This window comes from Lepidochelys olivacea (assembly GCF_965140295.1).
Source record: "Lepidochelys olivacea isolate rLepOli2 genome assembly, chromosome: 2".
Taxonomy (NCBI): Eukaryota; Metazoa; Chordata; order Testudines; family Cheloniidae; genus Lepidochelys; species Lepidochelys olivacea.
The window spans coordinates 269,055,227-269,111,239 of NC_140412.1; the positions used below are offsets into that span (position 1 = coordinate 269,055,227).

General features: G+C 53.8%; 2 protein-coding genes across 6 annotated transcripts; both read left to right on the forward strand.

Moving 5' to 3' along the window:
• Positions 1 to 7,704: 7,704 nt before the first annotated feature.
• Positions 7,705 to 25,369, forward strand: LOC311516566 (uncharacterized protein). 4 transcript variants are annotated; one of them, XM_084620765.1, is made up of 7 exons: positions 7,705 to 7,856; positions 11,120 to 11,204; positions 11,364 to 11,490; positions 16,719 to 16,823; positions 17,415 to 17,501; positions 18,283 to 18,384; positions 19,481 to 25,369. In XM_084620765.1, the coding sequence occupies exons 3-7, from the start codon at positions 11,418 to 11,420 to the stop codon at positions 20,608 to 20,610; spliced, it is 1,497 nt and encodes a 498-aa protein (XP_084476891.1). In that variant the 5' UTR covers positions 7,705 to 7,856; positions 11,120 to 11,204; positions 11,364 to 11,417; the 3' UTR covers positions 20,611 to 25,369. The 4 variants fall into 4 exon arrangements, with proteins under 4 accessions (XP_084476891.1, XP_084476888.1, XP_084476889.1 ...); XM_084620762.1 differs by lacking the exon at positions 11,120 to 11,204; XM_084620763.1 differs by lacking the exon at positions 11,120 to 11,204 and having other exon boundaries at positions 19,484 to 25,369.
• An 8,477-nt stretch (positions 25,370 to 33,846) lies between these two features.
• LOC311516267 (uncharacterized protein) lies at positions 33,847 to 40,166 on the forward strand. Of its 2 annotated transcripts, none has more exons than XM_084620142.1 (3): positions 33,847 to 33,907; positions 38,201 to 38,309; positions 38,798 to 40,166. In XM_084620142.1, exon 3 carries the CDS (start codon positions 38,863 to 38,865, stop codon positions 39,961 to 39,963), a length of 1,101 nt encoding a protein of 366 aa, XP_084476268.1. In that variant the 5' UTR covers positions 33,847 to 33,907; positions 38,201 to 38,309; positions 38,798 to 38,862; the 3' UTR covers positions 39,964 to 40,166. The 2 variants fall into 2 exon arrangements, with proteins under 2 accessions (XP_084476268.1, XP_084476269.1); XM_084620143.1 differs by lacking the exon at positions 33,847 to 33,907 and adding an exon at positions 36,566 to 36,638.
• Positions 40,167 to 56,013: the final 15,847 nt, after the last annotated feature.

Consider the following 56,013-nt stretch of genomic DNA (forward strand, 5'->3'; position numbering starts at 1 on the left):
CAGGGAGAAGGGGTGGTATGCTGTACTGCTGCATGCCAACCCTGAGCCCAGGATTACCAGGAGACTAATGGTTTGTCTACACATGAAAGTATTCTGGAATAAGGAAGAGTTGCCTGGAATGGTGGTTGAAGCATGAAGGGACATATGACTCTTCAGAGCATCTGGCACGTAAATATCTTGCAACGCAGGCTAAAACAGTGCCATGCTGTTCTCACTTTCAAGTGACATTGTAAACAAGACTTTAAAGTGGAACAGCTATTCCAGAATAACTCCAGTTGTGGGCACTCTTATTCTGGAATAAGAGTGGTTTCTGATATAGCTAAACAAACAAACACCACTGTCGCCCACCTCCCCAAAAAAACCCCCAGAAACCGCCTCCTCCATGATGCTCTACTGAACTCATTTCTCCTCACTGGGGGAGATGGGGGCATGACAGAACAAACACATGACAGATGTTAGTCACGTCTCTTAATGCGCTACTGGAAGATGTTGAGATGTGAGGCTGATGCGTGCAGTATGAAAACCTGTATACGTTAGAATTCCTGAAAGGCTATTCCTCCATGTGTTGCCACCTCATCAGAAGCAGGAAGCCTGCCAGACAACCAGTGGGGTCACTGGACAGTCGAGGTACTAAAGGAGCACTCAAGGAAGATTGTTGCAGAGAAACTAAATGAATTCTTTGCATCAATCTTTCCTGCAGATAATGTGAGGGAGCGTCCCAAACCTTAGCCATTCTTGTTAGGTGACAGATCTGAGGAACCATCCCAGATTGAGATGTCATTACAAGAGGTTTAGAACAAATTGATAAATTAAACAAGAACTAGGACTGAATGGACTTGCAGGCTCTAAAATTTTACATTGTTTTCTTTTTGAATGCAGTTTTTTTGGTACATAATTCTACATTTGTAAGTTCAACTTTCATGATAAAGAGATTGCGCGACTGTACTTGTATGAGGTGAATTGAAAAATACTATTTCTTTTGTGTTTTTACAGTGAAAATACTTGTAATCAAAAATAAATATAAAGTGAGCACTGTCCACTTTGCACTCCGTGTTGTGATTGAAATCAATATATTTGAAAACGTAGAAAACATCCCAAAATATTTAAATAAATGGTATTCTAATTATTAACAGTGCAATTAATCATGATTAATTGTTTTAATCGCTTGCCAGCCCTACTACAAAGTAATGCACACTGGAAAACAGACTCCCAACTATACATATAAAATGATGGGGTCTAAATGAGTTGTTACCAGTCAAGAAAGAGATCTTGGGGCATTGTGGCTCGCTCTCTGACAATGCTGCTCAATGTGCAGCGGCAGTCAAAACAGGGAACAGAATGTTGGGAATAATTGGGAAAGGGAGAGATAATAAGACAGAAAATATCATATTGCCTCTAGATACATCCATGGGATACCCACACGGTGAGTACTGTGTGCAGTTCTGGTCACTTCATCTCAAAAAAGATCTATTAGAAAGGGAAAGGTCCAGAGAAGGGCAATGGAAATGATTAACGTATGGAACAGCTTCCGTATGAGGGGAGATTAAAAAGACTGGGACTTTTCAGTTTGGAAAAGAGACAACTAAAAAGGGACATGACAGATATAAAATCTTGACGGGTGTGGAGAAAGTGAATAAGGGAGTGTTATTTACCACTTCTCATAACACAAGAATTAGGGGTCACCAATACAATTAATAGGCAGCAGGTTTAACACGAACAAAAGGAAGTATTTCTTCACACAATGCACAGTCAACCTGTGGAACTCCTTGCCAGAGGATGTTTGTGAAGGCCAAGACTATAACAGGGTTCAAAAAAAGAACTAAATAAGTTCATGGAGGATCGGTCCATCAATGGCTATTAGCCAGGCTGGGCAGGGATGGTGTCCCTAGCCTCTGTTTGTCAGAAGCTGGGAGTGGACGACAGGGGATGGATCACTTGATGATTCCCTGTTCCGTTCATTCCCTCTGCGGCACCTGCATTGGCCACTGCCAGAAGACAGGACCCTGGGCTAGATGGACCTTTGGTCTGACTCGGTGTGGCTGTTCTTCTGAGTTTATGTGTGCGCACATGCATGCAGGATCAGTGCCCTGTGTGCGTCGATGCTGTGCGTATGAGTCTGGGTCAGTGGGTGCCGTGTGTGTGTGTGCCGAGCTAGCTCTGATTGTCAGTGCTGTCAGCTGAGCTCTGTCAGTATGCGTCGTGTCAGTTCAGTGCTGTGTTTGTGTTAGTGTGAGGGCCTCGTCAGCAGTGTGTGTGAGTCTGCGTCAGCTCAGAACAGTGTGTGAGAGAGCTCAGGCCACGGCAGTGCTGTGTGTGTGTGCGTCTGCTGAGTCAGTGCTGTGTGTGGATGGGAGAAGACTCAGAGTCAGTGCTCAGTGTGTCTCAGTGTGTGAGAGAGAGCTCTGTGTGTGGGTGTGAGCTGTGTGGGTGTGAGTGTGGGTGGGTGTGAGCTGTGTGGGTGTGAGTGTGGCTGTGTGAGTGTGGGTGTGAGCTGTGTGTGTGAGTGGGTGTGAGTGTGGCTCTGTCGGTGTGTGTGAGTGTGGGTGTGGCTGTGTCGGTGTGGGTGTGACCTGTGTGTGTGTGAGTGTGGGTGTGAGCTGTGGGTGTGAGTGGGTGTGAGTGTGGCTATGTGAGTGTGTGTGTGAGCTGTGTGTGTGGGTGTGGCTGTGTGAGTGTGGGTGTGAGCTGTGTGAGTGTGGGTGTGAGCGGTGTGGGTGTGAGCTGTGTCTGTGAGTGTGGCTGTGTCGGTGTGTGTGAGTGTGAGCTGTGTGTGTGAGCTGTGTGTGTGAGTGTGTGTGTGTGTGAGCTGTGTGGGTGTGAGCTGTGTCTGTGAGTGTGTCTGTGTGGGTGGGTGTGAGCTGTGTGGGTGAGTGGGTGTGAGTGTGGCTGTGTGGGTGGGTGTGAGTGTGGCTGTGTGGGTGGGTGGGTGTGAGTGTGGCTGTGTGGGTGGGTGTGAGCTGTGTGGGTGAGTGGGTGTGAGTGTGGCTGTGTGGGTGGGTGTGAGCTGTGTGGGTGAGTGGGTGTGAGCGTGGCTGTGTGGGTGGGTGTGAGCTGTGTGGGTGAGTGGGTGTGAGCGTGGCGGTGTGGGTGGGTGTGAGCTGTGGGTGTGAGCGTGGCGGTGTGGGTGGGTGTGAGCTGTGTGGGTGAGTGGGTGTGAGCGTGGCTGTGTGGGTGGGTGTGAGCTGTGTGGGTGAGTGGGTGTGAGTGTGGCTGTGTGGGTGGGTGTGAGCTGTGTGGGTGAGTGGGTGTGAGTGTGGCTGTGTGGGTGGGTGTGAGCTGTGTGGGTGAGTGGGTGTGAGTGTGGCTGTGTGGGTGGGTGTGAGCTGTGTGGGTGAGTGGGTGTGAGTGTGGCTGTGTGGGTGGGTGTGAGCTGTGTGGGTGAGTGGGTGTGAGTGTGGCTGTGTGGGTGGGTGTGAGCTGTGTGTGTGAGTGGGTGTGAGTGTGGCGGTGTGGGTGGGTGTGAGCTGTGTGTGTGAGTGGGTGTGAGCGTGGCTGTGTGGATGGGTGTGAGCTGTGTGGGTGAGTGGGTGTGAGTGTGGCTGTGTGGGTGTGTGTGAGCTGTGTGAGTGTGGGTGTGAGCTGTGTGGGTGTGAGTGGTGTGGATGAGAGTGTGGCTGTGTGGGTGGGTGTGAGCTGTGTGGGTTAGTGGGTGTGAGTGTGGCTGTGTGGGTGGGTGTGAGCTGCGTGGGTGAGTGGGTGTGAGTGTGGCGGGGTGGGTGGGTGTGAGCTGCGTGGGTGAGTGGGTGTGAGCGTGGCTGGGTGGGTGGGTGTGAGCTGTGTGGGTGAGTGGGTGTGAGCGTGGCTGTGTGGGTGGGTGTGAGCTGTGTGGGTGAGTGGGTGTGAGCGTGGCTGTGTGGGTGGGTGTGAGCTGTGTGGGTGAGTGGGTGTGAGTGTGGCTGTGTGGGTGAGTGTGAGCTGTGTGGGTGAGTGGGTGTGAGTGTGGCTGTGTGGGTGGGTGTGAGCTGTGTGGGTGAGTGGGTGTGAGTGTGGCTGTGTGGGTGGGTGTGAGCTGTGTGGGTGAGTGGGTGTGAGCGTGCTTGTGTGGGTGGGTGTGAGCTGTGTGCGTGAGTGGGTGTGAGTGTGGCTGTGTGGGTGGGTGTGAGCTGTGTGTGTGAGTGGGTGTGAGCGTGGCTGTGTGGGTGGGTGTGAGCTGTGTGGGTGAGTGGGTGTGAGTGTGGCTGTGTGGGTGGGTGTGAGCTGTGGGTGTGAGTGTGGCTGTGTCGGTGTGTGTGTGTGGGTGGGTGTGAGTGTGGCTGTGTGGGTGGGTGTGAGCTGTGGGTGTGAGTGGGTGTGAGTGTGGCTGTGTGGGTGGGTGTGAGCTGTGGGTGTGAGCGTGGCTGTGTCGGTGTGTGTGGGTGGGTGGGTGTGAGTGTGGCTGTGTGGGTGGGTGTGAGCTGTGTGGGTGAGTGGGTGTGAGTGTGGCTGTGTGGGTGGGTGTGAGCTGTGTGGGTGAGTGGGTGTGAGTGTGGCTGTGTGGGTGGGTGTGAGCTGGGTGGGTGGGTGGGTGTGAGCGTGGCTGTGTGGGTGGGTGTGAGCTGTGTGGGTGGGTGGGTGTGAGTGTGGCTGTGTGGGTGAGTGTGAGCTGTGTGGGTGAGTGGGTGTGAGCGTGGCTGTGTGGGTGGGTGTGAGCTGTGTGGGTGAGTGGGTGTGAGCGTGGCTGTGTGGGTGGGTGTGAGCTGTGTGGGTGAGTGGGTGTGAGCGTGGCTGTGTGGGTGGGTGTGAGCGTGGCTGTGTGGGTGGGTGTGAGCTGTGTGTGTGAGTGGGTGTGAGTGTGGCTGGGTGTGAGCTGTGTGGGTGAGTGGGTGTGAGTGTGGCTGTGTGAGCTGTAGGTGTGAGTGTGGCTGTGTGGGTGGGTGTGAGCTGTGGGTGTGAGTGTGGCTGTGTCGGTGTGTGTGGGTGGGTGGGTGTGAGCTGTGGGTGTGAGCGTGGCTGTGTCGGTGTGTGTGGGTGGGTGGGTGTGAGTGTGGCTGTGTGGGTGGGTGTGAGCTGTGTGGGTGAGTGGGTGTGAGTGTGGCTGTGTGGGTGGGTGTGAGCTGTGTGGGTGAGTGGGTGTGAGCGTGGCTGTGTGGGTGGGTGTGAGCTGTGTGGGTGAGTGGGTGTGAGTGTGGCTGTGTGGGTGGGTGTGAGCTGTGTGGGTGGGTGGGTGTGAGCGTGGCTGTGTGGGTGGGTGTGAGCTGTGTGGGTGGGTGGGTGTGAGTGTGGCTGTGTGGGTGAGTGTGAGCTGTGTGGGTGAGTGGGTGTGAGCGTGGCTGTGTGGGTGGGTGTGAGCTGTGTGGGTGAGTGGGTGTGAGCGTGGCTGTGTGGGTGGGTGTGAGCGTGGCTGTGTGGGTGGGTGTGAGCTGTGTGGGTGGGTGGGTGTGAGTGTGGCTGTGTGGGTGGGTGTGAGCTGTGTGGGTGAGTGGGTGTGAGCGTGGCTGTGTGGGTGGGTGTGAGCTGTGTGGGTGGGTGGGTGTGAGTGTGGCTGTGTGGGTGGGTGTGAGCTGTGTGGGTGAGTGGGTGTGAGCGTGGCTGTGTGGGTGAGTGGGTGTGAGCGTGGCTGTGTGGGTGGGTGTGAGCTGTGTGGCTGTGTGGCTGTGTGGGTGGGTGTGAGCTGTGTGGGTGAGTGGGTGTGAGTGTGGCTGTGTCGGTGTGTGTGGGTGGGTGTGAGTGTGGCTGTGTGGGTGGGTGTGAGCTGTGTGGGTGAGTGGGTGTGAGCGTGGCTGTGTGGGTGGGTGTGAGCTGTGTGGGTGAGTGGGTGTGAGCGTGGCTGTGTGGGTGGGTGTGAGCTGTGTGGGTGAGTGGGTGTGAGCGTGGCTGTGTGGGTGGGTGTGAGCTGTGTGGGTGAGTGGGTGTGAGCGTGGCTGTGTGGGTGGGTGTGAGCTGTGTGGGTGAGTGGGTGTGAGCGTGGCTGTGTGGGTGGGTGTGAGCTGTGTGGGTGAGGGGGTGTGAGCGTGGCTGTGTGGGTGGGTGTGAGCTGTGTGGGTGAGTGGGTGTGAGTGTGGGTGGGTGTGAGCTGTGTCGGTGAGTGGGTGTGAGCGTGGCTGTGTGGGTGGGTGTGAGCTGTGTGGGTGAGTGGGTGTGAGTGTGGCTGGGTGTGAGCTGTGTGGGTGAGTGGGTGTGAGTGTGGCTGTGTGAGCTGTGGGTGTGAGTGTGGCTGTGTGGGTGGGTGTGAGCTGTGTGGGTGAGTGGGTGTGAGCGTGGCTGTGTGGGTGGGTGTGAGCTGTGTGGGTGAGTGGGTGTGAGCGTGGCTGTGTGGGTGGGTGTGAGCTGTGTGGGTGGGTGGGTGTGAGTGTGGCTGTGTGGGTGGGTGTGAGCTGTGTGGGTGAGTGGGTGTGAGCGTGGCTGTGTGGGTGGGTGGGTGTGAGTGTGGCTGTGTGGGTGGGTGTGAGCTGTGTGGGTGAGTGGGTGTGAGCGTGGCGGTGTGGGTGGGTGTGAGCTGTGTGGCTGTGTGGCTGTGTGGGTGGGTGTGAGCTGTGTGGGTGAGTGGGTGTGAGCGTGGCTGTGTGGGTGGGTGTGAGCTGTGTGGGTGGGTGGGTGTGAGCGTGGCTGTGTGGGTGGGTGTGAGCTGTGTGGGTGAGTGGGTGTGAGCGTGGCTGTGTGGGTGGGTGTGAGCGTGGCTGTGTGGGTGGGTGTGAGCTGTGTGTGTGAGTGGGTGTGAGTGTGGCTGGGTGTGAGCTGTGTGGGTGAGTGGGTGTGAGTGTGGCTGTGTGAGCTTTGGGTGTGAGCGTGGCTGTGTGGGTGGGTGTGAGCTGTGTGGGTGAGTGGGTGTGAGCGTGGCTGTGTGGGTGGGTGTGAGCGTGGCTGTGTGGGTGGGTGTGAGCTGTGTGTGTGAGTGGGTGTGAGTGTGGCTGGGTGTGAGCTGTGTGGGTGAGTGGGTGTGAGTGTGGCTGTGTGAGCTTTGGGTGTGAGTGTGGCTGTGTGGGTGGGTGTGAGCTGTGGGTGTGAGTGTGGCTGTGTCGGTGTGTGTGGGTGGGTGGGTGGGTGTGAGCTGTGGGTGTGAGTGTGGCTGTGTCGGTGTGTGTGTGTGGGTGGGTGTTAGTGTGGCTGTGTGGGTGGGTGTGAGCTGTGTGGGTGAGGGGGTGTGAGCGTGGCTGTGTGGGTGGGTGTGAGCTGTGTGGGTGAGTGGGTGTGAGCGTGGCTGTGTGGGTGGGTGTGAGCTGTGTGGGTGAGTGGGTGTGAGCGTGGCTGTGTGGGTGGGTGTGAGCTGTGTGGGTGAGTGGGTGTGAGTGTGGCTGTGTGAGCTGTGGGTGTGAGTGTGGCTGTGTGGGTGGGTGTGAGTGTGGCTGTGTCGGTGTGTGTGTGTGTGTGGGTGGGTGTGAGCTGTGGGTGTGAGTGTGGCTGTGTCGGTGGGTGTGTGTGGGTGGGTGTGAGCGTGGCTGTGTGGGTGGGTGTGAGCTGTGTGTGTGTGGGTGGGTGTGAGAGTGGCTGTGTGGGTGGGTGTGAGCTGTGTGGGTGAGTGGGTGTGAGCGTGGCTGTGTGGGTGGGTGTGAGCTGTGTGGGTGAGTGGGTGTGAGCGTGGCTGTGTGGGTGGGTGTGAGCTGTGTGGGTGAGTGGGTGTGAGCGTGGCTGTGTGGGTGGGTGTGAGCTGTGTGGGTGAGTGGGTGTGAGTGTGGCTGTGTGAGCTGTGTGGGTGAGTGGGTGTGAGTGTGGCTGTGTCGGTGTGTGTGGGTGGGTGGGACCTGCTGCCAGCCCAGCCCCCAGCTCCCAGCATGCCCTGCCCGGGTGGCCGCCGAGCCGTGCGGGGCCGGGCCGGGCTTGCTGGTCCCCGGAGCCGCAGGGCAGCAGCCGGGCTGGGCCCGCCGGCCGGAGCCTCCTGCAGCGCGGGGAGCCGCCCGCCGGGCATGGCCGGGAGACCCGGACCCGCCCCGCCTGCCCAGGTAGGAGCCGCCGCTCCGGCCCCCCAGCGCGCCCCCCCCGCAGCCACTGCCCCCCACCCGGCTGGACCCCCCCACCCGGCTGGACCCCCCCCCCAGCGCGCCCCCCCCCAGCCACTGCCCCCACCCGGCTGGACCCCCCCCAGTGTGACCCCCCCCCAGCCACTGCCTCCCACTCGACGGGACCCCCCCACCCGGCTGGACCCCCCAGCCACTGCCTCCCACCCAACGGGACCCCCCCACCCGGCTGGACTCCCCCAGCCACTGCCCCCACCCGGCTGGACCCCCCCCAGTGTGACCCCCCCCCAGCCACTGCCTCCCACCCGACGGGACCCCCCCACCCGGCTGGACCCCCCCAGCGCGCCCCCCCCCAGCCACTGCCCCCACCCGGCTGGACCCCCCCCAGTGTGACCCCCCCCCAGCCACTGCCTCCCACCCGACGGGACCCCCCCACCCGGCTGGACCCCCCCCCAGCGCGCCCCCCCCCAGCCACTGCCCCCACCCGGCTGGACCCCCCCCAGTGTGACCCCCCCAGCCACTGCCTCCCACCCGACGGGACCCCCCCACCCGGCTGGACCCCCCAGCCACTGCCTCCCACCCAACGGGACCCCCCCACCCGGCTGGACTCCCCCAGCCACTGCCCCCACCCGGCTGGACCCCCCCCAGTCACTGCCTGCAACCCGACGGGATCCCCCCACCCGGCTGGACCCCCCCCAGTGCGACCCCCCCAGCCACTGCCCCCCACCCGGCTGGACCTCCCCCAGCCACTGCCCCCCGCCCGGCTGGACCCCCCAGTGCGACCCCCCCCCCGTGTGACCCCCCCAGCCACTGCCCCCCACCCGGCTGGACCCCCCCCAGTGCGACCCCCCCCAGCCACTGCCCCCCCCTGGCAGACCCCCCCCGGCGGGACCCTCCCCCGGCGCAACCCCCCCCCAGCCACTGCCCCCCACTGGGCGGGAGCCCCCCCAGTGAGACCCTCTCCAGCCACTGTCCGCCTATTCGGCGGAACCCCCCCCAGTGTGACCCCCCCAGTCACTGCCCCCCCACCCGGCGTGTCCCCCCGGCGGGACCCTCCAGTCACTGCCCCCCCCCGGCAGGGGCCCCCCCAGCCACTGCCCCCCCCCAGTGTGGCCCCCCATCCACTGTCCCCCACCCAGCGGGGCCCCCCAGCGTGACCCCCCCAGCCACTGCCTGCCTGCCCAGCAGGACCCCCCCAGCCACTGCCTGCCCACCTGGCTGGACCCCCCCCAGTGTGACCCCCCAGCCACTGCCTGCCCACCCAGCGGGGCCCACCCAGCCACTGCCCCCCATCCAGCAGGATACCCCAGTGTGACCCCCCCATCCAGCGGGGCCCCCCCAGTGTGACCCCCCAGCCACTGCCTGCCCACTCAGCTGGAGCCCCCCACCCAATGCCTGCCCACCTAGCGGGACTGCCTCAGTGTGATCCCCCCAGGCACTGCCTCCTACCCAGCGGGACCCCCCAGTGTGACCCCCCCACCCGGCTGGACCCCCCCAGTGATATCCCCCCACCCAGTGGGAGCCCCCAAGTGTCACCTCCCAGCCACTGCCCCCCCACCCAGTGGGACCCCTCCCGACACCCAGCCACTGCCCCCCCCCCCAGCTCAGAGGTGTGAAAAATCCACATCCCCGAGTGATGTGATTATACGGACCGTAGCCCTGGTGTAGACAGCGCTGTGTCGGCGGGCGAGCTTCTCTCTGCCCCACGGCTACCGCCTCTCTGGGGCTGGATTAAGCACACCGACGGGAGACGGCCTCCCCTTGGCACAGGGCGGCACAGCTGCAGCGTTGCGGCATTTCAAGCATAGACCTGCCCGGAGAGACCCTAGCGCTACCCGTCTACGTTTCTAGCGCAGAGCGGGCCGTAGGCCCCAGCGCAGGAGCTAAGCAGGGCCAGCCGCCGTCCCAGCCCGTTCTGCAGAGTTCAAGCTTCGTGTAAACAGTACAGGAAGCTTACAGCCCTTGTGGACCCCAGCCCGGGGCCCTGTGCAGGCAATGGCTCTGGGATGGGTGGGCTGCCCCATGCCCTCAGCAGCCAAGGCCATATGCCAGGTCTCCAGGGAGGAGGGAATGTTGCACGGTGGAGGAGGGGGGCTGTGAGAGGTTGTGGGGCTTAGCAGGGTCTTTGTTATTGGGACCTTGGGTCCTACTTGTACATTGTAATGCTCTTTTGATTGCTTTTGTTCATGTGTCCAGAGCATGAAATGGGCACGTTCTTTAGCAATTTTAAGAAAGAACCCCCTAGCTCTCCAGTCATCCACAGAGCATTTCAGGAGACCCAGGGCAGACACGACCCAAATACAACCTCAGTGCGAACAGGTCTAGGTTATGCTTCATTGTCAAAGCGAAGACAAGGCCAAGCCCCCGTTGCTCTGTCCAGGTTAGCAGTGTAAGCCAGGCAGCTCCCTAAGGAGGGCGGGCTGTTGATCAGGTTTCGGTGCTGTGAACAGTGTGGGTATTTAACTAGTCCCCAGACAGGCGTCTTGATGAACGCACTGCCATGAGTGGGGATAGTTCACGCCTATCTTAGAGCTGCCCTGTGAAAGCGCGGCCCCCCTGAAGTCGGTGCAAAACTTCCGTTGTCTTCAACAGGATCCGGATTTCACCCATTGTTTCAGGCTCATTGCAGGGACCGGGGCTGTAATGGTGCATAGCAGCCCTTCAGCATCCTCCCTCCCACCGCCCTGTGTATACTTCATTTATCACTCACGCTAGGGATGTTTTCCTTTTGCGCCCTTGCTCATGGTGAACTCTCTGGGGACTCCTGGCCAATTCCTGCAACCGCTGGGCGATTTTGTCAGTGAGTTCAGTGGGACCAGGATCTGCTCATCGGCCAGATTCTGCTACCGGTTACACCTGTGTAACTTGATGGGCGTCGGTGCCGTTTCTCAGTATTTACACCTGTACAAAAGAGCTGGTAAAGCACAGGATCGGGCTGCTCGAATTCACTGCAGCTGCTCTGCCACAGCCCAGAGTTTCCAGAGCGGTGAGTGCTGCCACGCACCCGGAGAGCTATGGACAAATGCTGAGCAAGGGTAATTCCTCTTCTGCCGGTTTGGCAGGTGCATTACTCGCCTCCTGCACACCTGCCTGGGAGCTAGCCCGGACTAGACCAGGACACACATTCCAGTAGCCTCTCATGCTACCGCTCACATCACCACTGAATCTGGCCCAAACACTCCGAGGGGGTTGAACCTACTCGCTCCAGGCTGCATTTGGTGCTAATCTTACATGTTTTTTCCCCGTAGACTCCAAGTCCAGAAGGGACCACTGTGATCATCCAGTCTGGCTGACGTACACAGGGATGAATAACCCCCCTGAGAGATACTTGCTGTGGGTTATCGCTGTGAATCATTCACAAAGCTAGGGCTGACATGGGACTTGGACCCTGTGCTAGCCTTCTGCACAGGGGTGAATTTCCCCCCTAGAAAGCCGTTTTGCTGGGACTTGGGGCTGCCGGCAGTGCTGAGTGTGGAATGCTTGTGATTGCAGGTGCCAGTGATATTTGATGACGTTGCTGTCTATTTCTCCCGGGAGGAGTGGGACATGTTTGCGGAGTGGCAAAAGGAGCTGTACCGGGAGGTGATGACGGAGAACTATGAAATGCTGCTTTCTTTGGGTAAAGAACTGTTTTCGTTCTTTTGCTGAGACGTGTGTGGGCTCTTTGTTTCGGGGCTCCCGTTAGCATGTTTGATCTGTGTTCAGAATCCCAGCCACCTCCGGCAGAGCAAGGGGCTGATTTAAAACCACTGAAAGTCTGTGTAATGAGCACTCTGGCTGATGGTGGGTTCTCCAGCTCTGCTTCACACCTGCAGGGATGAGCAGCTTCTCAAGCTGCGGCGGTGACTCACTCAAGGTGTTATGACAGCTGCTGCTGTTTTCTCTCTCCAGCTTTCACAGTGATCTCCCTAGGTGAGAAAAAACAGAGAATAGGCTGCTTGTCGGACAAGACGGACAGGGCACTCTCACTGGCCAGTCACTTCACAACTGTGCGAGGGTTTGTGGTTAAGCCTAGCTAGGTAGCCATTGCAGTTACCCAGCTTTCATCTGTGTGTGAAACACAAAAGCAGCATTTGCTGTTTGATGTGTTATAGGCCGAGGCCTGAGTTGTGTCAAGGCTTCTGGCCTATGCATGGATGTCTATTACGCTGTTAATAACCCCCATATTTTCTATCGTCTCTGCACATTTTGAAAATCGGCACTAAACGGACTTTTCTGCCATCTCGTTACCGGTCTATCTGCTCACGACTCTTCAAAAGCAATGGTCAGTAAATTGGCTAGCTAATTCCCTTAGTACCCTAGGGTGCCATCCCATACGTACAGGCTGATCTGGATAGGTGTATATTTTCCAAGTGTTTTCTCACCAGTTCTAGATCAATGGTTATTTTTACTGGGTCTCCCGTCCTTACAGGTTGTTCAGATTTCTTTATTTTTCTTCTTAAAGAACCATTTCCAAAAGGAGTGAGTACCGTGGCCATTTTGGTTTCCTTTACTGATGGTTCCCCCTTGTACTTTTTTCCCACGACACACTTGTAAAAGCCATTCTTTTCACTGTTGCCCTTTGTCTGGCATTAATTCATTTGGCCTCTTTACTACCCTTATCTTTTCTCTTCACTGTACATTTTCTTTTCAGCTGCCTCCTCACTCTTTTTCTAGCACAGACCCTCGCACCCAGGAACAGTCCCTCCTGAAGGAAGCTGTGCCCGCTATTTCTTTCGTACATTATTCTTTTCAGAGGAGCTGTGCCCTGTTGTGCCTTAATTATCTTGTCGTCTTCTTTCTGCACTGGCTCCCGTTCCTACTGCCTCCCGCTGCCCCTCGCTTGCTAGGAATCCAGTCCTGTAGTCCTTTCTCACGCGTTCTCTCTACCCCTGTGAATCAGCCTGCAAAAGAGTGCCGCCTTCTGGATTTGCTCCAGAGCTCTTTGAAGTCAACGGAAAGACGCCCATTGGCTGCAGTGGGCTTTGGAGAAGGCCCCGTGTGAATCTAGCTGACTAGGATAAACTCAGGCATTTTATGGTGGTATGTTTCGAGCCGTCCTGTTACAGGCAATCAGTTCCTCCTTAGAATTAGGAAGCAGACCCAGGATGGCCTCTCCTGTTTGGCTGGAATCTCTACAGCCAGGATCATAAACTGCCTTATCCAGAAGGCCTCTTTGAGGATGATTGCTTGGCTGTATTTATTATGCAGCAGCTATCTGGGTAATTCAGATCCCACACAACTACAGCGGTGTGTGGACTGGGGCTTGGTGCAGGAATTTTTTCCTCTTTCTCTTGTCCCTCTGTCGTGGTGACCTGTAGAAGATGCCCCTTACTTCATATCCCTTGTGCCCTAGAATTTCTCCACCACCCTTCTCGTAGTCACATGGCAGCTCCCAGTCCCTTTTGTCACATACTGTAATGCTTCTCCCACCTCTAACGCAACGAAGGCTCATCGGTGTGCATGCGGACCAAGGAGTGACTACACTTCTGTGAGACACGCCACATAACGCTCCTTATTATGGGCCAGCCCTGTCTGAGCCAGACTTACAACAGGCCCCCAGTGGCTCTTGCCAGCTCCCAGAGCCTGAGGGACAGAGTATTGGCATGGCTTAGCAACCGGCAAGGAGCTGCAAATCCAAGAGTGGGATTGAATGGTCTGTTTTCATCAAGACAGAAGGTAACCACTGGGGCCGGGAGATTCTCTACTAGGTCCTGTGGTGTTCACTGCTCCGGAAAGGGAGGTACGCAGATGGCACAGAGGGACATTACTGAAGACCAGAGAGGGCTGGGAGGACCTGCAGGCCATGTCTGCATAGGGACAATCAGAACAGCTAAGGTGGATCCTGTCAGGCTGTCTGGAGTGGCTCACGAATGTGGGTGCCAACCTCAGGGCAGACTGGCATAAACCCCCAATTGCTTGTGCATTCAATACTTAGATTTCACCCCTCAAGTAACAAGTGTGAATGCCTCAAGCACTATCACAGCCTTTGTATGGAGTCACAGACAGCGTGACCCAGGGGACCGTCAATCGGGCCACCCAGGCAAGCCTGCCTTTGTGACAGAGGGTCCCTTACACCAAAATTCAGGTTTCAGAGTAGCAGCCGTGTTCATCTGCATCCGCAAAAAGAAAAGGAGGACTTGTGGCACCTTAGAGACTAACCAATTTATTAGAGCATAAGCTTTCGTGAGCTACAGGTCACTGCATGGGATGCATTCAGTAGAAAATACAGTGGGGAGATTTTATATACACAGAGAACATGAAACAATGGGTGTTACCATACAGACTGTACCAAGAGTGATCAGGTAAGGTGAGCTCTTACCAGCAGGAGAGCGGAGGGGGGGAGGGCATCATCAAGGATCTACAACCTATCCTGAAGGACGACCCATCACTCTCACAGATCTTGGGAGACAGGCCAGTCCTTGCCTACAGACAGCCCCCCAACCTGAAGCAAATAATCACCAGCAACCACACACCACACAACAGAACCTCTAACCCAGGAACCTATCCTTGCAACAAAGCCTGTTGCCAACTGTGTCCACATATCTATTCAGGGGACACCATCACAGGGCCTAATCACATCAGCCACATTATCAGAGGCTCGTTCACCCGCACATCTACCAATGTGATCTATGCCATCATGTGCCAGCAATGCCCCTCTGCCATGTACATTGGTCAAACTGGACAGTCTCTACGTAAAAGAATAAATGGACACAAATCAGTTGTCAAGAATTATAACATTCATAAACCAGTCGGAGAACACTTCAGTCTCTTTGGTCACTCGATTACAGACCTAAAAGTGGCAATTCTTCAACAAAAAAACTTCAAAAACAGACTCCAAGGAGAGACTGCTGAATTGGAATTAATTTGCAAACTGGATACAATTAACTTAGGCTTGAATAAAGACTGGGAGTGGATGGGTCATTACACAAAGTAAAACTATTTCTCCATGTTTATTTCCCCCCCTCCCCCCCCACTGTTCCTCACACGTTCTTGTCAACTGCTGGAAATGGCCCACCTTGATCATCACTACAAAAGATTTTCCCCCCTGCTCTCCTGCTGGTAAGAGCTCACCTTACCTGATCACTCTTGTTACAGTCTGTATGGTAACACCCATTGTTTCATGTTCTCTGTGTATATAAAATCTCCCCACTGTATTTTCCACTGAATGCATCCGATGAGGTGAGCTGTAGCTCACAAAAGCTTATGCTCAAATAAATTTGTTAGTCTCTAAGGTGCCACAAGTCCTTTTCTTTTTACCAATATTCAGGTTACTCCCAGTCCCAAAGGTCAAGTGAACACTAGATCTCTCACCAAAGACAACACTTAAAGCCACTCCTGTAATAAACTAACTAAAGGTTTATTAACTAGGGGAAAGAAATAGTTATTTACAAGGTTAAGGCAGGTAAACAGACACACACAAATGAGTTACAGTCTTAGGTTCAAAAGGTAAGAGAAGCTTCTATAATAGGCAAGCTCTGTATGTCCTTTAGGGCTAATCCAACCTGAGCAGCTGGGGATCTTTGCCTCTCTGAGGCCAAACAGCATAAAGTTACTTCTGGTCTGGCATTTTTGTTACCTTCCCGTAGAATTCCCATGGCAGGGTCGAACGTATGTGCATGTCTCCTCTTCGTGGTATGGGGGGAGCAATCAACAGTCTTCTGTCCACTGGTGTTACGCATGGGCTTGTCTAATGTCCAGAGAGCTTCTTTTGTTGCGCAGGAGAGACACTTCTTGTGGTAAACTAGCATTTCATACTTGGGAATGCTTCTCTCCTGACTGGGAGGGTTTCCAGTTTCAGAGCAAACACTTTTGTAGCTACATTAGAGCCAATATTTAAATATTACCTTATAACCTGGGGTACAGAAGTCATAAGCGAGATTTATACATGCAGCATCCTAGAAGCATTTCATGAAGTCTAAACCTATTCTTGTCACTCTAATATCTATTTTAGCCCTACTAACACACTGGTGAGTCAAACTGGTTTCCAGGTACGCATTGGTCAGTGTTCCCTGAGGCACAGGGGCCGTGGCACGAGCTGGCACCCAGTCTGCCAGCGTCACAAAACCACCAAAGGTGTGAAGCCAATGGGCATAAATGAAAGCACATTAAACTCCCATATGGATGGTCTCACTCAGGAACAAAGGGGCTTTAGTTCATTGTAATTTAATTTGGAGGAGGAGTAAATTCCAGCAAACTAAGGCCTGGTCTACACTAAAAAGTTAGGTTGACCCAGCTACTCAGGTACCCCCCTGAGCAATGTACTTAAGCCAATCTAACCCCGTGTAGACAGCGCCAGGTTGATGGAAAAAATTCTTCCGTTGACCTAGCTGCCTGCCTCTCAGCTAGGTGGATTACCTACGCCAGTGGGAGAACCCCTCCTGTTGGCGCAGGTGGCGTCGACGCTGGTGTGTAGCAAAGGTGCATTTCAAGTGTAGACGAGCCCTTTGTCACTCTCCCGAGAGTCCCTGGGCAGCCGCTGGCTCAGAGAGATCGAAGCAAGCCAGGTGAATGGGCAGCGGTGCAGCGAATGGCATTTGGTGTGGATAAATGCGGGATCTGCACACCCTCCTGCAGCATGTAGGAGCACAGAGAGGTGCGACGTGGCCCTTTCATCTCACTGGATGTGCGTCAGTTAAAAGGAACCACTTCAAGGTGATAAACATATTGTTTCATCTGTGTCGTGTCCACAGCTTTCAGTCTGTTCCGCTCCACCCTCTGTTAGTCCTTCTCCATTTTAGAACTGGAACGCTCCTGAGCGGTTTTACACCAATTGTGCAGGTGATGACAAACTGTTCGCTGAAATCAAGACTAAACTATTCATATGATACCAAGCCCTGACAGCCCCTGGTCTCTTCCCACTCACAGGCTACCCGGGCCCCAAGCCTGACCTCATATATCGGCTGGAGCGTGGGGAAGAGCCATGGGTCCACACACCGCAGGGCCCCGTGGCGTGGGAGAGCCCCTCTCCGGGTGAGTAGCAGTAATCCCCGCTCCCTCAGCGCTGCTCACGCTCTGCAGTGAGGAGCTGGAGTGACAGAATCGTAGAACCATATGGTTAGAAGGGACTGTAAGGGTCAGAGTCCAGTGACCCTGTCCCAGGCTGCTGCCATGGCTGCCCTTTCTCCCCTGGCTTCTTCCAGCACAGGTGTCATGTCTGGGCATGTCCCATCTGCCTCCCCTCCCCTGCCTATTCATCCCCAGCACAAGCCCCTTGCCCCTCAGTTTTCAGACTCCCTGTGGACCATGATTATTTCTGTGAAAATTGTCCGCTGAGCTGGCATGTTCTCCTGTTTCAGTCTCTCCTGGGGAGTGGGGCTGTTAGTCAGGGGCGCTGGCTCTTTCACCCCCACATCCCTGCTGCTCTGCTCGACACTTCCAGTGTTTGCTCCTCCCAAGCAGGATCATCCTCCAGGTAGAGCCGTCAGCGCTGTGCCGACAGGGTGACCTACAGACGCACATGCTGGGGGAGGGATGTGAGGCTGCCTTGGTCAGGCTCCACTGCAGGGGGGTTTGAGTGTCTCCCGGGTCTAGGAAGTAGCATCTGGGTTATGTTCCCTCCAGCAGAGGAGGAGGAGCTGTGCTGTGAGCCGTGGGTCAGCCCCCAGCAGGACTCCATGGTGTGGGAGCCTCCGGAGAGCCCTTGCCGAGGTGAGTAACACCCAGCCCAGCTCCCTTGGAGAGAAGAGCTGGGCAGAGACCCTGTCCAGGCTGCTGAGGCTCTGTTCTCGTTCACATGGGGCTGAGGTTAGGGAAAGGCACTGGGCTGTGTTTCCCTAAGATCACAGACTGGGTTGGGGGCCCGGGCAGACCTGTGTCTGGTTCCCTTACATCCCATTCATCCAGCATGGACTCTTCCCTGCCCGCTCACTGGCCCCAGCGGGACACTCCTGCCTCCTGCTGGGGAGAGGCTAGGCTGCTCCTGGGCCCTTCATCCTCAGCAGTGTGTCTGTACAGGCAGTGACGGTGTCCTATTCTCAGCCCACGGAGAGGGGCCCCTCCATGGGAATGCTACCGCAGTTTGCTGTGGCGGGAAGATGTAGGCGCTGTCATTCCAGGTGGGTGTGACTGGGGGATGCCACCTTCCCGGTATATCTCGTACCCATTAGGGACTCACAAGAGATTGGCCGAGGAAACAGGCTTCCTGGGGTACCATCAACCCTGGGGGAAGCCTTGAATGCAATGGGACCTGCATACAGCAGAGTAGATTTGGTACCTTGTTTCTGCTTCCTCCCTGCTGCAATCCAACCCTCCCCAAATGATGCCCCCACCTCTCTGTGCTCTGAGGAGCTGGGAGTTGTGCGCCGCTGGTACCAGGCTGTACATGCCATCTGGGGGACGTCCCAGCCCCATCCCGCTGCTGGTGGTTAGGAGCCGTTTCCTCTTGGCTGCAGCTTGAGACAGTTTCTGGATTCTCTTTTCCAACCATCAGGCGGCGATGTCCTGAGTGGGTCCGGGGAGCAGCAGCGCCGGTTATGGGCCAGCATCCTCCAGTGCGCCGTGGCGTGGGAGAGACCCGAGAGCATCGGCCGAGGTGAGCGGCAGCGGTCCTGGGAGCTGCTCCGACTCCAGGGCGAAGAGCTGGGAGCAGTGACTCGCCGAGCTGCTGCCCGGGCTTCCTCCAGCAGGGTTTGTCGTGTCTCAGGAGGTGCCTGTCGGCCTTCCGTCCCCTCCCGGGCCAAGCCCTTTGCCCACCCGTTTTCTGAACTCTCTGGGCTGTTGCGGCGAGGTGCGGGAATGCAGCTGCTGTGCCAGATAGCGTTCTGCTGCCATGCTCGACACCCAGACTCGCACCATTGCGGTCACTGCCACTACTGGGCATTCACACTTGGCGCACGCCCAGGGCCGACTCTCGGCCCCTCCAGGCATGGGTGTTTACACAAGGAATTTTCATCTCCCTTGCACACACAGTTTCCTCCTCACAGGCCTGAAGCCCTCAGTCCCTTATAGACGCTGCTGTCCAGGGTCAGACACGCCCCCGCGGGGTCTGAGGGGAGGCTATTTTTAATACTCAGGTGGTTAAGATTAGGGGAAACTCTTGCCGGATTTGCTCTCCCTAAATCCCCTGACTGGGAGCAGATGGGCCTGTTAGGAGAGCCCCTGGGAAACTGCCTCTGGTCACCCCCACACTGAGTCTGCCCACGCTGGACTCTCCCCACTCGGGGCAGGTCGGGCTCTTCCCTGCTCTTGTACCCTCAGCGCTTTGCAGTGTTGGTGACTTTCTCCTGGTGGCTCCTGCACTCACCGGATGCTGGGAGATGCGGCACAAATTGCCTGTCGGGAGATGCTGCGGCAGAGTGAGGCCCTGGAGACGCCCATTGCCTGGGGCTGGCAGTTCAGAACTGGGAGCTATGGGGTATTCACAAGAGAAAATCTGCTTTCATGGGAACACAGTGAGCCAACGCCTCGCTGGGGTGATTGCATTGGAGTTAATGGAGTTACCCCGGCATGGATGTGGCCCATTGTCTGCTCCCCGCTGAAATCGCAGGCCCTTCTCCACTTCCTGTAGGAGCTACAGGTGTCTCCGGGGAGAAGGGGCGTGGAAGTAGGGGCGTGGGGGTGCTCAGTCCCAGAATATTCGTGTTTTCTCTTCCCTGAGGGATAATCTCTGGATTCTCTTTTCCACCCAGCAGATGGCAGGGTCAGGAGCAGTTCTGAGGAGCAGCATCCGGATGAAGGGGCTGAGACCCTGCAGCCCTGCAGGGTGTTACTCCGGCGATCAGAAGAGGGAGCTGTCCTGAGCCCTGAGCTGCAAGGAGCCTCCCGGAGCTCATGTGGGGCTCAGAGACTGGAGAGTGAGCTGGGGGCCACGTGGGGGTGTGACCGGTGCTCTAGCAACTCCCTAAACATGCAGTCCGGGCCTGAGACTGGAGAGGGGCCGAGCCCGTGCCCGGCGTGTGCTTCGAGAGCCAATGGGACGGCCCCTCCCGATGCACAGGATAGCAGCGCTCCCAAGAAGGAGAAACCCCACAAGTGCCCGGAGTGCGGGAAAGGCTTCCGGAGGAAGTGGGATCTCACCAAGCACCGGAGGACCCACTCGGGGGAGCGTCCCTACCCCTGCACGGACTGCAGCAAGAGCTTCAGCCACGTCTCCAACCTCATCAAGCACCAGCGCATCCACACGGGGGAGCGGCCCTTCGCCTGCAACATCTGCGGGCGCAGCTTCACCCTGAAGCAGGTGCTCGTCCGGCACCAGCGCATCCACACGGGCGAGCGGCCCTTCGCCTGCACCAGCTGCGACAAGAGCTTCAAGGACAAGCAGAAGCTGACCATCCACCAGCGCATCCACACCGGCGAGCGGCCCTACGCCTGCGCCGACTGCGGCAAGAGCTTCGGGCAGAGCCAGCGGCTCAAGACGCACCGGCGCATCCACACGGGGGAGAAGCCCTACCTCTGCAGCGACTGTGGCCGGGCCTTCAGCCAGGTCTCCAATCTGTACACGCACTGGCGAACGCACACGGGCGAGCGCCCCTACCCCTGCTCCTACTGCGGCAAGAGCTTCAGCCTGAAGCACGACCTGACCAAGCATCAGCGGGTGCACACGGGCGAGCGCCCCTACCCCTGCACGGACTGCGACAAGAGCTTCAGCCAGAAGCAGGACCTCACCAAGCACCAGCGGGTGCACACGGGCGAGCGCCCCTACCCCTGCGCCCAGTGCGGCAAGAGCTTCAGCAACGTGTCCAACCTCCTTGCCCACCAAAGGACCCACCTGGGGCAGCGGCTCCCAGCGGCCGGCCCGGTCCGGCCCGGCCTGGAATGAACCATGGGGGTGCTGCTGTGAGCCCGTCAGGAATTTGGGGTACCACGTCACTTGGGCTGTGAGCCGCGTTCTGCTCCCCTTCCCGCCAGTGCAAGTCAGGAGCCGCTCCATTCGCTTCTCAGCGGATGTGCTAACTGAGGAAGCTGAGCGGAGGGGGAGCAGGGAAAGGGACTAGCAGAGGGTGCTAGATCAAGCCACCCCAGCCGACATGTTGTCTGGCAGCACCTCCAGGACTGAGATCCCATTGGTTTCAATAGCACTTACACCAGGGTCTGATCCACCCCACGACATCTCAAGCAAGTGTAAGTTACGCTTTTGTGGCCCAGGCTCTGGCAGCCAGCTCCAGGCACGTTTCATTGAATATCAGGGTTGGAAGGGACCTCAGGAGGTCTTCTAGTCCAACCCCCTGCTCAAAGCAGGACCAATCCCAATCAACTAAATCATCCCAGCCAGGGCTTTGTCAAGCCTGACCTTTCACTCCATTACCGCTTAGCCCCGCTTCTTGAGCGGCTCGCCCCAGATGGGCGACTCACCCTGCTGACCCAGGCCTCACCCCGGGAGGAGCTGCCTGGCCCAGACAGTGCAGATCACTGCGGTAATAAGGACTCTAGTCTAGTGTTTCTCAGATGCGGCCACCAGGGGCTTTTCTTGCGGCCACAGCAGTGATCAGGGGGGAGAAGGGGGGCACCGCAAAGCATTGGCCCCACCTCCAGGGCTGTCAGTCGTGGTTGGGCTCTGCCCCCATCTGGAGACACACAAGCTGGAGGAGCAAGCAGCCAGTGAGTTCCCCACCTTCCTGGGGGCAGCGGGGTCGGGCATCAGCCCTTAAGTGTCGGGCTCCAGCCGTGGGGCTTCAGGCTTCATTCCCTGGCTGTGCCATGGCGGGCTCTGCCCCGAGTTCACCCTCTCCGTCACCCTGGCCCCCACTGCCTCCCCTGTGCCCCATCGTCCCTGGCCCCCGCGGTCTCCATACCCACTTCCCCATCTGGGCTTAATTTGTCCCCAGGCTTGCCGGGACTGAGTCAGTCTGCTGTGAGAAGTGATACTTGTATGTTGTTAGCACTTCTCACAGCAGACTGACTCTGTAGCAAGTCTAAAAAAAAAAGCAGCAACCCAAAAAGCAAAAGAAAGAAGAAGAAAAAAAGACAAGAACGTGCAGAGCACCTTGTGTTTCTATTCTGTTTAGGGCCAGTAAAGAATAGAGACAACTGTACATTATTTTTAATATTGAGTCTGCAAAAAACCCTACATAAATGAATCACACGGACCTGGATATGTATCTGTCTATATTGATTTGTTTTTCCTAAAGTTAATTAAGTATTTTAGGAAAAATTGTGAGAGCGGCTGCTAGCAAGAGTTGGTGGCCGCACTCTGAGGCCACCAAAACATTTGTTGTGAGAACCCCTGCTCTAGAAAAGCCAGCTGGAGGGACAGGCACCAGGCCAAAATCTCCTCAATTACACTGCTCCAACCCTATTGTCTTCAGTGGGGCTGAACAGCCGTAAATGAGGCAGATCTGGTGCAGCATCTGGCTTGGGCCTTGTAACCGGGCGCAGACTCACCGGCGGCGCCTCCTGCTGGTTGTCTCAGGGAATTAGCATTCCAGCCTCCAGAGCGCCCTCTGTCGGCCGGTGTCTTGCCTTGCTGCTGGCACCCATGTCCCTGCCAGGACCCCAGTGCCCCTTTAGTATCCCACAGCTCTGTCTCTCCCCCTCCCAGGGGAAACCCCCCCCCCCCACTATCCCCACCTTGCCTCAGTCCTAGGCTACTGCCAGTCACCAACTAGCCCCCCGCTCCCTGAAACAAACTGCAGCATAAACCACTCATTACAGACAAGGGGGTTTGGACCTGCTGCCTCTGGCTACCCATGGCTGTCCCCTGCAACCCCAGTATCTAATAGGCCTTACCAAGCCTTCAGCCTGGGGCTTTCCTAGGCTGGAGCTCCCCAGCTCCCTTGGCTTATCCCCAGCCCTGCTCCCCTCCAGATACTTAGTTAAGCCTCTGCAGCCAGGCCCATCTCTCTCTCAAGGTAGAGAGAGACTCTCTCTGGGCTTCTGGCTCACAGCCTTTATAGAGCCAGCTGGACCCTGGTTGGGGCGTGGCCCCCAGCTGAGGCTGCTTCCCCAATCAGCCCCCCTGCCTGTCTCCTGCAACAGCCCTCTCTCAGGGCTGTTTTAAACCCCTCTGGGCAGGAGCGGGTGGCCACCCCGCTACAGCCTGTTTCGACTTCATTTTAGCTGTGTAAATCCAGACTGATGTCACGGCGGTCAGCGGGGTTCCTCCAGAGCTGGCACCCTGTGCTGCTCCCGTTCAAGTCTGTCAGAGTTTCACCATTGGCTTTAACATTAGATCCCCATCCTGCAGTGTGAGAGCAGAACTTGGCCCTACGGGGCGAGATGTCTATGGTGCCCCTACTGACCATGTAAAGTGTGCCATTTCGGGGTGATCTAGCACTGGGGAAGAGAGAGTCTGAATAAGGAACAGTCACTCTGTGGTCATCTGGGTTTCCACAGTGCAACTTCCTGCTCCCAGGCAAGTATGAGAACTCCCCCTAAACGTTTAAATTCTGTGAACCCAACCCAAATATCTACAGCCCCCTTCCAAAACTGCTCCCAGCTCCCATCAGCCGTTTGTGAATTAGCCCTTAGGTGGGTTGCAATCCCCTCCTTTCCATGTGATGAGTTGCCTGGTGGAATCAGTGCTCAGCCAGGAGCCTGTTTTGTGCCACTGATGTCCAGACACAGAGATCTTCCCAAGAGTGAGCTTAATGGTTCTTTCTGACCTTAAAGTCTAAGGTTGGTGAGAGGCTGTCCAGGTTTAATGCAATTTCCTGGCTCCTGCAACAACAAAAAGTAGAACCCGACAAACTGTTTACAACCCATGCCGTAGATCGGAGTGGTCAATAGGCAGACCGCGGGCCAAATCCTGACCTGTGGATGCTTTTGAATGGACCCTGAAATCTTTTTATTTACAGTAGAACCTCAGAATTATGAACTGACTGGTCAACCCCACACTGCATTTGGAACTGGAAGTACGCAATGAGGCAGCAGCAGAGACATCGCTCCTGCCCCCCTACCCCCTCCGCCCCGCATACACAAAAGCAAAGACAGTACGGTCCTGCATTAAACGTAAACTACTAAAAATATAAAGGGAAAGTTTAAAAAAAAGATTTGGCAAGGTAAGGAAATTATTTCTGTGGTTGTTTCATTTAAATTAAAATGGCTAAAGGCAGCATTTTTCTTCGGCACAGTAAAGTTTCAAAGCGGCATTAAGTCAATGTTCAGTTGTAAACTTTTGAAGGAACCACCCTAACGCTTTGTTCCGAGTGACGAACCTTTCAGAGTGACGTACAACCTCCCTTCCTGAGGGGCTTGTAACTCTGCGGTTCTGCTGTACTGATCATCGTTATTGTTGTTGGGTGTTTATTATTTTCTCTGGAGTCTGGACCTTGACTCTACCTTGCCCAAGAAATCTGGACTTTGACAAAAAATAATTGACTGCTGTGCCCTAGATTTTACGTAACGCTCCTTCAGAATATGTTCGATTCACCCCATGCAACTGGAGCACACCCTGTGATTCCCAGAGACTCAGCAGGCTCCAGTGGAAAGTTTCTCAGTCAAAGAGCTCGCCAGCAATACTTGACCGCTGCCCATATTAGGGATGTAAATAGCGTCTAAAAAAGTAAACATTTAAACCATTAAAATTGTATCGGGTAAATGTTTAATCATTAACGATTCACAATCGACCCCACATACCTATTATCTTTGTCAAGTGTCTTTACTAACAAAAACAGTTGTATGTGTAAAACCCATTCCTTTGTTTAACTTTTTACAAAATATCCCTGAGCCATCCTAAAACACAAAAAGCCGCACTAGAATTTCAACTCTGCTGCTGATTTTTGTGAAGAAACATTCACACGTTTACATGCTCTGGTGTCAGTCTTGTGCGCAGCCGATTAACAGGAAGGCCAGCATTGGAAAACACGTGTTCTGCAGGCACAGACGGTCCTGGAATGCACAGGTAACTCTTTGCCAGTTTTCCAAGCCTTGGAAAACGCTGTGCACTGACCTTCCACCGCTCCACTGGGCTGCGTTCCAATGAAGGACGAGGCTCCCTTGGCCCGCGCCGCTTCCTGCAGCCCCCACTGGCCTGGAGTGGCGAACCGTGGCCAGTGGGAGCTGCAATTGGCCGAACATGTGGAAGCAGCAGGTAAACAAACTGGCCTGGCCCGCCAGGGGGCTTACCCTGGCGTGCCGCGTGCCAAAGGTTGCCGGTCCCTGACCTAAAGGTTCCTTCAGTTCTTGGAATCTGTGAAAGAATCTGTAGTGGATGTGGCAGTGTGGTTAGATGTTCGGCTGCGTGTGTATGTTCTCCTTGTGTGCTGCCCCAGCTCTGCGCAGACAGCCGGCACAGCAGACCTTGAGCGAAGCGCCCAATGACCACAAGATCAGTTAAGGTATGAAGGCACCAGACCAGGTTCATTGTCGACAGAGCACGGTAATAGCGCCTGGCAGACTCTACGAGGATACTAAGACGCTTATGCCCGTGACAATGGACACAGCTCAGTGAGCGGCAGGACTTTCCATTCCCCCCTCAGCTGGACAAAGATTCTCCTCTAAGATACATCTTTATACCCTGATACAAACAAGTTAGTACTGCCCCTCTGTTATAGTTCGTTACTGGCCCCTGATGTGGCTAGTTGTTACCCATCACCTTGTACATGTTGGTTCAATTAAAACATCTCTATTATGTACTGTCATCCTGACCTTATCTTTTAGGAGGGGTCAGTGTGTTCCTGTTATCCTTGGGGGATGTTTTTGTACCATCCTCGATATCGGGATGTTCTGGTACCACTTGCTATCGGGGTGTGTTTGCGTGAGCACTTTGTGCCTAGCACGTCTTAGGAATGTGTGTTTCCGCAATGTCAGCCCTGTTCTTGCCAGATGCTGTGAATTTGCAATCAGGCAGAGCTTGACGTTTGCTAACTTTGCTTTATATCGGCAAACTTTGCCCACTGCTTTAGCTCAGGCCAGGCCTCTGATACAAGGGCTTCTCTCTCAGGCTCTCTTCCTACTACAGACAGTACTTGGCTTCAAATCAGAAAGGGATTTTCCAGCTGGGGGTAACTAGCATAGTACACAGACTGAGGTTTTTGACATCAAATTAATGTGGATTTAGAGCAGCCCGTTTAATTGTGCCCTGATTTTCCAGTGACAGAGAATTCTGTGCTGTTCCACTGAGTACTTTAAAAAAAAAAATAGTATTTTTGGTTCAGCCAGACCTGCCGTATTTACGATTTTTGTGTGTGTTCTTGCTAATGCTTTACAGCTTTTAACCTGCCCCTTTTGGTTTCAAGGTGATGCAGAGAACATGCCCTCAAAGGTTATAATTATAAATTGCAAGGCCATTACAAGATCATTTTGTGCAGCGTCCCCCAGTGTGCCAACTAATGTAGGACTCTGCATGAGTTTCTTTTATGTGCAGGTGAATTCCTATGGGAATATATCTGATAGTCTTTTCATAGAATCATAGAATCATAGACTATCAGAGTTGGAAGGGACCCCAGAAGGTCATCTAGTCCAACCCCCTGCTCGAAGCAGGACCAATTCCCAGTTAAATCATCCCAGCCAGGGCTTTGTCAAGCCTGACCTTAAAAACCTCTAAGGAAGGAGATTCTACCACCTCCCTAGGTAACGCATTCCAGTGTTTCACCACCCTCTTAGTGAAAAAGTTTTTCCTAATATCCCATCTAAACCTCCCCCACTGCAACTTGAGACCATTACTCCTCGTTCTGTCATCTGCTACCATTGAGAACAGTCTAGAGCCATCCTCTTTGGAACCCCCTTTCAGGTAGTTGAAAGCAGCTATCAAATCCCCCCTCATTCTTCTCTTCTGCAGGCTAAACAATCCCAGCTCCCTCAGCCTCTCCTCATAACTCATGTGTTCCAGTCCCCTAATCATTTTTGTTGCCCTTTGCTGGACTCTCTCCAATTTATCCACATCCTTCTTGAAGTGTGGGGCCCAAAACTGGACACACTACTCCAGATGAGGCCTCACCAATGTCGAATAGTTTTCTGCAAGTCTGTTGCTCTCCAGGTTGTGGCTCATTGGTCAGGAATTTAGTTGGCTGGATATCAGTCCAGTATTGGGGGGAGGGATAGCTCAGTGGTTTGAGCATTGGCCTGCTAAACCCAAGATTGTGAGTTCAATCCTTGAGGGAGCCATTTAGGGGGTTCTGGGGCAAAATTGGGGATTGGTCCTGCTTTGAACAGGGGGTTGGACTAGATGACCTCCTGCGGTCCCTTCCAACGCCGGTATTCTATGAATCTATGTATGCTGCTGTTTTCCTTTGGCTCTTTTGCAAAAAGGAATCTGAGAAAATCACAGGAGTCTTGGGAAAGAAAATAGGATAAATTGTTTAATATACACACAGAAGCGGGACATGAATGTGCTCAGATCCTACAGTGATGGATGGCAGTGTAAAACCCACAGATAGTTTAGATAGAATGCGGATCAGGGAGAGGAGATTTTGCTGGCTAGAAGTATTAATAACGGGCTGTCTTTGCCCTGGCGGGCTGATCTCCAGAGGTCTCGAGAGAGAGATGACTGAAACGCTGTACGCACTGCAACTCTGAACGCGGAGCTGGAGTGTAACCAGCTGGTGGCACGGTCAGCTCTAAACATAGTTTATGCCCACACTTAACCACAGATACAATTCAGTGACATGGCAGCTAGGAGAGATTGGCCCCTGCCGTCAGGCAAGGCCGCAGTATGGTTGTCTTCCCGTTACTGGCTGGCAGCCTTTTGCAATGTAATGTGCCTGGTCACTGAGTTAGCTGGGCCTGCTTTCTCCCAGTTGTCCGCGCAGTAGGATGTCCCAGCATGCATTGTTTCAGAGTAGCAGCCGTGTTAGTCTGTATTCGCAAAAAGAAAAGGAGGACTTGTGGCACCTTAGAGACTAACCAATTTATTTGAGCATGAGCTTTCGTGAGCTACAGCTCACTTCATCGGATGCATACCGTGGAAACTGCAGAAGACATTATATACACAGAGACCGTGAAAAAATACCTCCTCCCACCCCACTGTCCTGCTGGTAATAGCTTATCTAAAGTGATCATCAAGTTGGGCCATTTCTAGCACAAATCCAGGTTTTCTCACCCTCCGCCCCCCCCCCACACAAACTCACTCTCCTGCTGGTAATAGCCCATCCAAAGTGACCACTCTCTTTAAAATGTGTATGATAACCTGGATTTGTGCTGGAAATGGCCCACCTTGATTATCATACACATTTTAAAGAGAGTGGTCACTTTGGATGGGCTATTACCAGCAGGAGAGTGAGTTTGTGGGGGGGGGGAGGGTGAGAAAACCTGGATTTGTGCTGGAAATAGCCCAACTTGATGATCACTTTAGATAAGCTATTACCAGCAGGACAGTGGGGTGGGAGGAGGTATTGTTTCATATTCTCTGTGTGCATATAAAGTCTGCTGCAGTTTCCACGGTATGCATCCGATGAAGTGAGCTGTAGCTCACGAAAGCTCATTCTCAAATAAATTGGTTAGTCTCTAAGGTGCCACAAGTACTCCTTTTCTTCCAGCATGCATTGCCTCCCTTTCTGTTTTTCTCAATGGGAGTCACTGAGATACTATAATGAGGACAATATAAAATCCTAGGTAGAAAGATGCTTCTGTGCATATCCTCCCTGCTCTCTTGGTCTGGTGGATAGGGCACTGGACTGGGAGTCAGGAGACCTGCGGTTTCTTCCTGGCTCTGCCACTGATTCACTGTATGACCTAGGGCAGATCCCTTCACTGCTCTGTAGCTCTTTTCCCTTGCCACCCTTTGTCTTGTCTGTTTACACTGTAAGCTCTTCCGGGCAGGACTCTCTCTCACTGTGTTTGTACAGTGTCTAGAACAATGGTGCCCTGATCACCATGGGGGGCCTGTAGGCATTACCATAATACAAATAATACTAAAGAATATCTCCCTGGTGAAGCACCATGGGATAGCTGTCCAGATTTTCCCAGAATGCACTGGTACACACACACAGGTTGTGCCAGGTGCCGGTGCACAAACAGTGACACAGGGTTGTGCTGCAGAAAAAAGCTGGTGAGTGACTACAGCTCCACCATATTTGTTGTGAGCAGGTGAGATGAAGGCATTGGGAAATGATTCCAGAACCCACAGTTGTCATGTAGGCAAGGGCCTGCGAGTTCCCCACTTGGTATCTTTTGTTTTGTGTTTTACACTGAATATTGTATTTATTTATTTCAATGGCTATTCCCAGCTAATCTATAGACTGTAAAAACTAATGATTTCTCTGTCCGTTTCTATTAATTTTTGCATGATCGCCGTTCTCTGCAATGACCCTTCTGCACCTCTTTGAGGTGGAAGATTGAAGCTATTTTGTACTTTCTTTACCCACATAGAAATGGATAGTATTATTGGCATTGGATCCTGACATGTTAGAAACCTAAATCATCCAATCAAATGAAACAAGATTATCATTGTCCACCAGGGGGTTTCTTGCATTGTCGTCTGAAGCAGAAGGCACGGGATACTTTTGGAGCCGGCATCCCAGACTAGATGGACACCTGGTTTAATCCTAAGTCTTTCTGTAAAGACAAATGGCTGTTGTTATAGGTGGAGCTGGTAGCACTGCCTATAACAGGGGTAGTCAATAGGTGGACAGTGGGCCAAATCCAGACTGCCAGAAGCTTTTGAATGGACCCCCACATATTTATTTACTTGTTATTTTATTTTATTTTCTCTGGAGTCTGGACCTTGACTGGACCTTGACCAAGAAATTTGGACCTTGATAAAAAATAGACTGCCCCGACCTATAGTACAGCTTGCCAAACACTGTCCATTATTGGGCTCCATGTTCAGGGGCTTGGAACTTAGCCAAACTTTAACCATGGGTCCTGACCTTTTCCGTGCCAGGTATTTGCCTCAGGCTGAACAATCGGGGAAAGTTTCAGATGAACCAGTTCAGCCATCTCCAAGAATGAGATTAGGGGAAAAGACAGTTTTGCCCATGTTAAAATATTCGTATAGCCTTTTCAGTGAGACGCTCTAGTGCCTTCATACTTTGGAGCAGAGACTTGAAGTTCGGCACAGGATATGCCTTTTGCTGTTCCCTTGAAAAACCACCCAAACTTGGCCAAGTTATAAGCATCCAAAATATCCATATGTCGCACAAGCACTTGAGAGCGTGACAGCTAAATTCTTCCAAGATTCTGTCTGCTCTGAGCAGGACTTTCCCTGGAGTTGTTCCTCCCAGCGGCAAGGAAGGGAGAGCAGGGAGGCTGCCCTGTGCTCGCTCTCAGTGACATGCTGGTGCCCAGGCAGCGTGGAGGCGTTCAGATACCATGGTGATGAGCACCGGACAAGACCCTTTCTAGTACAGAGGAGAAGGAAAGGGCCTGACTGCAATAGAGAGGAGGAGACAGAATTAAGGTTGCTGGATCACCGTCATTTTGGCATTTCCTGACTTCAGTGCTTGACTTTGCAACCATAAATGTTCTTTTAACAGTTTGTTTTGCATGTAATTCTTATATCTATTCTTGAGCCACGGACTTGTGTTGCCCGGGGCAAGTTGAGGTACAATATATGTGGCACTGTATGTCAGATGAGAGCTGTTCCCCCTGTACATTTGTGGTTTGTTTCTTTTGGCCTGAGTTTTCAAAAAAAGGAAAACGTCAAAAAGATTTAAATGAGTGGATGACCCAGCGAACTTTGCTTATTTCACAGGCTGACCATTTTTGCACCTTTTTGTTTTCTACGGTAAGAGTCTTAAATAGAGTTTATTCCTAAAACCACCACCGTTACTTACTGAGAGCAAACAGCATGGCTCTCGCTTGAGGTCGGTACAGGAGGGAAGCCAAGATTCAAGGAATTTAACAATCTAAGGCCCTAGTCCAGCAGGTCCACTTGCACAGGTGTATCGGCTCATAGGACTGGGGAATATGTTAGACAGAGAAATAGACCATACAGGGGTAACTGGGTGAAATTCTCTAGCCTGTGCCATGCAGATAAAACTACATGTTCTAATAGCCCCTTCTGGCCTTAAAATCTCTCACTCACCACCTATACAATACGCATCAGTGGCAAAGCAGATCACCCCTACTTACATTTCGTGTGCTTTCCTAGCAGGAGCCTGAGCCTGGCGGGGCAGGGACTGACTTTGTGTTCAGCCTGGTCGGTGCCTGGCACAGTGGGCTTGTCAAAGTTCCTCCCCCACTCTGAACTCTAGGGTTCAGATGTGGGGACCTGCATGAAAAACCTCCTAAGATTATCTTTACCAGCTTAGGTCAAAACTTCCCCAAGGTACAAAATATTCCACCCGTTGTCCTTGGACTGGCCGCTACCACCACCAAACTAATACTGGTTACTGGGGAAGAGCTGTTTGGACGCATCCTTCCCCCCAAAATACTTCCCAAAACCTTGCACCCCACTTCCTGGACAAGGTTTGGTAAAAAGCCTCACCAATTTGCATAGGTGACCACAGACGCAAACCCTTGGATCTGAGAACAATGAAAAAGCATTCAGTGTTTTACAAGAAGACTTTTAATAAAAAATAGAAGTAAATAGAAATAAAGAAATCCCCCCTGTAAAATCAGGATGGTAGATATCTTACAGGGTAATTAGATTCAAAAACATAGAGAACCCCTCTAGGCAAAACCTTAAGTTACAAAAAAGATACACAGACAGAAATAGTTATTCTATTCAGCACAGTTCCTTTCTCAGCCATTTAAAGAAATCATAATCTAACACATACCTAGCTAGATTACTTACTAAAAGTTCTAAGACTCCATTCCTGGTCTATCCCGGGCAGAAACCAGCATATAGACAGACACAGACCCTTTGTTTCTCTCCCTCCTCCCAGCTTTTGAAAGTATCTTGTCTCCTCATTGGTCATTTTGGTCAGGTGCCAGCGAGGTTACCTTTAGCTTCTTAACCCTTTACAGGTGAGAGGAGCTTTCCCCTGGCCAGGAGGGATTTCAAAGGGGTTTACCCTTCCCTTTATATTTATGACAGGGCTCCTGCTCCGAGGCACTACAGGCAGGATGATAGAGCCCTTGAGCCAGGACTCCCCCAGTGCGAGGTGGGGCTGGGGTTTCCCTCCCTGTGGGAAAGGGAAGTGACATGGGAAGGAGGCAGACTACTCCCATGGGGGAAAAGCCCCGAATCCTGTTAGGCTCTAGGATCAATGCAGGATTGTTCCCAAGGCTTGGGAGATGAGGCTTCGCCTCCATCCATGGCGGGTGGGAGAGGAGGCCCACAGAGAGCCTAGCTCGCTGTCTGGCAGAATCTAGACAACTTTTGCCCTTATGCAAAATGGCCACCATCTCCCATTGTTCTCAATGGGAGCGAAGCTGCAGCTTGCCCTTGGTTAAGATGATTGCCACTTCTCTTCGGTCTCTGCCGCGGGATGAGATATTTGCCCCAGTAAAGGTGGCCCCAGGTTCCCACACTTTCTAGCATGACTGAAGCCTGGCTGCACCCTGAGCTGGCAAGAAGCAATGCAAGCTGGGGAGGTGGTGAACGGGGTGTCGGACAGGGCGGCTGTGGGATACAGGGGGAGGGAGACGGTGCAAGGGGCAGGAGTGAGGGAAGGAGCCCTCCACCTGCGTCGCAAGGTTAGGAGGGGTGCCATGGGGTGTGCGAGCTCCAGGGCAGGAAGGGGTTAATGGCCTGCCCTGCCAGAAACGCCAAGCCGGGCACTGCCAGGCAGGGGCAGGATTTGGCGTCTGGCCTGGCCCAGGGGAGCTCTGTGTTAGGCCTGCGAGGAAGTGTGGGGGTGTGCCCCCCCTCAGGGCCCTGACCTTTGAATCTTCAGAGTAGCCTTTCTTTAAAGGGTTTTTCCTGTAACTTTCCCCAGAGGGGCTTTTCTCACTGGCTCTGGGGCCCTTAGCCCCTCTCCAGAGACCCCGGCATTAAGCAGTCACGGGGCTAGGTGTCTCTCTGGGGGATGTGTGGGGCGGGGTGCGGGAGGGGGAAAGCTGTGACCCTCACCACTCGGGCCTGCGTGGAGGGGAGATGGTGCTCCATGGGGGAGTCTCTTAGTGACCCTTCTGGTGCCCTGGGGGTGGGGGGAGCAGAGGGGCAAAGGCTGTTTGCTGCTGTTTAATGTCTCCCACAGAGTGGGGAGCCCAAACCCCACGGGCCTGAGCGAGTGCAGGGAACTGGGGGAGGGGCACAAACCCATCCACACTCGCCGCCTGAGCTGAGTGAGGCAAAGGGGCCAACCCCATCACTAGGGAAAGTAATGGAGCCTCTCCAAATGTCTCCTCTCTGACGCGGTTTGCTGCTCTCAGTGACACGGGCGAAGGCGATTCCCCAGTGTGTCTATTTTGACCAGGTCCCCCCTCCTCTCTGGAAGGTTTGAGCAGCAACCCGCTGGGGTAAATCCCCTGCCCTGGCTTGTCTTTGTAGAGCCGGTCTGAGCCTCGCCTGCCGGGAAAGGGAAACTCTGCGCTAGGGTTACCATATCTGAACGTTCAAAAAAGAGGACACACCACGGGGGGGATTTGCTCATGCCCCCCCCACCTCCAGCCCCACCCCAACTCCACCCCTTCCCTGCCCCCATTCCAACCCCTTCCCCAAAGTCCCTGCCCCAACTCCGCCCCCTCCCTGCCCCATTGAACCCCTTCCCCAAATCCCTGCCCTGGCCCTGCCTCCTTCCCTGAGCGCGCCGCATTCCCCCTCCTGCCCCCTCCTTCCCTGCCGTGCAAAACAGCTGTTATGCGGCACAAGTGCTGGGAGCTAGGGGGGAAAAGCAGACACTCTCTCGAGTGATCAACATTCACTCTCTTTCTTGGGATCAACTCTTCTTTGGGGAAAAATAATAATGGCAAAATCCTGGACGTTTTTAGATATTTAAAAATTCCTCCCGGATGGCGATTTAAGAACCAAAAAGCCGGACATGTCCGGGAAAATACGGACGTATGGTAACCCTACTGTGCGCGCAGCCTTGGCGGGAAGGAGCTGGGCTCCTGACTGCGTGGTTACAGCTTGGACCCAGGGCTGCAGCGGCCCCAGCTCAGGTGGCTGTTTGCAGGGAGCGGATAAGCCCCCAGGCTAGCCTTGATGGGCTGTGTGATTGCTGCGAGACACACACACAGAGCCCTTTTCCTACTGAGTCTGGGGTGGCGGGAGGTGGGAGCAGCAGGGGCTGAGCGAGGAACGCTTGTGTTTGCAGGGCCGGGTGATTTTCCCAGGAGGTGTGGGAGATACTGGCAGAAGGAGCTGTACCGGGATGTGATGCTGGAGAACTATGGGACACTGCTCTTGCTGGGTAAATAGCAATTTTCCTTCTGTCGCTGAGCTCTGGCTGAGCTGTGAAGAGCCCAGTGCGAACCCGAACCTCCATTTGATTCCGATTGGCTCCTTTGGGGCAGCCCTCAAGCCCTAAGGGTCTGTCTACACCGCAGCTGGAGGGGCGCTTCCCAGAACAGGTAGACACGCACAGGCAAGCCCTGCATGGCTGGAGCCTGGAGATCAAGCTCTGCCGGGCTCGATGCAGACTCTCCCCAGCTGCCTGATTCTCCAGCTTACCCCCTTCCCCAGGTCTGTGTTCCCTGCACAAAGGCAGGGTGATCTGGGGCTTTGTTCCCACACTGGATGCAGGAAATGCCTCTGGGGGAAGTTCATTCAAAGCTGCTGCAGAAGCATCAGCGAGCAGAGAAGTGGGTTCTGCCCTGCTGTGAGCTTGGGGGCCTGGCTGGGGGAGCAGCATCCATTCTGCATGTGGGGTGTGTAACAGTCACATAACGGGGGAGGCTTGGGGGTCTGCCACGCACCCCCCAGGATGTTCCCTGGGCCTTTCCCCTCTCTAAAATGGGCCATTGTGTGACAGCATAGAAACAGGGGCTTTTCCCTACCAGACCTGGTCTCCGCAGGCTTCCTGCGCCCTGCAGAGGGGTGCCCCCCGCCCCCCGCCAGGCACTGGCCCCTTCGTTACTGACCCTGCGGCAGCACCCAGAGGCGTGGTGCGGTAGCAGGGCCGGCGTATTAACACGGCGGCCGCACCCGTTCCTGCCCGAGGCACGTGCCCCCTCCTAGAAGAGCAGCTGGCCGAAGTGGGCGTCAAGACCATGGGCAGAGCGGGGAGGGTGACGCGCCCGGGGGCAGCAGCAGCAGCCGGGGTTTGGCAGCTCAGCCCCAGAGCGTCTCTGCTGGCCCGGCGCTTCCCTCTCTCCATTAGGGGTCAGTGCTCAGGGCCCAGGGCTGGCAGTCAGGGCCCCCTGGCCGGCAGGCAGCTGCTGGCTCTGCCCGCCGTCCCCTCCCGCCGCCCGGCCCCGAGGGGCAGAGAGAGGGGCACCGCCTGGGCCTGCAGCCGCGGCCTCCGGCTGACGTGTGGGCTCAGCCGCGGCGTGGCTCCCGCAGCGAGTGAGTGGGGATGTGGGGTGAGGGGCTCAGCGGGCCTGCGTGCAGGCCAGTGCCGGTGTGTAAGGCTGGTTCTGGGTGTGCCGGGCTGTGTGTGTAAGGCTGATCCTATGTGTGTGAGGCTAGTCTTGTGTGTGCCGGCCTGTGTGTGTATAAGTCTGATCCTGTGTGTGCAGGGGAGTGTGAGTGTGTAAGGCTGATCCAGTGGGTGCAGAGCAGTGTGAGTGTGTAAGGCTGGTCCTGGGTGTGCCAGGCTGTGTGTGTAAGGCTGATCCTGTGTGTGTGAGGCTAGTCTTGTGTGCAGGGGAGTGTGAGTGTGTAAGGCTGATCCAGTGGGTGCAGAGCAGTGTGTGTGTGTAAGGCTGGTCCTGGGTGTGCCAGGCTGTGTGTGTAAGGCTGATCCTGTGTGTGTGAGGCTAGTCTTGTGTGCAGGGGAGTGTGAGTGTGTAAGGCTGATCCGTGTGTGCAGGGCAGTGCCAATGTGTAAAGCTGATCCTGTGCAGGTCTGTGTGAGTGTGCAAGGCTGGTCCCACGTGTGCAGGGCTGTATGTGTGTGTAAGGCTGGTCCTGTGTGTGTGTAAGGCCAATCCCCTGTGTGCCGGTCAGTGCGAGTGTGTAAAGCTGCTTGAATACATATGTCGATGTTTGCAGTGTCCGTCCCTGCCCCACACCATATTCACCGGGCTGCTGTCGTGTCCTCCCCAGATTTGCCTGCACTCACAGTGCCCCTTCCCTGCCTCCTGGCTGGGGGTGGCCATCTTCAGGGAGGGCAGCCTGACTTCCCTGCCACTGCAGAACTCGGCAGGCAGCCGCCATCTTCCCAGGCCCAGCGGAGGCTGCTGTGAAATGGCCATGGTGGGGCCGCGGTGCGGGAGCAGGACTTTCGAGGGAGATTTCTCCTCTGTTGCTGCCGAGCTGCTGGGCTGGGTGCGGCCTTCCGCTTTTCCGTCAGGAGAGTGAGCACGAGCTGCGCTCGACCCCGAGTTCAGGGCCCCCTCTGTGTATTCACTCGGGTCAGAGATCGGCAGGAACGGGGATCTCCTGAGGGGCTCCTGGAAACCGCCCTGGCCCAGGCCAGTCTCTTCAGGTAGGGTGGGGGCTGCCAGGGCTCACTGGGGCTGCATCTTCAGCCAGGACAGGGGCTATTGCGGGCTCCAGTAGGGAGAGGATTGCAATGGCCAGAACAGTCATTGTCCCAGACTCTTGAGCCCTGATGTGCTTTAAACCCTACATGGCCTGGCCTGCACGGACTGGGGCGACGAATGGCTCTGATTCCCACCCCTGCCCTGCATCTCGGGGGCGCAGCGGTTTTGCTAGCGGAGTTGGGGCCTCAGTGAGGATTCACCCTCTTCTCCCCAGCTGGAGGCCGGCAGGATGGAGACTTCAGGGCCCAGCAGCAGCCAGTGAAAATCAGGCCGCTCTGAGTCACTTTAAGGAGGTGGTTTTCAAACTGTGGGTCGTGACCCAGTACTGGGTCACGGGATGGCAGGCACTGAGTCGCGGTGGCTCTGGTCAGCACTGCCAACCGGGCCGTTGAAAATCCGCCTAGGAGCCGGGGCGCAGCATGGTCCGCGGTGCCAGGACAGGCAGGAAGCCTACCTTAACACCTCCGCTGCGCCGCTGACTGGGAGCCGCCCCAGGTAAGGCCTCATCCCAACCCTGCGCCCCAATCCACTGCCCCAGCCCTGAGACCCCCCCCAAACCCCTCATCCCCAGCCCTACCCCAAAGCCTGCACCTCCAGCCCAGAGCCCTGACCCCCTCCTGCACGCCAACCCCCTGCCCCAGCCCCATCCCAGAGCCTGCACCCCGAGCACAGAGCCCTGACCCCCTCCCGCATCCCAACCTCCAGCCCAGAGCCCCCGACCACACCCTGAACCCCTCATTCCTGGCCCCACCCTGCAGCCCTCAGCCCTGCACCCCAACCCTCTGCCCCAGCCCTGAGCCCCTCCCACACCCCAAACCCCTCATCCCCAGCTCCATTGGGTCGTGGGCATCAAAATTTTCTTCAACTGGGTCGCCAGAAAAAAAGTTTGAAAACCACTGCTTTAAGGGAGGTTCTCTAGGGATGGTTTGAAACTTCTCAGTTCACTGAGCTGCTGATTTAAGCAACTGCCTAATGGCTTGGCCTGTTTAAATCACTGTTTGTTCTGGGTCACACAGGAGCTCCCTTCTGCTGGAACAATCTTTATAGTGGGGGTGCTAAGAGACATTGAACCAAACTGTAAACCCGGAATATTGTGGAAACCACTTCAAGCCAGGGGGTGTGGCAGTACCCCCAGCTCCCTGAGTTTCAGCACCTATGACTGCCAGGGAAAAGTTTAACAGTCATTTTTGTCAAAAATCTGCTAAAAATACATTGAAAATCGCTGCGACCCCGGGGCCCCCAGACACTCAGACTCTCAGCTTCCCAGTTCCTTCTCCCCACTCCGAGCCCTCATCAGATGGAGAGACTGTAACAGGGCACAGCACTGCGCCTCTGCTGGGAATCTTCAAGGAACCACAAGTACTCCTTTTCTTTTTTCAGGGAACCTTGTACTTTCCTGTCTTCCCATCAGTCGCTAATCATTCCTCCCGTGCTGGGCCCTCCCAATTCACCAGCAATTTCCTGTTACTCGGGGATGTCCTGTCATTAACTGAGCTCACAGATTCACCCCTCTCTGCTCTAAAACTGTTCCCTGATGAGGCAGGTGCACTTGATAGTCCTGTATCTACTGAGGTGCCTTTGACTGGCCCATTGCCAGTGTATTCTGGGTGTCTGTGCTGTCATTTGGATATGCCGGACACACAAGCTTTCTCAGTGCCTCCGTTATGGGAGCTCGGTTTGTGATTTCTCTTTCCCGCTCCTTGCTCTTGGCTTGGCCCTGACTGGTTCTGGTTTGTGGATGATCCCAAATCCCAAGACACAGGCTTTCACCAAGTCTGGCTAACTCAGTCTCTTTTCTTGGGCTGAATTCTGGAGCTTCGTCATACTGGTGAAATTATGGGTAAGTTACCTGCTTAGCCCCCTCACTCTGTTCATCTCCACAGCCATCCATAGAACTGCATGAGATCTTCTCCCTCAAATGCAGCAGCTTTCCACAGCTTGTGAGTAGGAAGGCTCCCCTCTAAGCCTGCAGCCCCTCCTGGGGTTTGGGGCTATGGTGTGATGGGGCAGGAAGCTCAGATGAAGTATTTGTCTTACCAAAGCCTTTTTCTTTCCAGATTCCTGTTCCAACTTGGTAACTCCCAGGGTACTCTGCAAACTTCTGATCTCCCCTTAGTGTTTCCGGGTCCGTAAGTCTTTCCTTGGGTTTTCTGCTAGGAGATCCAGGTGAGTCAAACTGTGCAGCAGGGTCTGTTGTGCTGCTGTCCTGGGAAATATAAATCTGTTCTCTTTAAACTAGTGCTCAGCTCCCCAGCCCAGGGTGAGAACCGATTGTTGTTACTCCTGATTTTATTACTAGAATTTCCAAGGTACCCTTCTCCCTGGTGTCGAGGGATTGAAAGAACCCGGCCTTCGCTGGGCTGGTGCAGCTGGGTCTCCAGCTGTCTCACCGCACCACAGCGATCTTCTGCTTACTTTGCCCAGCCCAGATTCTGAGTCTTCCTTTCTATTGCAAAGTGCCCTGACACCCTTGCAATTGAAGGTGTCCGCTAGTTTCTGTTACCCGTTGTCTCCCACCCAGCTACCCAGGAGGTCACTTCCAGGCGGTTGTGTTGGTGTTTTTTTAACTCTTTTTATTAGAAGAATTTTCTTCCTCTTGCATTGGCTGTGGGAGTTTGGTTCACGCTGTCTTATTGGGTTCCCATCCTGCTTAGGAGAGACGGTGAAAAAGGAGGGGGGGTGAGAGAAAACCACCCCTGGGAAATACAGCAGAGGGAACATGAACGGAGCTGAGGAGCAGCACCTGGAGGAAGGGTCTGAGACCCTGGAGCCGCAAACAATCCCACTGGGAGGTGGTGAAGAGACAGTTTTCCAGAGCCCAAGCCAGGGAAGAACCTACAAGAGGCGGCGCAGGTTGCAAACACCCAAGAGAATCCCAGCAGAGAAGGGGCCGGACAGTCCAAGGGAGAGCGAAAAGGGCTCCAGGAAGCACGTGGAGTCCTCTTCAGAGGTAGGAGCCAAGGCCTGTGGAAAGGTGCCCAGTTGCTCGGCCTGTGAGCAGAGCTTGAAGGGGAAGATCTTCTTTCAAAGTCTGGGCAGGTTTTATGGTCAGAAGAAGCCGCATGAATGTTGGAAATGTGGGAAATGCTTCCTGCGGAAGAAGGATCTGGCCAGACACCAGGGAGTTCATACCGGAGACAGATTCTACAGCTGCCTGGACTGCAGGAGAAGCTTCAGCCAAATGGCAGGGCTTACGAGACACCAGAAGACGCACTCGGGGGATCGGCCCTTTCCTTGCATGGACTGCGGGAAAAGCTTTTGCCTGAGACAGGAGCTTACGAGCCACCAGAGAACCCACACGGGAGAGCGACCCTTCCTGTGCTCCCAGTGCGAGAAGCGATTTAGCCAGCTGGCACATCTCACCGCGCACCAGAGAACCCATGCGGCGGAGAGGCCCTACCCCTGTGGGACCTGTGAGAAATGCTTCAAGCAGAGCCAAGACCTCAGAAAGCACCAGCGCACCCACACGGGAGAGCGACCTTACCCCTGCACTGAGTGTGGGAAATGCTTCAACCACGTGTCAAACCTCAATGCCCACTGGAAGGTGCACACGGGCACCAGGCCCCACACCTGCAAGGAGTGTGGGAAAAGTTTCCGCAAGAGGCAGGATCTTCTGCGACATGGGAGGATCCACACGGGAGAAAGCCCCTTTGCCTGCAGCCACTGTGAGAAGAGCTTCCGGCAGAAGAAGGATCTGAACAGACATCAGAGTGTCCACACAGGAGAGAGGCCCCACCCCTGTCTTGAATGCGGGAAAAGCTTCCGGCTCAAGCATGCTCTGGTACGACACCAGGCAACCCACCCACGGCTCAGCCCCTAGAAACGGGACAGCCTCCCGCATCGCAGGGAGTCCCTGGAACGCAGAGTCTGCATTGCCCAATCCTTTCTGCAGCTGACCAGGGAGCACTGACTGCATGAGGGACTTTTGCCAGTTTCTTTGTGTGTTAGAAGTTTATAGCTTGTAGTTCAGTACAGGGCGGTTACAGGGAATATCAGTCCAGGGATATTCTGGGATTCAGTACTGGGGAGTTTGACTTTTCTACTCTGAAAAGACATGGAACAATAGCGGGAGCTGGGAGGGGAGCTGGGGGATGTAGGTAGATGCCTATTTTGTGGGTCAATCCAAAAGTGGTTCTGGGGATGTGGGGGAAGGGCAAGTGTCAGCCAGGACTGCCAGCGACAGACTCTCTTGGGCATGGTGTGGGTGCTGCAGGGGTCTGAGCTGAGAACGGCTCTGTCAGCCTCTAGTATTTCAATGGCTGTTTCTTCCCAGTTCATTTTATAGACTAGCTCTAACATTCCCTCTGTTTACTCTTGCGTGGTGGCTGGGTTTTCCCATTGCCCTGCACCAAGGTTACCTGGTATAAAGGCATGTTTTGACCTCAGTCCAAATGAATAATATGAATTCAGCCATCTCCCAGTACGGGTGGGGGGTGTCTTAACCCTATCCACACAACCAGGGCAGTGAGAGCAGGAGCATGTTTCTCTTTCTTATATGAGGGATGCCTGTTTTCACCTAGGATTGTACATCAGGTTTGAGCCACTCCCTGGTGGCGCTTTGTTCATTGTTGGCAGTTGCCTGAATATCAATTAAAAGAAAGTTGGAAAAAAATTTGGAACCAGTTACCAGTTCATTTGCTTTTTGCCGTACATTCCCTAGGAATGTGGGGCTGGAAGGGACCTCGAGAAGTCATCAAGTCCAGTCCCCAGCGGTGCTGTGGCAGGACCATCCTTGGCAGGTGTTTGTCCAACCTGTTTTTAAAAACCAACAGTGACGGGGATTCCACAACCCCCGTTGGATGCCCACAGCAGAGCTTAACTGTCTTTATAGTTAGAAAGATTTTCCTAATATCAAACCTAAATCTCCCTTGCTGCAGATTAAACCCATGACTTCTTGTCCTACCTTCAGCGGGCACAGAGAACAATCGAACACTGTCCTCTTTATAACAGCCCTTAACACATAGAATCATAGAATATCAGGGTTGGAAGGGACCTCAGGAGGTCATCTAGTCCAACCCCCTGCTCAAAGCAGGACCAATCCCCAATTTTTGCCCCAGATCCCTAAATGGCCCCCTCAAGGATTGAACTCACAACCCTGGGTTTAGCAGGCCAATGCTCAAACCACTGAGCTATCCCTCCCCCCCTGAAGACTGTTATCAGGTCCCCTGTGTCAGTGTTATTATCTCAAGACTAAACATGCCCAGTTTGTTAACCTTTCCTCATAGGGCAGGTTTCTAAACCCTTTATCATTTTTGTTGCTCTCCTCTTGACTCTCCTATTTGTCCACATCTTTCCTAAAGTGTGGGACCCAGAATTGGATGCAGTTCTCCAGCTGAGGCCTCACCTGCGCCAAGCAGAGTGGGACAATGACCTCCCGTGTCTTACCTATGACACTCCTGTTAATACACCCCAGAATGATATTAGCCTTTTTGCAGCTGTGTTATATTGTTGACTTATAGTCAATGTGTGATCCCCTGTAACCCCCAGCTCCTTCTCACCTTGCCAGTTATTCCCCATTTTGTAGCTGTGCTTTTGATTTTTCCTAAGTGAAGTACTTTACACTTGTCTGTATTGAATTTCATCTTGTTGAATTCAGACCAATTTTCCAATTTATCAAGGCCAGTTTTGAATTCTGATCCTCTTCTCCAAAGTGCTTGCAACCCCTCCCAGCTTGGTGTCATTTGCATATTTTATATTTTATATACTCTCCACTCCATTATCCAAGTCATTAATGACAATATTGAATAGCATCAGAACCACTGTGGAACCCCTGTGGGACCGCACTAGATCCGTCCTCTCAGTTTAATAGTGAGTCATTGATAACTGCTCTTTGAGTACAGTCTTTTAACCAGTTGTGCACCCACCTTATAGTAATTTCATCTAGATCACATTTCCATAGTTTGCATATGAGAATGTCAAGTAGGACTGTGTCAAAAGCCTTACTAACATCAAGGTATATCACATCTACTGCTTCCCCCCTCCACTAGGCCAGTAACACTGTCAAAGAAGGAAATTAGGTTGGTTTGGCATGTTTTGTTCTTGATAAATCCATGCTGACTATTCCTTGTAACTGGTATCCTCCCCATGCTTACAAACGGATTGTTTAATAGTTTGTTCCAGTATCGAAATTTGTCTGACTGATATCTTATTCCCTGGTCCCCTTTGTTCCCCTTTTCATAGAATCATAGAATAACAGAGTTGGAAGGGACCTCTGGAGGCCATCTAGTCCAACCCCCTGCCCAGAGCAGGACCAATCCCAACTAAATCATCCCAGCCAGGGCTTTGTCAAGCCTGACCTTAAAAACTTCTAAGGAAGGGGATTCCACCACCTCCCTAGGTAACGCATTCCAGTGTTTCACCACCCTCCTAGTGAAAATTTTTTTCCTAATATCCAACCTAAACCTCCCCCACTGCAATTTGATACCATTACTCCTTGTCCTGTCATCTGCTATCACTGAGAATAGTCTAGATCCATCTTCTTTGGATCCACCTTTCAGGTAGTTAAAAGCAGCTATCAAATCCCCCCTCACTCTTCTCTTCCGTAGACTAAACAATCCCGGTTCCCTCAGCCTCTCCTCATAACTCATGTATTCCAGTCCCCTAATCATTTTTGTTGCCCTTCGCTGGACTCTCTCCAATTTTTCCACATCCTTCTTGTAGTGTGGGGCCCAAAACTGGACACAGTACTCCAGATGAGGCCTCACCAATAGAGGGGAACAGTCACATCCCTCGATCTGCTGGCAATGCCCCTACTTATACACCCCAAAATGCCATTGGCCTTCTTGGCAACAAGGGCACACTGTCGACTCATATCCTGCTTCTCGTCCACTGTCACCCCTAGGTCCTTTTCTGCAGAACTGCTGCCTAGCCATTCGGTCCCTAGTCTGTAGCGGTGCATGGGATTCTTCCGTCCTAAGTGCAGGACTCTGCACTTGTGCTTGTTGAACCTCATCAGATTTCTTTTGGCCCAATCCTCCAATTTGTCTAGGTCCCTCTGTATCCTATCCCTACCCTCCAACGTATCTACCACTCCTCCCAGTTTAGTGTCATCCGCAAACTTGCTGAGGGTGCAGTCCACACCATCCTCCAGATCATTAATGAAGATATTGAACAAAACCGGCCCCAGGACCGACCCTTGGGGCACTCCGCTAGTTACCGGCTGCCAACTAGACATGGATCCATTGATCACTACCCGTTGAGCCCGACAATCTAGCCAACTTTCTATCCACCTTATAGTCCATTCATCCAGCCCATACTTCTTTAACTTGTTGACAAGAATACTGTGGGAGACTGTGTCAAAAGCTTTGCTAAAGTCGAGGAATAACACGTCCACTGCTTCCCCTTCATCCACAGAACCAGTTATCTCATCATAGAAGGCAATTAGATTAGTCAGGCATGACTTTCCCTTGGTGAATCCATGCTGACTGTTCCTGATCACTTTCCTCTCCTCTAAGGGCTTCAGAATTGATTCCTTGAGGACATGCTCCATGATTTTTCTGGGGACTGAGGTGAGGGTGACTGGCCTGTAGTTCCCAGGATCATCCTTCTTCCCTTTTTTAAAGATGGGCACTACGTTAGCCTTTTTCCAATCTTCTGGGACTTCCCACGATCGCCATGAGTTTTCAAAGATAATGGCCAATGGCTCCGCAATCACATCCGCCAACTCCTTTAGCACTCTCGGATGCAACGCATCCGGTCCCATGGACTTGTGTACGTCCAGTTTTTCTAAATAGTCCCGAACCACTTCTTCCTTCACAGAAGGCTGGCCACCTCCTCCCCATGCTGTGCTACCCAGTGCAGTAGTCTGGGAGCTGACCTTGTTCGTGAAGACAGAGGCAAAGAAAGCATTGAGTACATTAGCTTTTTCCACATCCTCTGTCACTAGGTTGCCTCCCTCATTTAGTAAGGGGCCTACACTTTCCTTGGCTTTCTTCTTATTGCCAACATACCTGAAGAAACCCTTCTTGTTACTCTTAACATCCCTCGCTAGCTGCAACTCCAGGTGTGATTTAGCCTTCCTGATTTCATTCCTACATGCCCGAGCAATATTTATATACTTATCCCTGGTCATTTGTCCAATCTTCCACTTCTTGTAAGCTTCTTCTTTGTGTTTAAGATCAGCAAGGATTTCACTGTTAAGCCAAGCTGGTCGCCTGCCATATTTACTATTCTTTCTACACATCGGGATGGTTTGTCCCTGTAACCACAATAAGGATTCTTTAAAATACAGCCAGCTCTCCTGGACTCCTTTCCCCCTCATGTTATTCTCCCAGGGGATCCTGCCCATCAGTTCCCTGAGGGAGTCATAGTCTGCTTTTCTGAAGTCCAGGGTCCGTATTCTGCTGCTTTCCTTTCTTCCTTGTGTCAGGATCCTGAACTCGACCATCTCATGGTCACTGCCTCCCAGGTTCCCATCCACTTTTGCTTCCCCTACTGTTTCTTCGCTGTTTGTGAGCAGCAGGTCAAGAAGAGCTCTGCCCCTAGTTGGTTCCTCCAGCACTTGCACCAGGAAATTGCCCCCTACATTTTCCAAAAACTTCCTGGATTGTCTGTGCACCGCTGTATTGCTCTCCCAGCAGATATCAGGATGACTGAAGTCACCCATGAGAACCAGGGCCTGCGATCTAGTAGCTTCTGCAACTTGCCGGAAGAAAGCCTCGTCCACCTCATCCCCCTGGTCCGGTGGTCTATAGCAGACTCCCACCACGACATCACCCTTGTTGCTCACACTTCTAAACTTAATCCAGAGACTCTCAGGTTTTTCTGCAGTTTCATACTTGAGCTCTGAGCAGTCATACTGTTCCTTTACATACAGTGCAACTCCCCCACCTTTTCTGGCCTCCCTGTCCTTCCTGAACAGTTTATACCCATCCATGACAGTACTCCAGTCATGCGAGTTATCCCACCAAGTCTCCGTTATTCCAATCACATCATAATTCCCTGACTTTGCCAGGACTTCCAGTTCTCCCTGCTTGTTTCCCAGGCTTCTTACATTTGTGTATAGGCACTTGAGATAACCCGCTGATCGTCCCTTGTTCTCAGTATGAGGCAGGAGCCCTCCCCTCTTACACGCTCCTGCTCGTGCTTCCTCCCGGTATCCCGCTTCCCCACTTACCTCAGAGCTTTGGTCTCCTTCCCCCGGTGAACCTAGTTTAAAGCCCTCCTCACTAGGTTAGCCAGCCTGCTCGCGAAGATGCTCTTCCCTCTCTTCGTTAAGTGGAGCCTGTCTCTGCCTAGCAATCCTCCTTCTTGGAACACCATCCCATGGTCGAAGAATCCAAAGCCTTCTCTCCGACACCACCTGCGTAGCCATTCATTGACTTCCACGATTCGACGATCCCTACCCCGGCCTTTTCCTTCCATGGGGAGGATGGACGAGAACACCACTTGCGCCTCATTCTCCTTTATCCTCCTTCCCAGAGCCATGAAGTCTTCCCAGAGCCACGTAGTCTTTTGAAAGGTAGGTGCTATGTCTGCCCTTCTCCAGACCTCTGGGACCTCACCCGTCCGCCAGGACTTCTCCAAGATAGTTGCTAACAGTTCCGAGACAGCTTCAACTAATTCCCCAGGTACCCTAGGAGAAATTGCATCAGGCCCTGCTGACTTGAATACATCTCACTTACCCAAATATTCTTTAACCTGTTCTTTCCCTGTTTCGGCTTGTGTTCCTTCCCCCTGGTTGTTAATATTAATTGTGTTGAGTATCCAGTCACCGTTGACCTTGTGTCTATTTTGTGTTCGCTTTCCACAGATTTTCTAGCACACAAACATCTGGGCCGTGTAGATGTTCGGGCTCAGCCTGGAGCCCGGGCTCTGAAACCCAGTGATGGGGGAGGGTCTCAGAGTCCCTGCTTCAGCCCCGCAGCCCGAGCCCAGTGAGCCGGAGTCAGTTGACCTGGGCTCTGCTGTGGGTCTTTTATTGCCATGTAGCCGTAGCCTTGGGGCAATTCCGCTGCGCTGCTGAAATTGCTGAGCTGTAGGAGTCCGCCTGCGAGTCCAGCAGTGCGGGTGAGTTAGGAGGTGGCAGCCTTTGTGTGGTGGCCTGTTCCTGTGGGGCTGGTGGACATTGCTGGGGAAGCATGTTCTGCAGGGGGTGAGGGGGGACAGCCCCTTTGCTTTGGGAGGGGGTGTTGGCCGGGCCTGTGGCAGTTGGGAATGACAGTTGATGGGAGAGAAACCGCACCATGAGGGGTCGGGGTAGGGGCTGGGGGCTGTCCTGAGTGCAACTGGGGTGGGCAGGGAGGGGGGAGGGGGAGAATTGCTCCCAAAGATTTATGAATGAAAAACTAGGGAGAGAGGGAAGCCAGGTGGAGACAGCAGGGTTTGTAAATGGGCCAGAACCTGGAGGCCCCGGGGCCATGGGCGTGCCAGCCCGGGGTGGGGATGTGCGGGAAGGGGAAGGATCAGTCCGGTGGCCGGATCCAGAGCTTCCTGCGGGTCCTCCCTGGGTCTGCTGGAGGGGGGAGTGTTTACGCTGCACCCCAAGGACAGGGAGTTTCCCCCAGGCCCGGAGTTTGCCAGGCACAGGATTCCCGCCACCTGCCTGAGTCCCAGAGTTGGCTGGAGAGGGAGGGCTCTTCCCCCCCCGAGTGCGCCAGGGGTGGCCAGATATTGCCTATGCCAGGTGCTGTGGGATTAATGCCCACACTCTCGGCCAGGCACACAGGGGTCTCCTCCCCCTGACCCATCTGCCAGGCACACAGGGGTTCCCCCCTCCCATTGGCCAGGCACACAGGGGTTTCCTCCCCACACATTGGCCAGGCACACAGGGGTTTCCTCCCCACACATTTGGCCAGGCACACAGGGGTTTCCTCCCCACACATCCTCCAGGGACAGAATCTCCCAGAGACAGGGATTTCCCTTCTCCCCTTCCCAGCCGCGTCACCCAGCGACCAAGGGGGAGACGGGCCCATTTCCCAGGCAGGGGCGGGGGGAGGCAGTTTGTGCTTTCTCCATTCAGAGGCTGCGGGGGCCGGTGTGCCCCTGGCATTGGCTCAGCAGCCCCAAGCACTGGTCTAAATTTGGCTCCTGTGTCAGGGGCCCCTGTGGGGCTCTGCACAGACACCCTGCCATTAGCCTGTCTTTCCCCACCCCAGAATGCCCCCTGCTCTGGGGAGGCTGGGGGGCAGCACAGGGCTGGGGTTCTGTGACTGGGGGTCGAGGTCCCCTGTGCAGGGACTTTCCTCCGCTGGGTTTACACTGCCCTGCAGCCCCATTGCACTGGCCTGTCCAAGGGTCCCCAGGGCAGTCCTACATCACCCCTTTGCATTGCCCGGCCAAAAGCATCACCACTTCCCTGCCCACGCTGGCCAGAGACCAGAGCTCAGCTCCTGGGGAACGAGAACCGAGACGCTCAGAGAACTGGGGAAGAGGCGGACTGTTCCGGGGGGGGGGGACCCTCCTTGTAGGCACAGCCCCACCTTAGGAGGCAGCTGGCACATTGCGGCCCCAGCGTTGGTGGCAGGGGGTCAGTGAGAGGGAGGCGATGGGGCAGAAGGTGGTGGTGGTGCCTCAATCCCAGCCCTGGGGGCGCAGTGGGGGGCTGAGGAAGGGGGTCATCCCCCCGGTGCTTGGGAAATCACGAGAAGTGCCGGGGAAAAGTGGGTTATTTGTGGCGCTCCTGCATCTCACAGCTGCATAAGCACGGACGTGGGTCTTTTCCCACAAGGGGGCATTCCATCCCCTCTGCTGAAAGCTGCGTACTTAAGAGGAATCAAATCTGCCAGCTCCTCCTCGTCTGTCACTGTCTGTCCCCTCTCCATGCAGTTGTCCACACACAGGTGGGCCATTCCCCTCCCTCCCTGTCTGGTTATCCCATGGCAGCTCCCTGCCCCCTGCCCCCAGCATAGGAATACCCTGGTATCATGCACACTCCCCTGGATCATAGGGTAATTTCACTATCACCTGTTAATGCAGAAGATCCTGGTTGTCAGAGCTCGCTCCTGATGAGCAGTGCCCAGAAACCCCATTGTTTCTGCAGCCCCCCCCCCGATCCACCCTCACAGCTGCAGGGCCACGTTCCCGGCGCCTTGCACAAGTCTCAGCTTGTGCTACTCAGACTAACCAGGGGCGTGAGCTCTCCCAGCGAGTCACTTCCTTCCGACTGCTCAGAGGCCTTTACATTGGCAGCTTTGTGGGGGCGATCAGTTCTGCCCCATTTCTCCTTGGAGGGGAGATTTTCCCATAATCACGTCTCATCTGTCAACAAGGTAAGGGTATGTCCACACTGCAGTGTAAGCCCAGGGTTCGAACACGGGCTCAGGCCTAACCCCCTTCCGTCTACACACAAACTGTGCTAACCCAGGGCTCGGCTCCAGGACCCCACAGAGGTGGAGGGTCTGAGCCTGAGTCAAGCTATTGCTCTGCACCGGACTCGTGCTCTGTGAGGCTGCCAAAAGTATCCCACAATCCCCTGGGTCAGCTTTCTTTGTCCTGTGGACAGTCACATTTTCTCACACTGCACCACGAACAAAGGAGTTGGGAGGGTGCTAGGAAGTCCGGGATAAGGGTGGTTGGACACTGGAGTCCCCGGGGGACCTGAGTGCAACAATTCCTAACCTGGGGTTACAAATGAGTGTAGACGCTCAAGCCCTAGGGTAGCAAACCCAGGATTTGCTAACTTGAGTTCTCCTAACCCTGGACTTACACTGTGGTGTAGACAGACCCTAAGAGTCCTCACCAAGCCGGCCCCAGCTGGCTTCAGAGACCCCAAGTGTCCACCATCCCCCTCACTACTGGAGAGCGGCCCTTCCCCACACACAGAACCGCTCTGCTCAGGGAGAGTCGCCCCGGACGGACGCTCGGCAGGGACACCTCCCAGGCAGTAATGACACTCGGCTCGTTCCCACATCCTGGGGAGGAGCTGAGCCTCTCGTTTGGTGATGGGGCTGTGGGTGCTCAGAGCTGCGTCACTGCTCCCTGCCGGCGACTGAGCCGAACTTTTCCAGTCAGTCGGGGAGGATCCATGATTGACACTTTCCAACAGGGGTGTGTACGCTGGGGGAGGGGCGGGGGGTCAGGAAGAAAAGAGGCGTGCTCAGCAGCACCCCATTTATTACAGGCTGAGCTGGGGCGCGAGGGTGCTGCGGCTTTTTAGTCACAGACATGGCCGCCTGGTCGCTTCCCTTGGCTGTGACTAACCCAGTGCTGATGACACCAGCTTGGCACCTTGGATGTCTCTGAATCCCCGGATCGAGTCTTTTTCCTTAATTGGTTGGACACGGGGATTTATAACCTATGCAGAGCTGCCTGCTTTGAGCCAGGCTCCACATGTGTGTAACTGTGCACCTGGGACTCAAGTTAACTGACAGCTAGTTACCTCTACCAGCTGGATTAAACCCAGTGACGTAAGCCATGCAAATGCCAGCACTCTCAGTTGAATTCCCCCTGATCAGAGCAGGGGTCCTAGAGTCAGGACTCCTGGGTTCTATGCCCAACTCCAGCACTGACTGATTGTGTGGAAACCCAAATTTCTCGCCTTCTTAGCAGGGGTTTGTGTGGTTTAATCAAAGTTCCTCTACCCAAGCCAGACAGCGAGCGCTCTGAGCTCCCCAGCAGATGGGCCTGACAGTACGGCTCCGCTTGGTGACAGCCCCATCCTTCAAGGCACAGTAAGAGGCGTCTCAGTTCGTTTCCGATCTCTTTGAGATCCTCAGATGACACTGCAAAGTATCTCCAGTAGTTACAATTCATTAAATACAATTTAATGAATACAATTCATTTGAATACAATTCATTAATTCCATTAATGAATTGATCCCGTAATTTCTGCATCGAGTCCACCCCAGTTGTCTGAGCTAGTGCAGATCTTTTAGAAAGCTAGCCAGTCTTGAGTTACGATCTTCAGGTGACAGAGAATCCACCATATCCCAAGATATCCCATATTCCAACAGACAATTCCCCTCACGATTAAAGAATGTGCTGATGTGACGAATGCCTCTGAGAGGAGCAGCAATGACTGTTCTCTTTGCCCCTGTGGCCAGTGAGAACACATAGATCATATCTTTGCAGGCTGCAGCCATCGGGAAGGGCTGCCTGGTTCCCTCATGGCCTTGCACAATGCTTTTCCCTCAGCTATTGAATGGTTAATGTTGTTGGTAGCTACCGGTGTGGTGCTCCGCTCTTGTTCGATGATGATAACTGTTAGGGGGCTTAGTCCTTCACCCACTTACTTCCCTGGTCCTTCTCGCATGAACAGAGAGCAACAATACCCGAAGTCCAAAGGTGGAAACAATTCGATGTTTATTGGGGTGAACTTCCAGCAAGCATGAGTCCAGTTTTCTTCCTTAGTGTCCCCCTTCCCAGCTCTCAGAGTAACAGCCGTGTTAATCTGTATTTGCAAAAAGAAAAGGAGGACTTGTGGCACCTTAGAGACTAACCAATTTATTTGAGCATGAGCTTTCGTGAGCTACAGCTCACTTCATCGGATGCATACTGTGGAAAGTGTAGAAGATCTTTTATACACACAAAGCATGAAAAAAATACCTCCCCCCCCACCCCACTCTCCTGCTGGCAATAGCTTATCTAAAGTGATCACTTACAATGTGTATGATAATCAAGTTGGGCCATTTCTAGCACAAATCTAGGTTTTCTCACCCCCGCCCCCTCCCCCACAAACCCACTCTCCTGCTGGTAATAGCTTATCTAAAGTGACCACTCTCCTTACAATGTGTATGATAATCAAGGTGGGCCATTTCCAGCACAAATCTAGGGTTTAACAAGAATGTCGGGGGGGGGGGTTAAGAAAAACAAGGGGAAATAGGTTACCTTGCATAATGACTTAGCCACTCCCAGTCTCTATTCAAGCCTAAGTTAATTGTATCCAATTTGCAAATGAATTCCAATTCAACAGTTTCTCGCTGGAGTCTGGATTTGAAGTTTTTTTGTTGAAGAATTGCAACTTTCATGTCTGTAATCGCGTGACCAGACAGATTGAAGTGTTCTCCAACTGGTTTATGAATGTTATAATTCTTGACATCTGATTTGTGTCCATTTATTCTTTTACGTAGAGACTGTCCAGTTTGACCAATGTACATGGCAGAGGGGCATTGTTGGCACATGATGGCATATATCACATTGGTGGATGTGCAGGTGAACGAGCCTCTGATAGTGTGGCTGATGTACATAAGCTCACGAAAGCTTATGCTTAAATAAATTGGTTAGTCTCTAAGGTGCCACAAGTACTCCTTTTCTTCCCAGCTCTGACACCACAGAGCCTTACCTGTGTCCCTGTTCCCATTCCTGCCCTTAGCTAAACATGATTCCAATTTCCCCACCCCCATTCCCTGTTCCCATTTCCCCCTTTAGCAAAACATGATTCCAATTTCCCCACCCCCATTCCCTGTTCCCATTTCCCCCTTTAGCAAAACATGATTCCAATTTCCCCATCCCCATTCCCTGTTCCCATTTCCCCCACCCTCCATTCCCTGTTCCCATTTCCCCCACCCACTCACTTCCTGATTGACTGCAGACTATATAGTAAAACTTGAGTTCCGCTTTGCTATACCTTAACCAATCATTCTCCTGAAATTTAACTAACCAATCCTAACATATTGTAACATGATTATGTAACCAATTATATCCCACCACCTCAATTAGTTTACACCCAGCAAAATTAATTATACAGCAGACAGGAACAGTCACAGAACCAGACAGAGATTATGCAGACAAACAATAGGGAAATGGGGATTACAGTGATAGAACAACAAATAAATGAGGATTTCACACCCCAGCTATTGATAAGTGAGTTCTTGCCAGACAGGATGCTATCAAACTAAGTTTCCTTTTACATCTTCTAGGCACTTCCCTTTTTCTGGATGCAATGGGCACTATCAGGATAGGATTGTATCCTAACAGCCCAATAGCACCTGATTTCAGTGTGACTAGTTTGGGATGTGAGGAGGTGACTGGTGGCTTCCAAGCTTATGGCTGCCTCTGCTGCTTAGCCAAAGGCCTTAGCCTTAGCACAGGGCCTCCGACTGTCACAGTAGGAGAAGGCCCTTACACCGGCAGACAGTGATTTTGATTGTTTATACCTGTATAACTAGCTAAGTGATAAGAATACACCTAAATTCTTAGAGTCTAGGCCTTTACAGACAGGCCTGAATATCTAGATCCTAACAATAACAGTCGGCTGCGTGCGTGTTCCCTCTGTGTGCTGCCCCAGCTCTGCGCAGATCACTGACCAGCAGACCCCGAGAGAACCCCCCAAAAACCACAGACTCTAGTAAGGTACGAAGGAACCCGAGCCAGGTTTATTGTCAAATGAAGCACCGTAATAGTTCCCTGTAGACTCTACAGGGCACACTACGAACTGTGCTCCCTGGCAATGGACACAGCTCAGTCAGTGGCGGGACACTCTGCCTCCTAGGCTGGCCAAAGATGTGCGCTCCGGGACCTACTTTTATACCGTTGCAGGACAGATTACTCATCATAGTTCAAACGAATCTATCCATCACGTTGTCCTTTTGACCCTGTCTTTAAGATGCACCTGCCTGTTCCTTGTTATGTCTGTGGAGTGTTCTGATGTCGTCTTGGCACAAGTTCCTCTCATTAGCCCTTATGTGTGTGTGCGCACGTGCCTCTAACTACCTTTTCTTGCCAACTTCTGTGAGTGGGACCTGCCTCTGGCTCGCAGCCCAGCTGTGCTTATCACTGCCTGGAAGTACTTTGGTTCAGGCTTTACTTTGGTTCAGGCTTCAGGCCTCAGACTGGGCCTCTGATACAAGCATTTATGTTTCAGGGCCTCCTCTTACTACAGTTAAGACATTTAGACGAACACGCTTGACTTGAATATGTATGTAAATGCAACCGCAACAAAAAATACTGTTAAAAGTTGTTGAAATGGCCATGTCAGCCCAGTTGATTAATTATTGCCTTTCCAAAAACACACTAAACTGGTCCTTCCATGTGTCCAATTTCTAAGCAATCCTTCCTGAGCTGCAACCAACTCTGATAACATTTGACCCATTCCAAAATCTGGGGACCGATACAATCAGGTTTCAGATCAGGAGATGGATTCTGGCAGGAGTGGGTGGGTGAGCTTCTGTGGCCTGCAGTGTGCAGGAGGTCACCCTAGCTGATCACGATGGTCTGACCTTAAAGTCTATGAGTCTATGAGGACTGTTAGATAAACTCCTTATGGCTAAGGAGAAAGGACAAGTTTCCAATGATTAAAGTGCTGGACCTGTCAGCTGCCTGCTACACCGGTGGTCACAAGAATGCTTGTGCATCTTTCAGCACGAGCAGGTTTTATGTTGCTGCAAACGCAGTGTTGTCAACTCTTGCAATTTTATCACAAGTTTCATGATGTTTGTGGTTTCCTTAAAGCCTCCCTCCTGGCTGAGCCTCGGGTGCGGCCGCCACAGGTGACTGCAGAACGCGGTGACTCAATGTGGGAACTCAACGGAACAATGGATCTGGGATTCCTGATAGTCTTTGTTTCATCCCATACAGTGACTTTAACCCTGTTGTTCCCTCGTTAGAGCAGTTGACTGGGGGCCTGCTCCAAAGCTGCTAGAAATCAGTAACAGCCTTTCACCGATTTCAAGAGCCCTCCGAGAGCAGTTCCAGGAACAAGCAACTTTTAAAATAAGTTTCTGAAACTGGTTAAAAAAATCGTAAGGCCCAGGTGTCCTGGAGTCCCCGGGCGATGCTCTGGATCTGCTCCCCACAAAGCCAGGCAGGACTCTGGGGAAGTCTCCTCTCTCTGAGCATCCTGTCTGCAGGACACACAGCTCACACAGCTTGCACCTTCCTGGGTCTGACCTCGGAGCATTCAGCCTCCTCTGCCCCTCCCTGCGCTTCCCACAGCGAATCCGCCCAGGCGGGGTCTTGGGGAAGCCAGAGGGTCCTGCCCCGCAACTCCGCAGTCAGACGTGACTCTCAGCCAGCCAGTAAAACAGAAGGTTTATTAAATGACAGGAACATGGTCTAAAACAGAGCTTGTAGGTGCAGAGAACAGGACCCCTCAGCCGGGTCCATTTTGGGGGGCAGTGAGCCAGACAACCACGTCTGCACTTCACTCCATGTCCCCAGCCAGCCCCAAACTGACTCCCCCTCCAGCCCCTCCTCCTCTGTGCTTTGTCCCTTTGCTGGGCCAGGAGGGCACCTGATTCCTTTGTTCTCCCACCCTTTAGCTCTCACCTTGCAGGGGGGAGGGGCCCAGGCCATCAGTTGCTAGGAAACAGGGTGTCAGCCATTCTCTGTGTCCAGACCCCTGCACACATCTGCCCTCAAGGGCTCTGCAAGGATCATACACCCTTATCCCACCCCCTAGATACTTAAGATCTGCACAGGGAAAACTGAGGCACCCCCACACGATTCAGAGAAAACATGAAGAACAGTCCCGCTTCGTCACACCAGGTAGTTTTGAACTGATTCCCTAAGGCGGCTGTAAATGTTCCCAGTTAATCTTTATTAAATAAATTACACTTAAAGTCCATCCTTCCCCAGGCCCGTCCATCCCAAATATCTTCCCTTCCCACCACTCTGACCCTGTCAATCTCGCTCCTAGAATGTCTGCAGTGGCTTTCCCACTGGGGAACCTGGCATCATGGATGCTGGTCCAGCGCCTTCATGCTGTCAGCATTTCATCCGCCTCGACTCCTTACTGGGGGAATGGGGATTTCATGGGACAGCGTGGGAGCATCAGCAATAGGAATACACAACACCTGTGGCACAAGAGAAAAACCTCCAGTGTGAAACTAGTTCACAACTGACTACAGAGCAGGCTGTGAGTGCAATTTGTCCTCCTCTTTCCCATCAACAGAGAGCCCAGTTTCCAGACTGGATATTTTATCCAGGGAAGAGCTGTGTGTCAGGGATTATCAGGGCACAAGGGGAAAATTTGTTGTAGCAGCTTCCCAGACGAGCGAGAAAAATACAAACTGTTGAGGAAATAGCAGGGCACTGACAGGTTGAATAAAATTTTTGCAATCTCATTAATTGAGGTCTGTCACCATTCGCTTTAATCTTCTAGCAAATGGCAACCGTGCAAGTTGTCTTTTGACCCACTTTCTACCATGTGCTGGACTGGTCCCTGTTTGGAGAAACCCAAGAGCTGGGATCTGATGTAACTGACTTTTCCTTGGAGATGGAATGCATTACCTGTATGCTGGCACTTTGGGGCACAGGTGTTGTACTGCCCACCAATGAGGCAGTTTGGGATTCTGAACAAAGGGGTGGGTCTGATTTGGGAAGGGCAGGGATTTGCACTGGCCCTTTCATGCCCAGCTCACAGTTAGGGGCCCATCACAGCCAGCTTCATTATTTTCTTGCCTGTGAGAAGCAGCAGCTGGGGGAGGGGAGCAGCTCCCTGCCCCCACACACACCTGAATTCAGATCCTCTGCAGAGGGGCCTTCCCAGCTCCAAAGAGCAAGGCAGCTTTGCTCTGGTTCAGGTTGTCCACAAGGCGCAGGATGGCCTCACGCTCAGCCCCCCAACTCAGCAACCACCAGGAATTCCTCCTGTGTCACTGAGCCATGTGATACTATATTAACTCGCCCTGCAGCCCCACAGCGTGGGGGGCCCGAAGGGAATTCAGGAGAGGCAGGAAAAGACTGACACTGGGAACTGGGACACACACCAGAAAAGACAGCCATGGGAAGTCAATCGGTGGTAAATTGGCACCACATAGCAACTCCCCGGAGGGGGTGAGATGAGTCACCCCACCCCACACACACCCCGTGAACTTGTGTCACCATGCAGGCGTGTCCCTCTTCTCTGCTCAGCCCCTGCTCCCCTTCTGGCAGGCACCCCGCACTCTCCGGTGCTACGGATACTCGGGGAGAGACCCACGGGACTTGTGCCGCGAACACTGCTGGGCCCAAGGGGAGGAGACCACGTGCTGGTGTGCAGGTTTCTCCCACTC

Excerpts from the sequence above, each read along its gene's own strand:
- LOC311516566 (XM_084620762.1), top strand. The coding sequence starts at position 7,821 with ATGGCCGGGAGACCCGGACCCGCCCCGCCTGCCCAG. Across the intron at positions 7,857-11,363 it reads GACCCGCCCCGCCTGCCCAG|GTGCCAGTGATATTTGATGA; the intron begins GTAGGAGCCGCC and ends TTGTGATTGCAG. Across the intron at positions 11,491-16,718 it reads TGAAATGCTGCTTTCTTTGG|GCTACCCGGGCCCCAAGCCT; the intron begins GTAAAGAACTGT and ends TCCCACTCACAG.
- LOC311516267 (XM_084620142.1), top strand. The coding sequence starts at position 38,863 with ATGAACGGAGCTGAGGAGCAGCACCTGGAGGAAGGGTCTGAGACCCTG.